Below are 72089 nucleotides of genomic sequence, written 5' to 3' on the forward strand. Positions count from 1 at the left end.
AATTTAAATGTTTAAAATAACTTGTATGCAACTTATTTTGAACAAAAGATCCTTGTATGAAACGCAATGGTGACAGCCAAAGTTGTATATCTGGATGAATGCATACGAAAATGATACGAGTCAACTTTAGGCTTTATCATTATACTGTGTATACCTATATCATTACATCTTTAATCTTTCTATCTGGAGCAAGGCAACCCCGACGCTTGTTTTTAGTGTTTTCGCAGAGGCGAAGAGGGCTATTTATGCTTCGTAAAAAATGCGTTTAATCATTAATGATTGACATAATTTTTTATACAACAAATAATATTTGGATGATTTCACCACTTATTTAAACAAACCCGATAATGGTACAATGAATGACAAATACATTTTGTAAATGTTTAGACCACCCTATTCCTAACCAAAGGTTAATAAAATAAAGTTTCCAGTAAGTGTACAATTACTTTAAGAGTATGTGGTTGAAATGTGTTTTTAAATTAATTGAGACTAACATACATTATTCGTGATCAAACGGGCAAATGCATTCATTGCTACTTACAATACGTTGCGTTCGAAACCAATTACTCTTGGGGAAATTGATTGTATTATTATGCATTGTTACACACACAACATTGGCTACATTGTAACCATATGACATTGTGATGAAATATACAGTTATACAGAGCTTCTATACACGGCTAAATTTGCCATTACCTACGGGAATAGATTCATTGTGTCATTGTTCTTTTTATACGCTAGACATTTTAAGTATTTGACGTTCGGAAATTTTTACCATTTCGTAAAAAACTTCTATAGAGTGAAATAAGAATGTTTCTTACTGCATGACCCCTTAAAATAATACGTTTTAGAGGATCAACAACTTAAATTTGACACTATGGTAACTGAGAAATGATAATAGTTTTGGATGTAATTCAACGAAAAAAAACTAATTGCTTTTTTAAACTATGTAAAATAAAAACCATGTAACTTTTATGTGGTCAAGTAAAAAAACTTATTTACAGATGTTGAATTTTTTTTCATGGATAAACAAACATTTATTTTATTTATCAAATATCTGTATTTTAGACATCAATAGATATGATCATGTCGAGGTCTTTAAATTTCTTACGTCATCATAAATTCAATAAAATCACTACCACATGTACCACCTTAAAAACCTATCTAACGCCCAGTGTTTAACATTCAGTTGAGTTTTTGATGATACCAATGCTATTATAGCATTAAAACCAACGTAAGCGCACAATAGCAACATTTTTGTTTATATTATCGATGTAATAAGTTCAATTTATTTAATTGCAATATTTTTTAGGATTAAATATCCTGGAAGGAATAGCTGTTTTGGTTTAACATGGTCGCTGTATTTCCGTTTTACATTTGTAATTTTTATCGTAAACCCTGTTAAAATATATTATTCTTAACAACTTATTTTGACTTAAAATTTTAAACCTAAAAGATATTCAAGTGATTATTTAAGTTAACTATTTGGGTTGGAACTGCTCGAAAAGGTAAAGACTGTTACATATACTTTCTACAATAAAAAAAGTATTTTCCATAGGAATCTTGATAGTTTTAGTACACTTATAATACATTAACTTTTTTGAAAAACAAAGTAATTATGTATTTATTTTTGGCACAAGGTTGGTAGCCTTGTTAGGGAATAAAGGTAATCAGTATTTGGCCGCAGTCCCGTCAATGGTGCCAACTGCTACAGTGGACTCTCCCGCCGAATCTCGGCCACTCACCCGGCAAATCATCTCTCCAAGATTTCCTCTTAGAAAGACAAACCATTACATTAATACTTACTTGAAATCTTTCATTATTTACGTTTTACTTGAGAAGCTAAAACTTTTCCCTTTTAAGAACTGCTTTTCCAACTTTCTTTCGTTTCATTTAACGTTTTTGTTTCATTATATAGGGCTCAATTTGTTGATCACTGTGTGCAGTTAAATATTTTTATACTCGGCCTAAACAATGACTTATATGCTAACTTTAAGATATTTTAAGTCAGATGTTTTCTGAATAACATATACAATTCACCTTATGTGTTACTTAACACTTGAGGTTGAGTTTTCTTGAGATGTACCATCATTGTTACCAATGTTTTTTTTTTATATTTAATAAAAACTAATCCCTGTTGAATACACCCATGTACAACTTGAAATTTGAAAGATAATAAAGCTTGCTTGTTTATCAGTCGGTCGCCAGTTTCATCTGAGAAAAGTAAAATGCTTTTTAATGGTTTGAAACTGTACCCCAACTCTACTTCTTCCCCTCATCATTGGACTTTTGATCAATTATTTTACTTTTAAAATATCAGCTGGGTTTAGCTAGTAACACAGTTTTGTAATGCATTTCACTTCATTCTACAACCAACCTTCTCTTATTTGCTCATGTTTGCGTAAAAATAAAAAAAATACGTTTCTCTCCTCAACGTTTAATCTAAACAGTCTACTCATTCACAACTAAGTGCCGTAGGGTATGATGAACTAACTTTAATAAATCAATGTGAATGTTTTACTCAACTTCGGCATCAAAACAGTTAAATGTAAATATTAATTATTTAGTAGCACAGTTTAATTAGCAGTTTACTAAAACACAATTAACAGTTTTCATTAGTCAAATTTAATTTAGGATGTAATAACTTTTCCTAGTAATAGTTTTCCTTGTAGATTTTAACGACACAAATTACAGCGTACAAACAAACTTCAAGTCTCGTTATATGCTACTCGTTATTTCCATTACGTAAAACTATTAGTTTACCGTCGTCAAATATTAGAACACAAAAATGAAACGGAACGATTCACTTAACAAATTAGGCATTAGCCTAAGCATAAAAGCCTTAAACAAAAGTAGAACATTATAAGAGGAGGACATGTTTGTAAAGCATGATTTCTATGCTATTTTAACAGTTCTACAATAATACATGAACAAAACTCTGCAAACCTGTGGTTAATAAGTTGTCGAGTCTGATAATTGAATATTGTAAAACTACGCTTTTCTGTATAACCCCCCCCCCCCCTTAATACAAATAAATCCAATGGTAGTTATTCAGTAAAAAAAAACATTTACTCCAGTTCAAAAAATAGTTTAAAACTCTAATTGCTTAAGAATCTTTTTTTTATTCATTGGTCTAACTCTTTTCATATTGACGTTTTTTTTTATTGAATGTCAAAATAATTGCCGTTCACCATCAAACGGACCTTAGATTGAATTAAAATCCAGTGTAAAGTTGTATTTAGGACTAGAATCAACCCTTTTTTGACAATCCGAAACTATTAGACACGAATGATTTACATTTGTATGCAGAGAACTACCCAGATACCCTGACAGTTGGTTTTATCCGTCATAAATAGCTAGTTTTGCCGAAATGGGTATTTTCAGAGAAATGTTTACATAGTAAAAAATAGTTAACGAACATGACACATGCCATTCGAGGGCCATAAAGTCACTACCACAAACATAACATACACTAACACAGACACACTCACTCGTACTCTCACGTCTCCACTCGTTCCACTTTTAAATGTGTCTATTTCTGTCTTCAGTCGCCTCAAGACCGCGGTGTCGCGAACAGAATGCTCGTCTGCGTATCCGAGCGAGCGTGCAGATAGGTGTTGTGTTGTGTTCAGTTTAGTGGTACTAGTGTCAGTGTGCCACAAATATGTAACAAATGTTGGATAAGTGATGTGTGTGTGATCGCCAATGGCGATGGTGGAACGGGATCTCTAGTAGCTTAGATTGTGAGTGTCTCGCCATAAGTATTACAGTTATTGTTTTGACATGTAACTACAAAGAGTTCTAAGAATAGTTTAGAGTCAAACTGTATATAAGGATATTATAGGGCATAAGAGAACTAGCTGTTTAGGTTTTTGTATTATTATTTTTATATTTAACCTAGTAACCTTTTATATTTAATATAGTAAATCTTATACTTCACAACTGGTACCTTATTAAGGTGCTACGTGTTCGTGTAATTGTAAAAAAAAAACCTTAAGAAAATCAAAAATATTACAAACTGTCATGCCGTTGCGTTGTGTCGAATCTCATAGTTGCTGAGTGCAATAGGTAAACTTATATTTTCTCGATATACACCAGAAATGTTCATACTACACTTCTTCCACCTGAGTTTCATTCCTCTGGTCTGCTTCTGCTACGACTATCACCCGTACCCAAGCCCCCGGATCGTCGAGACACGTCAAGGGCTACTCCAAGGGACTATCCGCACCCTCAGGAACCTAGACCCGGTGGAAGTCTATCTTGGCATCCCCTACGCAGCGGCTCCTGTAGGCACCGGAAGGTTCATGCCACCAGCCTCACCTCCGTCCTGGATGGGAACCAGGGTGGCTGATACCTTTGGTCCAGTTTGTCCTCAAACTTTTCCACCTAGGCCGGACACCACTATGCCCACGGGACGGTGGGGTTATATGGACAGAGTACGCTACAACCTGAGCAACCAGAGCGAGGACTGCTTGTATCTCAATATTTACGCGCCTTTGAGAGGTAAGTGTAGCAGTAAACATTATTTTTCCCACCTTGAAATTATGGATTTCATCTTAATATCCTAGGATAAATCTACGACGCGTACCACTAAGTTCTAGCCTGGAACTGTTTAAAACATTACTTTAGGCTATTCCTACAGGGTCGAGGTATTATCACATTGATTAAATTCATTGGGGATTGGTGGGATTTAAACCCAGGACCTCGGAATCCGAGCTCACACCCACCGGATAAATGAATTCCAAAGACATATTAAAATCAAGAGATTAAGTATTATAAGATTTGAAATCTAATTTTAATCCAGCACCTAGATATCCAACACCTCCATATATCTACGTAAGCTGTATACTTACTTCATCATAGCTTGAACAATTTGTTTACATGCTACTTTTCAAAATAAGAACGATAAAGTTTTAATTGTGGTTGAGCCTTGTGTTTCTGACACATTTAACACGAAAAGTTTCACTTAATCTTGGATAATATATATTTAAAGTATAAAGTAAGACATAAGATACTTGATTTATTTTAAAAATAAAAGATTATGTAAATGGTTACCGAGATTCATCCAACCAATCAATTTGTGATGATTCTATAGGAAAACTGTAAACCTCTTTAAGGTTAAGTGTAAAAAATAAACGTATCAGCCTCTCATCAGTATTATTTAAAAGAACAACTGTCAGCTAAGATTCGTGTTTGTGAATGAGGCATGTTTCAACGACCAATACACTAACTCACAGGGTGAAGGAGGATCGTCATATGAGCATCAATGTTGAAATAAAATATATCAGAGTTAATAAAAACTCATGATTATACATGTTATAGTTCGTTTTTTACTTAATTCGTTCCGATATCTTGTACATACAAACTTAATTACAGAAGAAATGCACATAAATTTCGTCTTCATCGTGTGCTTAGCAAGTAGCAGAGTGTGAAGGGTAAAAATAACACATATTAGCTATATACCTATTTCAGCGTGTGACACCTTTCAAAAGGTAATTTTTATAGAACTTAAACGTATAAAACGATTGAAAAGTACTACGATAAGAAGGAAATATAAAGCAAAGTTCATGAATTTTATAACATTTAAAGAATGGTGGTGCTGCTATTTTTACCCAGCAAAATAAATTTAAAAGGTTAGCTATGATGAGTTACGTTTTAAATGCATAGAAAGTTGAAGAACTATATTATAACATTTAAAACAGATAAAATTACAACCAAGCCTCTATCAATAGTTTTGATTGGAATACAATTAAAAGAGTAAAAAATTAATTATGTTGGTATAGTACATAAGTTTACGTAATAAAGATATCTAATTAATTAAAGTTATTTGTCTGAGACATTTATGGCATCACTACCTGTAAGGGCTGTATGTATTTCGTAAACTGTAGTTTATACTTAATAAACGATTTTCCACATTCGTATTTTCATATAACCATATATGACCAATTTTCATCAATTAATCCACTATGAGCTTTCATGAAGAACACGTCTACATAAGAAACAACTTTTTATAATAACTTAAAATATACATCTCTGCAAGACTTCAAAACAACAAAAAGTAATAAGAAATAACAAATTACAAAAAAACACTCATTGAATTCGTAGACTCAAACAAAAACCGTAACAAAAATTCGTAGAGTGGGATTGTGAAATGGTTAAATTACACAGTGGAAACTGACATATAAATTGGTCTCAACTAAAAAGTTCCTCCAACAACTTGTTTTTTGTTCGGATCCATTTCAATTTCACACCAAGCCGAGCACCAGAAACTGGATAACTTTACCCTCATATTGTTTCGAAAGCTAAAACAAACCTAATTAGTTCAATTGTGGAATTTCATTACAAGATAAATTAGAAACTGTTTAAAATGGCACACATGTGTCCTAATTTGTTTGCTTATATCAATGTTCATCCCCGCTTATTATTATAAAAACATATCCAGGGCACTTATTAAGTTTTGTTAACGTGTTAATGAGCAGTTAAAGGCATTTTTTCATTAGGATAATATTAGTGGATTATGTGTATTGGAGTTAAATTATGTTTAACCTGTAGCACCGTAAGATAACTTGCTCTAATGTGATAAATAAATATTTAAAGTAAAGTCTAAATTATATAAACCTCAAACACGTAATGTTTGTATTGTTTTGCAAATGCAAGAAATGTTAGTAATGGCTGTTTTGTGAATCAATACAAACAATAACTTCTAAAATCTTTGCTTTTTACTGCAACTTAATCATATTAAAGCCATTCAAATAATCTGGATAGATAGATTTTTACGCGATAAAATTTAATGATAGATGACATTTTATGCTGAGAACACTATGACAACTTTTTAGCAATAAACCAATAGGCCTATATACATCGATGATGAATTAATAGTTTTGTTAGAAGACCTAGTGTGACACTAGCACTAAACATATTAGTGATTATAAAAAAAAACTAAAATCTATAAAGATCACATAACCCTATACAAGAGAAAAATTTATTCTATTCTGAAAAATAAATTTTTGAGTATCTGCATTTGTAGTGTAGCGATGAACCGAGACTTTTCACAAAATTATTATTTTTGTAAATTATGTAGTTAACAGTGCATGTAAATCGTCTTAACTTTTCTCAACTACATCAAAATGAAACTGCGATCAGCTAGAATTTTACAGCAGGAAACATGAGATGACATACCTTAATATTTTACAAAATACAATATTTTAAATATTCTCCACTAGGGAGGGCGACCGCGATGCCTGACCCTAACAATCGTGCCAAGCGACGAGACTGTGCTAAAAATAGCACGGAGGAGAGAGCGAGTAGGAAAATACTTGAATATTTGCTCTTTATCTCATGTTTTTACTGTTATCGGGTAAAATATTTAGATGAAACGTTTGTGCACTCTACCTTCAGTTGTTGTTCGATTTTTGAGTAAACGAACGATTAATATATCGTAATACTTCAATAAAAAAATATATACTGTAAACATATATTATGTGTTTACAAACTGGGATTGTTTGATCACAAGTTACTGACTAGTTTTGCTTTATTTGTTTGCTTTATTTTAATACCTTACTCCATAATAGTTTTACTATATTAAGGAATATATTTTTAAATTTGTTTTGCATATGAAATAAAAGAGTAGAAATAAAGACTTGCCCTCAGAAAAAACTACCCTAACTAAAATCTAATTATTCGTTATTTTAGTTTTTGAAATTATTCACACCAAAGTATAAAAGGGTTATATGAATCAATTTACAAGAGCTAGGCTACTTTCCAAAATCTGTCTTTACAATATCAAATGTAATAACCTATTCTTTATTATAGCTTTTAGCTATGCAAAAGTGCTGTGTCCTCCTTAAAACAAGTAGTCAAACTTAAAGTAACGCATTTAACAATTCTGAATAGAACTCAGCTTCCTAGGATGTAAAGAAAGGTAATAACAATTCATCACTAACTATATTAGATGACTTTATTTAACCAATGAAACCAGGGAGACCATTACTGACCCCAATAGTAATATTTAAACTAACACAGACGAATATTATCACCGATTTTGGGTGTGATATGTATGATCAAAGATTTCCTTAAATGTATACCATAATTTAATTTTAATTCCAAATCCGAAAAAATGAGCCAATACTAATATTAAAACTTAAATTCTATTAATTATCACCACAAAATTAGTTGTAAATATTTATCAGTATATTTTTAACATATTTAAACACAGAGACATTCAATTGCGCTAGTCTACGCAGGATCAACATACCTGCAATTTAAGTACAATGGCAATGTGTCAACAATTGATTTACAAGGCAGATAGGTGGTCATGTTTGATTATGAAAATGACGCATTATTATTCAAAGGTGTGCACTGACTAGCGCCAGTGGAGCCCGGTGATTTTGTGAATGACTAACTAGCATGCCACAACAATGGTTTCGACTACGGTCCTCATTTTCGCTTCAATTAATCTTAGCTGTAGTGATTGTGTTTACTAGAAAAGTTTGCTTTGGAAACACAAACATTTGAATTGTCTCTAAAAAACTCCTAATGATTGTTTATGTCAACTTAAAGCATGGAATGCTGGTACACATTTTAATCTTAGTTCGATTTTTAACGTAATCATAAATAAAAACATGACAAAAATATAAAATCCAATATGCAATAATATTAAATAAAACTTTTTTTATGTACAAACGTATAGTTAATTCTTGAAAGTGCCCAGACTGTTTTAAATACCTAAGTAGGTTTTTTGAAACTCACTGGAAACTTCAAATGTGTTTATATTCCTTATAAAACGCTATTTTCAACTATTGGTTCTAGCTCTTAATAGTTTTTTTTATTTTAGGTTATAATTACTGAAATAGCTAAGACGAGAAAAATTACCATTCTGGCTCGCAATACATGCAGTACTCTTTTTATTTAATTATGATTATGGAATTGACATTGAATCGTGCTTCTAGTTAATTTACATTTTGTTAACATTGTACCGGATGAACTAGTAGGGGGATTAACCATGCCCCTTTTGCTATCTGAGAAACTATTATATTTAAAGAAAATAACTTCAAAACATTTATATAACATTAAACATTATAAATTCCACTTTTATTAAAATGCTTCCATTTCCAACATGGCGTCTAACTATCTTATAGAAGATCCTGTATTTTATGGTTATTTTTTAAATAATAATGCATTTTAACAAGCTTTTATTCTTGACATTCTTTCTCTAAAGCCACTCGTTTGAGAGTGACAGAATCTTTCACTTAAGAAAAGTAACTTACTTTGTATCTGCATCCTGTAGCTCATAAACGAATATGTTTGAAAAGGAAACATATAATACAAATATGTATTAAAATCTGATCTACATAAAAAAAATACATAAAAAATCAAAAATCAAATACAAAATAAAACACAATAAAATGGTGATTCAACTGTTTGAAAAACAACCACTACTTTCAAAAATGGCAGTAGACTTCATAATTGGAGATATGTATTTTTAGAATGTAAATCCAATTTTTAATACTTTATTTTTACTTTATTCTCTGAATTTCATCTCAAGTTTAAAGCGGAAAAGTAGTAATGATGTTTTGAAATCATTAAAATATAGTAAAAGTTTACCATTTAATATTATCTCTAAAATTATAATCGGTTCTGAGTTACCAAGGTGGCAAAGATAAATTGTTGGCTCTCACAAAGTATTATTTTAAGGGGTTATACAGTAATCAACATTCTTATTTCAGCCTAAGAAGTTAGATATAAAATTGTAAAAATTGCCCAACGTAAAATCCCTAAATAATTAGCTTATGAAAAGAACAATGACACAATGAATCTATTCCCGTATCTAATAGCAAATTTAACCATGTATAAAAGCTCCATATAGCCGTATATTTCATCACAATGTCATATGGTTACAATGTAGCCAATGTTGTGTGTGTAACAATGCATAATAATACAATCGATTTCCCCAAGAGTAATTGATTTCGAACGCAACGTATTGTAAGTAGCAATGAATGCATTTGCCCGTTTGATTACAAATAATGTATGTTGGGCTCAACTAATTTAAAAAACACATTGCAACTACGTACTCTTAAACTAATTTTTCACTTACTGGAAACATCATTTAGCCTTTGGTTAAGAATAGGGGGGTTGTAACATTTACCAAATATATTTGTCATTCATTTATCGTCTTTTTTTCAAATAAATGGTGAAATCATCAAAATATTTTTTGTTGTATAAAAAGTTCTGTAAAACGTTAATGATGAAAAAAAAGTTTGACAGTGGAAGCTAGAGTGTCTTCTTCACCTCTGCAAAAACACTAAAAACAAGCGTCAGGATCCCCTTATCCGGATGGAAAGTGTAAAGATCTAATGTTAAATTCTTTCTTAACAGATTAATGTTGGTTCTTGATTCCTCATACATCATATATCCAAAAAAATGAATCGTATGGGTAAAAAGTTTTAAATGATCGCGAATTGAGTGATTTTCAATCATCGGTAAAACTATTTTTACATTTTCAGATTTTATACCATTTAAATTTAGTCATGACCCTAGACAAACGAATTAAAACCATGGTCACATGATATCATAACCATAAAACATCCATTTAGTCCTCTGGAGCTCGAGACTTTGGCAAGGAATGTTCCCTTGATTTAATCTAAAATTCACCTTTACTTAATAAAGATTCGTCAAAAGTATATAATTAATTTGACCAAAGTTCACCAATTCAGTTTCTTTGATACCTAACGCTTTCGTCTATCTTTTTAGGTCTCCGCCACCATGCCCTACGTTTAATTTATTATGCAGATCATTAAGCCCACGTGTATTTTAACTTCAAATTACAGGCTACTAATGATAACAATAAGAAATAAAATAATTTTGTAGCCGTAATTTGAAACGGTTGCAAAACGGCCAATGTTGGCACAAGGCCGACAGGGAGGTGAAAGGAAATGAAAAAAATGGCGTTTCATGGTGTGATAGACAAATCATTTCAAAGTTCCTTTCTTATTTAAATGACTGATATGAAGTCCAAATCAATAGAGAGCACCAAGATCTGTTTAAAGTGAAATAATGTTATGGTTGGTTGGCCCTTCCCTCTTTATAGTTTTATATATATAAATATAAGTTTATTTCGTTACATTTTAATGTCAAAAACAACTCTGTATGCTGATAATTCTACATTTCTTTTAAAAGGCTCACAGTGAACTAATTTATAAAAGCAAAGTGGTTGTATGATTAATGGCAGGGTACCCAGCTATTTTAAGAGTTTTCTGAATTTCCACTCAAAAGAATAAATCATTGAAACTACTAGGAATTGAAATTGACAAATAAATATTCGCATGGAATAACCTCGTGTTGTTAACTGGCATTAGAGATATTTCTGTTAAACAACTAACAGGTAATATAAACTAATGCTACTGTATTATTTTAGTTTGTATCTACAGTTTAGGATTATTGTACGGAGCCACTCGTCTGAAACCCTTAAACCCGTTTTTAAATATGAAAAGGGGGGCATAGGATGTGTTTTACAACAAAATCACAAGACATTTTGTAAAAAAGAACAATTACAATTACTTGTTATAAAAAAACACTTTTCTGCAAATTTGTAAATGTTTTATGAATTTGAAAGAAAGCATAATTAATGTCCAACACAAGATCAACCAAAGGGATCATGAATACATCACCATAACACTAGAAATTCAATAATTAAAATCACTGTTAATAAAACGTGCTACCTTAGATTGCGTTATAATATTTCCCTTCTGGTGTAAAAAGCATATGGTCAATGTATAAAACATAATAATAAGATTTATTTTACATAAACGTATAAATACAACTTATTGAAAGGATATTGTACTCATTTCTGGATATAATCTATTACAACGAATCATGTTGAAAATCTATTAATAAGGAACACAATAAGGACATTCTCTGGTATACTCCTTTTTCGAACGTCCTACATAACCGCTGTTGATGAATTAGCAGTCATTTTAAAGATTATGTTCCAGCGAAGTGACTAGAACAGTCCTTAGGGCTTCGCCCCTAGCGTAAAAATATACTTTTTGAGTTTGCTATCAAAGATCCAGTGTTGCTGACCTACTTTCCTCATAACGGTTTTAAAGTAAATTGTAATTTTATAGCCGAACTTACGGTTAAATGTTTAACTACAGTCATATAACAAAGGACGAAACAGTTCATTAGAATGGACTTTCAACAGCCTAGTCTACTTTTAGAGATAATTGTGGGCTGACTAAGGAAGGTAAATTACTCTTTATAGTATAGAGTGAATTAACAAACTTTATTGACTGAAAAGTAGTAGTTATATTTATCGAATCTATTATATACGCAACTGTAATAAACGAACATAGTTTTTGAAAGTGATGAGGGTATTGTGTTACTAGCTTTACCTCATAAACGAGTGTTGCATGCTATGAAATGTGCAATTTGCCCACGGATCTCTTGGTAATAAATTATTTTTTTTTACTAAATGCTTAAAAAATGTTTGTTTACATAATGTAACATTTCTTTGCTGACGTCTGCTTACACTGTTACAAACTCATTTTTTTCTCTTTATGATTAAGAGAGAAAGGACCAGCAGGTGACATGGCGACTGACTCAAATATAGCCGGATTCTTTGTGACTATTTTTACAGTTCGTTTCTCTGTCTAGAGCCATTATTCGGTGGCTGAAAACTGTCCGGTCGTTTGGAGTTTATTCCTGATCGAATCAAAATAAACCTTCTTGTTCTCTTTATCCTTCTGATAGAGTACATAGTACGATTGATTAAGTTTGCTGTGCTTCCTTGTTATCTATATATATAAAGCTCAAATACCACTTGCTCATTCATTCATTCACTCATCACGAAATCTCATAAACCATAAGACCTAGGAACCTGAAACTTGGCAGGCATCTTCCTTTTGGGTAGTAGACGCTCACTAAGAAAGGATTTTGCCCTCCGACCTCTGGGCTTTGCCCCAGTGGCTCTGGATTTTCCCATGTTAAACTTATGAGAAATGGAATTAATGAATCTTAACAGCTGTTTCAATTAAACAAGTTGGTTCTGTTCTATGATATTCAATAGCATTAAAGTTACAAGGATTACCAACAGGGTGCAGCACTATTATTTCTTTTACATTTATGACAACAGCTAATTTGCAACCAAAAGGTGAGTGAGCGTAGCGAACGAACTTCAACTTGGAGGCGAGTTAGCGTAGCGAACGAGCTAACCTGAAGGCAAGTGAGCGTAGCGAACGAGCTAATCTGAAGGTAAGTGAGCGCAGCGAACGAGCTCCAACCTAAAGGTGAGTGAGCGTAGCGAACGAACTTCAACCAGGACGTGATTGAGCCATGCGAACGAGATCATCTTGAAAATTAAGAAGTTAAACGGGACAAAGCCCGCGGTTTACAGCTAGTCCTATATAATACTAGTTAAGTTTGAATATTTGTTGCTTCAACTTTGGTATCGGTACCAAGAAACCTTATTGTACTTACGGTATAGCTTGGTTTTGCTTCAAAAATAAGTTCTAGACCAGTGGTATAAACGGGAAAAATTATCGCCATAATATACATACAAACTTTGAGAAGTTGAACAAGGCCTTATGGAATTCCATTTCGCTATTACGTTATTTTCATGATCGTAAATAACACCACTGTAACACATGTTTTTTTTATATATAGACATAAGAAATAATCAGATTAATACTACTAAGCATATTAACCAACAGAATGAATAATAAATTAGGTCAATGTTGAGTAATGAAATTAAAGAGAAGTAAAACAGACTCTAACTCTAACCTACCTCATATCTGGCTTAAAATTTACCAGGCAGCATATTTTAACTAATTAACTTCGACTAGTATTATTTCATATGCAATGTCACACCGTTTTTTGGTGTATTGAATCTTCTAATATAGGTTAAATAGTTAATCATCACTGACACTTTTATGATCTCTACGGTTTTTTAGGGGTTTTAAAATGTTTTCACATGAAAACAACACACAATTAACACATGAAAACAAGTTGAACAAGAAGGTCACGTATGTATTAATTTTAGTGCACAGCTAGGAAAACAAATTTGTTAATTAATATTTAACAGTTTTATGTTGTATTGCAAATTTACGTTGTGGGTTAAATCAAATATGTCCAAGCTGGGAAACTGATTGATGATTTGTTAATTTACAATGAATGTATATAGCCACAAATTTGTTTGCAAGTAAGATGAACTTGGATAATTTGTTGAAAACAAGAATCGTTAATAAGGAAAAAGCTCCCATTTGACGGTGAAAAGCAAAATCAGTGAGATAAAAATCTTACAAGATTACAAGAAAAGTTTTCTTTTGCCAATCAGCAGAACAAGTTGTAGGTTTGGTTTTCAGGAGGTGAACAAAGTTTTTATATTGCTGTCTAAGTGCTCTAACAATCTTCTCGATATTACAAAAGCTTTGACTAAGAGAAGGGGTCCAGGATCGTGTTTTCTTCCTAATAAAAAAAATGCAAAAGTTTAAAATTCCAAATAACTTGTTTATAACCCTTATATCTTCTCCCTAATCCAATATGAATCATAATTTAATTGGCCTATACAAATAAATACAAATAAGATGATATATAAATTAATTGGGACATTTTTAGTGTTGGGCGAACTAAACTTTGAATCAGTTCATAGTTTGGTAAATATTCGCTATTATTTCCTTTGAAAAAAAAAATCTTTATTATTAATTGGCGTTAGACAGAGTCAATGTTTTTGAACTGTGCTTTGTTATTACGTAACATGAATCTGAAGTGTATCTGTAACAAAATAGCTTGTCTTAAACGGGTTGATATGGTTATATATTTTTGGTTATAAAAAATAAACTGAAAATATGTTTTATGTTTGTCATTAAATCTTTGCGCAAGCAAATTATTCTTTTTTCATTATAAATTACAAATAAAACTAATTTTTGCTCATTAAGGTCTGTTGTCCCCCCCCCCCTTAAATAAAAAAGGAGGATAACCCAGTATGTCTAACTCAAAGTCGTTTCAAGACATTGCCTGAAAAGAAATACCTAGAATAAAATATGGAAAAAATCATATCCATGTGTTTTTGTGTTTAGTTAGAACCTCTCGTCGTCTAAAAAAAAAATATGATCTGAACTAATTAAGCATGTTAATCATGATAAGTATGTTTAAAATTAAAACAGTATACCGTTGTATCAGTATGATTACTTTAAAATAAAACCGTTAGTCAGTTTCAGCCTAGCTAAATATTAACTGGAAGCAATTTTTTTAACGGTAACATATCCTAACAAAATTTTTAGACTGATCTTAAGAAATTCCTTCGAACTTATGTTGGATGGGTTCAAATTTTAGCATTAAATTATCTGCAATTACAAGAATATTCCTGAATTGGAATAGAGATGATATTAACCGTGTAACTGCGGTTCGTTTATGTAAATATATTTGAAGCCACTTTTGCCAAGCTAGGCCCACTCAACTACCACTTTACAGAGTTTGTCAACACTGTTCTAATTTTAGCTGTCACTAGAATGCCAATTGACACAACTTCCAATAAAACGGAAGCATCTATCCAATGTCAGTAATCAACTGCAGGTTATAGCGTGGATACAGCGTAAAGTGGTGTCTGCCTTGTACCTTTCTAAGTTTAAAGAATTTCACTCACTTGTATTTTCTCTGTGTTGCCTTACTGCAAATCTTATGAACTAATCGATGATAAATTTGAAAATGACACTTAATTCGTATTATTTTGTACTAAGATGTATTATTTACCGAACTACTAATGTGATTTAATGTTCTCATTTACTAGCAGTTTTAATGTGGATTTGTCAAACATTGTTAGTCTGACTTAAGTGTTAAAATAACTGCAAACAGAGAATTTAGGTTGAAATAAATACCAGAATAATAGATCGAATAAGCACACCTGACTCAAATAAAGTTATAAATTAAAGCAATAACGTACAAACTAGAGAATTTTATTTAGTTTTTAACATTAGACATATGAAAGCTTCTTTTAATTAGAAATTGCTTGCGGTGGTTTGAAAAATATGAAAACTTTCCCAACGAAGTTTCTTGTTAAGACAAAAATTAAAGTAGGCCTATATGGTTCAGGGGGCTCTGTTCATTATCGATTTTGAGTATGTACACACTGTATATGTATTCTTTATAGAATTTCCATAATTTATATACATTATGTTCTTGAGCAAAGTATTTCCAAAACAATATTAATATGACATACTGTACATATTAAATGTTAAATATACAAAAAGGTCTATAGTTAACAAATGTACTACGTATACAGGGTAAATATTATTCTGTAAAAAAATTCCCGTTCAATATGACTGTTCCAATGTATTCGGAAATTAAATTTACATTTATAGAACGCAACATGTAGGCAAAGATCCAATAGTCGGCTGTTGAAGGCTTACATAGTTCAATTAGCAGTATAATGCTATTCTGGTGGTAAATTCAATTTCAATTTGGCTCGGTCTGGTATCTCCAAGCCTATTTTCAGGATTAGGTTTAACAAAGTTATGGTGTACTAGCAGCTTGGATTTAATCTCGAAGATATTAGTTTCAGTTTTGTTACAAATTATTTGTTCGATTAATGATCAATAATTAATTTTCTAAGAAACTCTTTCTCATTAAATTAATTTTCTGAGAAATTCATCTAAGTAAGGAAGATTTACGTCAGCAGTTGTGACACTAAACAGATCGCTATTTAAACTGAGACTAAAATAGTTGTGAGCTTGCAAAATAGTTTTTTGTGTTCTATTTTTTTGTGTTTGAAAATAGATCTTTCCTACAATTGAGATTTAACACAAATTAAAAATACTTATGTGTTGGATCCATACCATGTCGAACAGATTTTAAAACAAAAGAAAAGTGTCATATAAAAATATAGTTTAAATCTGCTGTATACTTAGCAGGAGCAGTTATTGTGCTTTCTGATATGTAAACTTATATGTTAAAAGAACTAATATTGAATGAATAACTATCAAATAGAGCTGTGGGTTAGAGTTAGTTTAATAGAACTGTTAGCTTAAGATTATTTTAAGTTATGTGCTATCCATATTTGATTGTAAAATAATCCAATTTATAAAATGGTCTGAAGTTAGCTACTTTGCATACAGAAACATTATGATATTGATTTTAATTAACTTCAAGGATTCCTATTTTAGCTAAACAGAATAAAATGAAATAAACCACATACTATACTTAAAAAAATATTACATTAAGACTATTATTGTTCTCAAAAATTATAATATGTTGTATACAACGATGTATTGGGATTGGCATTCAAGTAAATAAAATTATAAGAGTAGATCTTTCTAAAGTAAAATCGTATTCCTTGCAATATTACATTAAGACTATTATTGTTCTCAAAAATTATAATATGTTGTATACAACGATGTATTGGGATTGGCATTCAAGTAAATAAAATTATAAGAGTAGATCTTTCTAAAGTAAAATCGTATTCCTTGCAACATAAATACATGTTAAATACTGATTTACTTTTTAATAGAAAAAATCGTATGCAATTAAGCTTGATATTTTGAAATTGTGATTGTTTCTACGTAAGTGCAAATGATAAAAATGTATCCCATAAATACAATGCGATGGGGGTTAAGTTACTTTTCAATGCTGCACTATCGTTTTGTGGCTTGCTACATACAATAATTGTATTGAATCGACCACAGAAACCCATCCATTGAAGCTCCTTCAAAATGCATTCATCTAACTGGTTGACACAGAGATTCAATTAATAATACCTAGTATATTGTCCTATGCACTACAGGAAAATTAATTTAAAACTTATTATTTTAGTTTAATTTAATAACTCGTAAAATGTTATTAAATTTTAATTCGTGAAATTGGTGCCACAGACACATTCTTGGATATTGTTGGCAAACATACAGTTAGCGTTCTTGGCACATTGTTTTATGTTACTCATAAAGAGAGAACACAGTTTTATGTCATTCAATTTAGAAATTATATAACCTTTGCTCTTTGTAATTGTGTCTTACTTTTCAGATTAAACTATTTTTTCTTATTTCGTTTTCATCTTATTTATTAGAACCATTATTTATTCCTTACTATACGCAATCGTAAATACCTAACTATTCATTTTAAGGTTAGTTTGATTTGTAAACAATAGTAAATAATAGGGTTAGTAGTAATAAATGTGACAGCGTTGCTTGTAAGCTTTATTTATAGATTTTAGTATTTTTTTACTTTAAATATTGTATTATATAGCACATAATTTTGGTGCAATTACTGTATGCTTATTAGTTGCAATAAAAACAATTTGCTGTTTACTGGTTGTTCACTTATAGTTATAGGGTAACAGATAAGAAATCATACTGATAATTACCCAGTGTTCATTTAATTTATTTTAATATTAATGCTAGGTTTGCTGAATTTGTTTGGCTTTCTCCTCTTGGAAATAGTTAAATTAATAGTGGCACTTTTTTTTACTTTTATGTACGAAAACATAGGAACGTCGAAATACACTCATCAATTACTTCCAGTTACACAAGATATGTCTTAAAATAAACCATGGGAAACGTAAAGCTACTGTCTCATTGACTCCCACAAGGAGCTACTCCAAACATTACTATAACAACAAACAACTAAATAAACAACAATCTGGTTTGTTTCCAACACGTTCCTCAAACACTTGAAGATGGACGATAAACACATTGTGCTGTAAAGGTTCAAGATTGGTCATAAGTCGAAGTAGAAACATGAAGCTACGTTTAGTTCAGTTGGAAATTACTGTTAACCTTCTGCGTATGATGTTCTTGTGTCAATGCTTTCGTTTGCTACGTTGTCAGTCACTAAACCAAAACATAAATAATTAATTGATGGCTATGCACAAATAGTGCATATAAATATATTCTAAAAAAAAACAGGTAACGATGTAAGTGATTGTTTAGACATTAATAATAACTAAACCAAAACTTTATACCCAAGAAAATGTCATTATCTGCATATAAAATCATCTGGAATTTCATTAAAAATTGATGATGCAGTGAAATATAATTAGTTTAAAACTTGTGAGGGCGAGGTGGTTTAGTTGTAGAGCGTGGACCTCCAGTCCAGGAGACCCTGGGTTCAACATCCGACAATCACCAAATAGGTTTTAGTTATAAGAAAATATTGCAATTTTTTGGCCTAGGTCAACGTAATGTGCACGGATAAAAGACTAGAATCTAACGCGAGGATGAAGGTAGAAAACATATTTTTATGCTTTTGGATTAATATAATCTGTACAATTTACAACTATTAGATTAGTTTTAAAGTGAAATATTTTGTGTAATAAGAGATTAGTGCTTCATAAAAAAAATCGTAAATTCGATTGAATAGTTTGTCAGTTGTATAATATTGGACAAGTTTTAATACAACCATACAACACAATACCATAATTACCATAGTTTTACCCTCAAGGTATTATAAAACGTAGATGAAAATTCCTTCGGTACATGTAGATTTTATCAGGTAAATTATCTAGAGATGACTTCGGAATGGGACCGTTACAGAGCGAGGAGTGTAGAATACAAAAGCTACGAACATTGCTGTTCTGCTCGTCGAGTAGTAACGGCAACCCTTAGAATGGGAAATTATCTTTTAGCTCCTCAAATACACCTTCCCTGCATGTGTTTATACACTGTGTTTCCTTATTTACGCTTTAAGTACTCGAGTTGAGTAACCTCTTCGTTTTAAACATGACTTGTTAGTAAAAACCATTATAATATATAAAACCTCCGCAATAATTTTAAATTAATAAAATATTTATCATTAAATATTTTCCTAATGTGTTTTTTTTTGCGTTTGAGGTCATTAGGAACGCTATTTATTCAACAGAAAAATATAAATTTCTGTCCGTTTAAATATCACCATTGTAAAAATATCAAATTCAACAAAACGAATTTACAAATATAAGAATAAGTCATAAGTCATTTTTTAGCCAGACTTACATTAATGCATTGGCTAAGTCAATATATATTTAAAAAATACAGATTGTCTTATAAACAATAAAATAACTACTAAAAAAACAATATTTACATGTAATTAATTCATGAACCAAGCATACCATATGCCCATGACTACCTATCAGCAATCAAATCACGGATACGGTAGTAACACTTGGACACCAGTAATTTTCGAAGTGATTTTTTTAAAAATAACAGGGTTTGACTCAATTTTTAGATGGGTTGGCAAATGCATTGAAAAGCAGTATACCGTTATAATAAATATGGTTTTTGAAAAGGCATGAAGGAATATTTTTTTCACTAAATGAACGATATCAGCAATCGGACACATACGTTCTATTATTTGCTAGTCAAAACCCTTATCATGGGTAGTGGGAGAAACTATGTAGGGGATATTTCATGTAGGGAAAGTCACAAAGATGCAATACTTTTTGAAACACAATTATTACAGCAATAATAGCTGTACGTTTTATCATAGCTAAAAAAACGACAACATATATATTTTTAATCAAATCCATTTGAGTGTTTTTTGTGAAAATCTAATTTCTTGGCCACTTTATGGCCTTTGAAAATAAAGATTTCCAATAGTCCGAAAGAATGTTTAAGATACCACGGATTAGTAGGCCTATCCACATACCAAATTTCATCAAAATTACACCACAGTGTAGTATGTAGCTATGTTAACATCCACACTTAACCATGACATTTTTGGATATGGATAACAGAATTTTATAATTTAACGTATTATTTTTCACCCATTTTTTTTTAATTGGTCTTAGTAAATATCATTAAACTTTGGTGAATGTGTGTTAAAATGCATGTTAGTTGTATCCCTCAAAGGGTATGTGAACTAAGTAATAAAACCAGGTAGATACAGTGCACACAATACATGAATCCATAATGATAAATTTTGTTTCACTTTAATAATACATTTTCTGAAGTGTAAAGTATAAGTTGGCAGCAGTGACTGCGGCAATGCGATATTTCATTTTGGGGTGTTGGCAGCATTCCAGGCCTCAAATGATGCTGCTACCTGATTGTTCTTATGATGTACTGGATATGGTTTACCAACTGAAATTATGCTGAAAATATAATTTTGACTAATTTGTTAAAATGACTCAAGTTTATTTTATGAATTGGCTATGCGAAATATTTAGTAGCTACTAAGTAGTCGAAATTCCGTTATGTTCATTAAGTAATGGTTACTAATCGGAACGAGGCTAAGGTTTAATTAAAAATACATCTATTTTAAAAAAAGAAAGATAAACTAACATTACCAACCATCGAAAAAACTATTTGCTCTATTATATATACTATTTCTATTGTATACACTAAGATTTATACTTTAATTTTATTTTAGACTATTAATTATGCTGATAAACTTTCTCATTTGCAGTAATAAAACATAAAATACAGATACTGTACTTATTACAAGGTCTGTGTTTAAAATAAAGATAGTTTAACTTCTAAGATAATTTGAGAGACACGTGTATAGCTGTCGGTTAAGTTAGACATTTAATTATTTTCTGTTACTGTTGTTCTACTACAGTCGTAAGTATAGTACAATGTACTATGCATATACTTAGCATTTCTGCTAAAAGATTTAAACCATTTAAAACAATGCTATAGCTAAAACACGAGTGAAAAAAAAACTCATCCACATTCATACTTGGCTTAAAATACCTACGTTGTATGGTCGCCATTTCAATCAAGAGTATTAAAGTATTAAAGTGAACTTTCATACATCTTGGAGGTCATATGGATAACTAACCTGCTTTGGTCATGAATATAACATCCAGTAAATATAGCAACAAGTTAGCATATTCTGAATACTTCGTTTACAATTCAAAGCGTTGACACTTTAAACATTTTTTTAAGTCTTTAAATAAAGTATATATTAAACTTTTCATCAACTTTTCAATTCAATTCAACTCAATTCAATCGAGTTTAGTAAGGTATTACTAGCAAACAAGAATATATATTCAATTATAAAACTATTTTAGAATAAACCTAACTCGTTTAAATATGTTTATCATCCAACTAGTAGGCGTTTAAAATTTTTAATGATAAAAGTTACTTTTGATTATCAAATTTTGATTATAATTATTTCAAATAATATTAAGACTGTGAACTCTTTTGCTTTTCCTAAGCTATAAAAATAATATTCTAAATTTTTCAACAAGGGTAGTATAAATACAACTGTACAAATATAATAGTTTACAGCTTTTTATTTTTATTTTACCATAATTGTTGGTTTGGTACCAAAAATGTATTCTTGCATATTAAGGGTTATTATATTTTACCTAGTACCAAAATATCAACACCTTATGTCAAAAATTATACATTTTCTCTTGAAGCAGTCGCGCAATCGGGTTGGATTTTTTACTCTATTTATCCTTGTCATGCCTACTTAAACTTTATAATATCTTTGGTTATCTTAGTTGAATTGGTTAGTAATAATTACTCTGTACAACATTCCTACTGCAAGTTTTTGGTAATCAAGTTTGCTCAACAGGGTATTATTGCTAGGTACATTTTTACCAACATTGCTTTGAGTTATTCACAAAAAAGGCAAAGTTCTAAAATATAATATAATAAACATCTTCTACTTTAATAACAAATTAGGTTTCCTGAGCTATTTTTTTTAAATGAAAATAAAACAATCACTCAAAAATAATATCCATCAGTATTCGCTTGAAGTAAATTTAAGATACACGATGACTGATATGCTGTCGACAGCAACGGATAAACCTTATAAAGTAAATAAATGGAAACTTTATCAAAAATTGGCTCTTTCTCGTTTGAAAACATTTTATCCCTAACATAACCGTCGTGTAATGTGTTTATGTTTTTGTTTAACTTTTGATAATGATCATAAGGTTCTATTAAAATACATTTGAGTTACTAATCTTGTGTTTGATAAACTATTTCTGAGAACATTACGTGACCAGAATATTGTATACTTTATTTTTGTATTGCAGTTCATTCTCTATTCTACATGTGGTAGTCACAAATTTCTATACTCAGAGGCCTTTTTAGGTACGTTGAGTACTTCAAAGCCATAACAGTTAATTTACTTTCCATGTATTTAAGTACTATAATGGATTGTCTTTATTAGTACATTTAAAGATAAATCTTAACACTGTTGATAAGTGCGAACAATGTTTTTCTTAGATTTGATTGCTTGAAAAAAAAAGTTTTCAAAGTATGGGAGTATTATCCTCTTAAATCGCTAAAAGTAAAACAATGAACCACAGACTTTTATTTTTTCAGTTTGTGTTAATATTTAACTGCCAAAATAAAATAAATCATTGTTCCCAAATATTTTAAATTTCTATGCAAAGGGTTAAGGTAAATTTATTTTTTCAATTCATAAGTAAAACGTGTAATAGAGCAGCTCAAAGAATATTGTGACTTGTAAATGTTTTTGTGAGGTGTGGCGTATTTAAATTAATCTTTGGTGTTATTTTTATCCAAATAAATAATAATAAAATAATATAATATTAATTATGTAATTGAATTTTAAAATGTAGAAAATACGATTGTACTGTATTACCTTGGAAAATAAGTTATAAACTTTTTATTTCAATAAAGTGCATTACAGAAAGTCCCGTTTCCAAGAGATGAAAAGGGATCTTTCAATGGTTGGCACCAATGACAGCTACCTGTGCGATATTTCATCCTGTGAAGTTGGCAGCAGGTCAAATTCATCTAAAGCAACTCTTGATATTTTTCTATAGACAGTTTATATTTAATGTAAAATATATTAGGCACGTAATCTAGAATATTGCACAAATGTTATAGTCCAACTCTTGTAATACCTTGTAAAAACGTGTATACCTAGGATATTATCAAGATTTAAGGCTATCCACTTATTCGATTTAAACTATTTAGGAAGTTTGGTATAAATGTCTGTTTCAAGGAGTTTTAACTTACATCCCCAGGAAAAGGCATTATCAGCTTAATATTAGTAATGATTTGAAGAAGTTGGTACAGTATGATGAAATAAATGTGCATTAGGTCTAATTGATGCTATCATAAAATCCTAGCAAAATGCTTACATTAGCAAATTTAATTGACAAATTATTTTTACGAATATTTCCTATGTACATATATTTTTTCTGGTAAATAAAATAGCCATTTTTTACCCTCATGTTATATTAATTACTAGAATATAATTCACGAATTGATTTTTGTTTAGGGGTATATTTTTAAATTTAAACCAGTTATAGCCTTTTTTATCTTACTCAAAGAGTACAAAGATTATGGATTGATTCATACGATCGGAAAATGTTAGTGTACGAATCAGAACTGCATTCATCTAGATCATACAATTATTTTGTCTATTATGTAAGTTTATTTATAATTAATTTCAATCTGAACATGTTAAACATATTTTCGTTTAGGATGGGTCATAAAATTAACTTTTATTTAGGCTTGTAATGGTGTTACTTTTGTTTGGAAGTGAGCTAGTCTAATGGTAGAGTGCAGGGCTTCGGTCCCCGAGGTCCCGGGCTAAAATTATGTCATTACTAACGGACCTTATATGTTTGATAACAGCACAACCCTCTAGCTCTATCCTGAAGTAATGTGTAATACTAATCCGGGATTGAACCTAGCATACTAATATATAAAGGATACTTTAAAGAAAGAAGATCACTTTGTTGTAAATAAAATGTTTTCCAAGCAGATGAATTAGCCCGTCGACTCTTCGCATTTCTCATCACAGAACAACTGTTTACAATAAATTATTTTTTGTAACAGCATGCCGTCCATGAAACTTCACACCTTTTCCCAACAAATCCATAAAAAACCGATCCCGACTGATGGTGGCGCTGAAAGAATATTACCTTGACCGGATGGCAGTGGCTTGGGACACAGAAAACGTACTCAGAATGCCAACCGCATGGTAAAAAGCATTAAGCGTTTTGAGAGAGCTTTGCCTGTCAATCCGTAGGCAGCGCCACCAGCGTTGCCATTTCCATAAAAAAACTCAGTCAGTTGGTTTTTTATGGATTTTACTCAGCATAGCAACGCTGGTGGCGCTGCCTACAGATTGACAGGCAAAGCTCTCTCAAAACGCTTAATGCTTTTTACCATGCGGTTGGCATTCTGGGTTATAGTAGTACGTTTTCTGTGCTTGGGAGGATGGCGTGCATTAGGTCCAGAGGGTGCATGTGTGTGTGTGTGTGTGTGTGTATGTTAGGGAAGGTGATTAAATTTATGCTAGTTTATTTCTTGTAAAGTTACAAACTGTATTGTATTTTTGTTAATGTTTGGTCGTTATTATTAGTTTTTTTTTATGTTAACCGTAAGAAAGAACCACGAGGTTCTAAGTTTGCATCAATGAATATTTTTCATTTAATTTTTATTAATTTAATTTCAATTATTAACATTTGTAAGTGGACCAGGCCAGAAATAAAGCAACCCCATTTCCTGATATTAAATAAAAATGAATCACAATTGAATACCCTGAAATAATACGAGGTTAACTGTAAGAAAGGGCCATGTGGTCCTAATTGTTTGCCATAATAAAGAAGTATTTTCATTCATTCAAATAATAAATTATCATTTTTTGTAGAAGTGACGTGTTTCTGGCATGAGTCCATAAATTTACTACCTCAATATATCAGCAGCCCTATTTCGTGAACAGCTAAATTAAAATCAGTAATAATGTTACACGGCATAGGAACATAAGTTTTTAAGTTAGATAACTGCAAAAAAAGAGTCTTATCAACACTATGTATTGAACTTATGCTGTGCACAATGTATATTAAGGTTTACTATACATTTATAAGTATTAAGCAATAGTTTAACCGAGCTGCAAATATGTGCATCCTCCACTAACTAATGAGTAGTTTATTCAGTAATACACAATGAGCAAAAAATATTACGACTAAGCAAAAGCTTGTATTTACAAGTATCAATTATCGTTTTCTGTACACGATAGTTATTTTGTTTTTGTTTAGGCCTCTTATTGTAAATAATGAATTAATAATTTAGTTTCTTAAAATAAGTAAAAAGAGAGAAACGCCATATTGGAACACAGTAAGTACAATGTTTTTGATTTTTATCACCTGTGGATACTGCTCAAAGTGTCTGAAAATAATATATTGTACGTAACAAACAAAAAATATTAGATATTTTAAATTAATATTAAACCTAAAAGATCTTTTAAAACGGAGAAAGACCTCAGTTGGAAAATACGTATTTTCTTTGCATTTGAGCGAGAGACATCCCGATTCGGAACCACGTTATGTGAATAGTAAAGAGAAAATTGTTTGCCAGACGCTTAATTTGGACCTGTTTAGTTGGCAGCACTTCAGATCTGACGTAGCAAGGGGCTTGGCACCCGTTCAGCTGGAATTGTGGCACGACTGATTGTAAACATTCTGTTTCCTTCCCTGGTTCTCGTATGTGGGAAGAAACTATTTTGAATTCAACTGAAATGTATCAAATGATTTCTTGATGATGATATTTAATTATTGAGCTTTACTGCATTTATGGAAAGTATGCAAGAGCAATAGAAGGGTAGTCCTATAGTTATTTGTGTAACTAGTGTGCAAAGTGGCACTTTGCTGCACATGAGAAAATGTTTATGCACGAGCCATAGGCGAGTGTGGAAAGTTTCTCAAAGCTAGCAATGGCACAATTTGCACTTACGTTGAACATTATATTTTTCCCACAGTTACTATAAAGCATATAATTAATTCTTACAAACACTTTTCAACACGATTTTAGGTTAGGGTTAAATCCAAGCATTGCCCAAATTGTGAAACACTGCACCAGCTGATCGTAGTCGTAGTATCTTTTAGTGTTGCCAACTTATTTTCAAGCAACGTGCCTAATAAAAGCACGCTGTTTTGTATTGTTTGGTTGAAATACTGGAATGCGGAAAAATGAGTGCGGACAAAATAAGTAAATGCAGCAGTTAACTACTTTGCGTGCTGTAAATAGTACAAGAAAGCCCACTTTGTCAGGTAACTGTAAGAAAATATAATTTCTTTAGTTATTAATTATACTCGAATGAGTAGATATGAGCCCAGTAAAGTATAAACAGTTCTGATTATTTATGTACATTTCTCATTGGTATAAATAGTTCTTGCGTTTGCTGCCCTTAGCGGTATTGCGTTGAAATGTATAATATTTTAATCAAACGCTATCCCCTTAAAACATAGTAAAAATGGCTAAACGTTTTTTATAATTATTTGAATTATGAAAGGAACAAGAAAAATATTCCAGTATTACCAATAACACTCATGTATTATATATTATGTTATTTTAAAACGTAATAGAAACGTACTAATAAAAAGTTATTCTTGTGAATAACTAGCCGTCTTTTTCACTTGCTGACAGACGTAGGTTATTAACTATATTTAATTATTGCATTAAAATTCCGTCAATTTTGCTTTCCTAAAATAAAATGCATACAGTGCGTCCACAGGTGTGTCAGCCTTTCAAGAAAGATAACCTTTAAGATATGATTTTTAAGTACATGCACATACAAATTATTGCTACAAACTATAATTATTAAATTTAGTACACATTTAAACAACTCCACAACAAAGTTTGCTTTATTTTGCTAACGTTGCGTATGTCGCTAAGTGTAATTATTTATGACAAGTTAATATTTCACCGGAAATTACGCGCGCCGGAAGTATATTGGGCGGTGTTGCCAAAATTCCGTAGTAGCAATGTTTCATAACTGGGTCCTATAATGTACGAGGACTTGTAGATTGATGCCGAGGACTCCCAAAAGTTTATATGCCATCACAATATTTAAAATGTAATTCTTTATATTTCATTAAGTTATTTACAACTTACGGTTCTCGAGTGCAACGGTATTATTCCTTACCGTGCAGGTCCAATAGATCTGTCTAGTAAAGATGTAGAAACAATATTTTATGTTTTACCTAGTAAGGGATAATATATATTTTTAGAAAGATGTTATTTATCTTTATGTTTGCATATAATAGTTCCTCATCATTTAGGACCCCATTAGTCTGAATGTTCCAACTCTAGTCACTGATTTTATTCAATTTATAGTGTACATTTCACCATTCAAAAGGTTAAATAACTATTTATTGATCGTAAAATACACATTTTAAACCAATTAGATCAATTTACATCAACTAGTATAATAGCATAATACTCAAATGTAAAATAATTAATCATGCATAACTGCAATGCATAAATTATTGAGACTGAATTGCCTTTTTATGTAGCGTAAATAGGTCGGAGAATTTTAATACAACCGTAAAAAAACGAAGGAGCTTATTAATAATCATTACCAAATCCTTTTCTCAATCTTAGCGATCTAACATCCCACTTAGGGGGACACTTTCTTAAGGTCATACAAAGTATTTGAATTGTTGTATTAGGTACTGTTGCACTACAAATAAATTGAAGTAACAAACCTGGGCCCCTGCCAGTATGTGCAGCTTTCTAAGGGTCATTCACCCCTTACACAACAAATAGATCTTTGATATTTGTGCAAGATTGATTTTGTAAATAAGAGTTCTAATTGTTTGTCAGTTGTTTGGACGTATCCTTTACCTTGTTTTACGCATATTGATTTGTTTATATATGTATATATGAGAAGAAGACTAAATAATTATTAAATCATGTAAAGATACCGAAATTTCTCAAATAATCTGTTATAGTTTATCATAAATAATTTTATTTATTTATTTTGTGAAAAATAATGAAAATTACATGATTTAGCGCAAAACGCGTTGCTTACCGACATAATTTATGACAGATTTAAAACTAAATACCCCCGCCACAGCAAACCTGCAGACTAAGCAAATTTCCATTTGCTTGATTGGATTTACACAAAAATGTCTCCTTAAAAATATCACATTTATTCCCTATTTAAATAATATTAATTTAACGAGTACTTAGGTTTGCTGCAACAGGGAGGGTAAAAATGTTTTTTTGTAAAACGTTAATAGTTTGGAATGAAATGAATGCATTTTCCAAATTTGATCAAAATATGTTCATAAACAAGCAAACTAGAACAGTTTACTTATTCTCCATAAGAATAACATAGGGATTTTAAATTTACAGTTTTTTGGAATTTACTCCGTAACCATTAGGCACATAATAACGCTTCAATATCCTAAATTGTTTGTACTTGATTCATTCAAATTTACCGATTTGAAATATATAACTTCATTACTATGAAAACGTTTTTTGCATTTTTATAGAATTCTATTTTTTATTTGTAGGCCTAATGCTGAATTTAGTAGCCCAATTGATACCTCAGAGGAATGACAAGCTAGCCGGGCCTCAATAATGGGTGCTACTTAAAAAAAGACTCCTTCAAAAGCCTAAATTTTGTATTAATCGACTCTCACTTGCCTATTCACGCATATTCTGACTTAGTTGGTCTAACAATCAGACCTATGAGGCTAATAGGCTAATGGACAAAGGAAAACAATACATTAAGTAAGCCTAATAAGATTTTGGTCCAAGACTTATGTGTCACTTATCTTTAATATGTGTAGGTTAGAAATGTAAAACATCTTGTTTCGACTATATTCTTTTGGAAAATTGAGTATCCAGTTTATTAGTTATAAAAAAGCTTAGCATTGAGTAGAACCGACTAAATGGTTTTAAGTCCTGCTAGCTGAAAACCATTTTTAAACATATACAAGTAAACCAGTTGATGAAAGTGTATTTGGAAATAAACCGCTGCTATATATGCTTGAAAGTTGAGCTATACTGCAGTCAATACTATACTAGTATACTAGTACACTATACTATGCAGCCGATGTATACAATCAAGCTACCATTTGGTTATGCCAACAACCAAAAATGTCTGTTCAATTTGAATAAATAAATTCAATAGTTTATATCCATTTGATAACAAAAAGGCCAATTCAAAGAACAACTCGCCCAGACCTGAATAAGGGGACCATTGTCGCCAGGAATATGCTTTGGAACCGAGCCACATTTACTACCTATTGTGAGAGTTCTACTCTCCTTTAGAGTTCTTTACTTGAACTAGTTGCTGAGAATGTGCTGTTCCTCATTTTGTAAAAATATATTTGCCGTGAAATTTTGTTTGGTTAGCTCTACTTTATTTAAAAATTTCACATTGGTGTTTTGGCCGTTTAATTTGAATTTCATGTCATTGAATGGGAGAGGTTATAGTTTGTATATACGTTTGATTGTCTTTGGTTTGGATTATTATAGGGAAATATATTTAGTATTTCCACTCCCCCTAGGAACAACTAACAAATAATGAAAGGGGTCAGGTCTTATATGCTTCTATAAATATTCTATATGCATTATCAAAAACTGGAAGATAAAGGTAGTATTGACTTACAGTTCTGTGCTTCTTGGTAGTTACCAAAACGACTGTGAAATAGCCTTCTGTCTGTACTTGGAACGCATTTACAAAATTAGGTGTGAGCCAGTATAGTACAAGTGTTAACTTTACTGAGAATTAAATGGTTGGCGCTAGTCGCGTATACCTTGTTAATGTAATCAACAATTGTTCTGTGCTGATTACGACATGAACCTCACGCTTCGATTGCACACTCTACTATTACTACAGGTAGTTTAGTTCAATTACTACCAATAATTGGTTTGTTAAACGGTTTGCTCGTAAATCAATTTCGCAAACAAAACCAAACAAAACATTGAAACACCCTCAGACACAGAACGAACTCAAACACATGGTGTGATGGTTTAATCCTGTTGCACGGTGTTGAATCGTTTTAGTAGCCTGTATGTGACTTTTGATGTTGGCCTTTCGACTATTAATGTTGAAATAATCACGTAAGAGTGGCAATATTTAAAAATCGGTTATTAGCATTACAATAAAAAACTATATACTGTTTTGTCAAAATTACACTTACGATATGGTTAAACACTAACATACATTTACTAATAAATAAAACACAACACAATTTACATCATCTGAGTTAAACATTGAAACCTTTACGTCTGTAGTTTAATAACCTTGACATATAGTTTCCTAAAGTCCCATATCATAGCCAGGCAACCTGTATAATACGTCCGAATGCAAGAAATCACAATGTTTAAGGCGCAGGGCGTAAAAATATGTTTACAGAAAAATGTACTTATTTTACACTTACAAAAATGTTTTACACTTCAATCAAACACACTTTCATTTCTCGCTTTGCTCCACTAGAGAACATCAGTGAGCAATGAAGTATCAAATAGCAGTGTGTGTATCAAAGCCGTTCACTTTACAAGTATTTCAATTTATCTTGGCTTTTGAAAGGGACATTCACAGACTGATGATTGAAATTTGGTTCCGTGGATATTCTTTTTGTTCCATTCCTTTCTTTGGTAACGTTTTCAAAAATAAATTTACTGCAAACATACATAGCTCATTGGTATTCTGATTTGAAAAACTAAAGGGTACCTAAAATTTAATCTAGTGTCTGACTTTACTTTTACAAAAGTCTATAGTCAATTTACTTAATAATATCGATACCAATCTGCATTCCTTGGATGAGTAACTAATAGTGGGGTCATAGTAAGATTTCTTAGTTTTACTAGCAGTTGAAATACTTTATTGTTTATAAGACGTAAGGTTTATTTTAAGGAACAACGGGTTTCTTATTTGCAAACAATAGTATATGTCATCACTAGGGCATAAGGCGACTCCTTTCAACCATAGCTTAAGTTTCAAGATCGAAATGATCGAGACTCTTTTTACCCGTTCTATGAACTATATTTTTCGTCATATTATACCATTTTTAAGCTAACATTATTACAAAAAGAAAATACCTATCATGCAAATATGACCACTAAAAACTACTTCCAATGTGTTTTCAACAATTTTGCTAACGCAAATAACCAGATTGTTAATAAGTGATTCAATAATTTGGTCTATTACGATTGTTAAAATTATACAATGGATATATCGAACCATTGACAAGAAAGAAAAAAAAAACTATGAAAGATTAAATCAATATATACATCGTTTCGATCCATACGATTGCTGACAATCTAAGTTTACAAGTGGGTTTACAACAGCTGATCTTTACTCGTTAGGGACTAGCCTTTTACTTTCTAGGGAGTAAAAATGCTACTTTAGACGCATACATTACTGTGAAAACGATTGTTTTTGCTACAGCACGACGAAAAATCCTTTATATACTAAACAAAGTGGCTTTGTTTTACAAACAAATATGTCATATTAATTATTGATTTTGGAAAAAATATTAACAATAATATAAATCAATTGTTATTTCATATCATATTTGATTTAAATATATTTGCACTTTTGCAACAAGCTCTCTAAAATTGTCTGATAAAGCTGGAAAATATCCTTGAGGTGTTTCGGTTTCATTTTATCAAGAAGTAGGTGGAACATGTTAAGCCTATCTCCTGTGACATTTCTTTTCAGCCTTTAGACTGTCAGGTTTCCAATCAGACTTTGACTGAATCTGATTCATTCTGTCCAATTATCCTGTCCATTGGACACGTTGTGCACCAATCTTAACCCATCCAGGTCATCTCAACCCTCTTTAGGGTTCGACAATCGTTAAATCTTATTTGGTTGTAAAACAAATTGTAATTTATTTTTATTTTCAATACCCCAACTAATATATTCACTTCAAATCGTCTAGTGGATGTATACATACATACATACTTCCTCTTTTATAGATTTAGATATAGATTTAAGATTTTCAACATATATAAAAAATGACATTTGTACCTATACTACCATTGCTTTAAGATACAAGGACATCATTTAGGGTGCGTATGGAATATTTTGATTAGTTGCTCATAGCTTCTACCTAAAAGCTACTCATAAAATTGAAGGATTTATGTTTGCTTACAAATACGGGCTGAACCCTTAATTTTCGGAGATTTTGCGTGGAGTTTTTTGATAAAGAATGGGACGTGTAAGTGCTCATGAAACCAATAATCAGTAAATACTGTATTTGAAGTACAGTTCTAGAGCCCATTTCAATAAAATTTTGTATGACACTTACCTGACATTAATTATCAAACGTACACAATGGGACTAAAGGCCTGGATAGTGATTAAAAATAGATCAAAGATTAAAGTGCTTTCTACACGACTTTTAATCTCCAATGAACTAAAACATATGTAGAACGTTTGTGGTTGGATGCTGGTTTAATGACATTTTGAATACCCGGGTACGATGAATGCCTGATGTTTTAGCAATCGGATGCTCCGGATTAGAAATCAAACGTTGAATCAATCAAGCATTAAAATCAAATCATCATCAAATACCATCACATGCATACATCGTGGTCAAGCGATTCCACAATTTCTTTTAGCCATACTGTAATCTTGACATATATAGCAAGATTAATAGTATAGTAGGGTGTAAGTTATCATGTCCGTTTCAAGTGAATTATTTGTTAATTCAATGAATGAATTTAGCAAAAAAATCAGTACTTTTTCAAGGTTAATAATTATTTCAATCGAAAAAAAACGGAAGTTAGAGAAAATAAATGTTTACCTTAAAATCTGAAAATAAAATCACTTTATGTAAATCACAGAAAACACCAGCTGCATACTGTGATTCATCCAAGGCCAACATGGTTTTATTAACAAAATTTGATAGAGCTGTTTGAGTGTTCATGTTTTTTCTGAAGCCAAATTGGTAATTGTGAAAGAAAGAATTATTTTCAAGAAATCTACTTAGGTTATCACACATAGGCCTGACCATTTCAAATTTTTTTTTGTATGTTTGAGAGTAAGGTGATATGTCGATAATTATTTATGTTTACTTTTGATCCCTTCTTAAAAATTAGTGGAGACATAGTTTCCAATTAAATATTTAGATTCCCCCTAGTTAATCTTATGGGAGAAAATCCAAGTTTGATGGAAGATCCTGCCCAAACTAATAAAGATTTCAAAAAACGAAAAAGACTTTGCAAAACTACACATCAGGGAAATTTTTTTGACACTTTAATCATCAAAATCGGTCCAAAAATGAGGGAGGAGTTCTGTTTACAAAATCGGCATAGCTTATTATATATATAGATGCCCTTGGTAAGTATATCTGATCTATGGTTAGGTATAAATAGAGATGGTATCAATAATTAAAGAATGACAATAATAGGCAATAATGGTATATGGCAGACCACGGTATCTCACTCGCTCTGAGCGAAACTGAGATCATGATTCTGACCAAGAAAAGACTTGACACAGGAAACACGGGAAAGCCGAACAATCACTGATTAAGGAAATTCTAGATTGAGTAAATCGGGTGAGGGGGAGGAAGGGGGTGTGGATTATTACCTTATCCAGTTCCTTACATATCACGGCTATTTTCGATCATACCTGTTCAGGATGGACAAGGCCGTGTCACCATATTGCATCCACTGCCCTTGAACCCCCAAAGACACACACACTTTTGTCTTCTGTGCCTTGGGAAAGACCCCGCTTTAGAACTTTATCATTTAGGACTGTTATCGGTGGACTGTGGGGGTAATCCCAATGATGACAGAGGTTGGGAATGATTGAACTTGTTTGTCACAGTACGTTCAGGGAATTCTCCAAGCTAAGAGTTGTGACTTTAAATGGTATATCGTCTGGGTCATAAAATAATTAAATATCAGAAATAGCGCAAGTCCTGCGGGCTTAGGACATTCGTTGACCTGACCTGAAGTAACGTGACGCACAATACTTGGTCTGTGCCAAAAAACAGAGGGGATGGTTATTTCAGTAAATTGTCTGATCAGTTGTGAAACCAAAAAAGTAATTAAAAGTGATTAATAAATAGTTAGTACATAATCTAGACATGATTTTAACAACAAGAAAGTGGAAATTTACGTTTTCAAGAGATTTTAAACCAAAACTATATAAGGGATTTTATAAATTAAGTTAAGTATCCAATATAGGACGCAAAACACGCGGTATTGTCATGCAATAATAAAACAGTTCTGGACTTAGTACCTGCGCTGCTTTATACGAGTAAACACACTGGTCTCATCTGGCACTATGCATCTTACGTTTCATTTACATACAAAATGTAGCATCCACAAAAATACTTATGAACAAAAAATACTTTATAATAGATACATAAATAGTATGTTTTGTTCCAGAGAATCATTATCAATGGGAGGAGAGACAGCCTAGCAACTTACCGGTGATCGTGTTCATCCATGGGGAGAGCTTTGAGTGGAACTCCGGGAACCTGTACGATGGAAGTGTGTTGGCAAGCTACGGCAAGGTGGTGGTTGTGACTATCAACTTTCGTCTTGGCATACTTGGTTAGTTTAGAATAACAATGAACGTAAATATAGTCTCTAATGCTGATTGAGAAGTCGTAAGATATAATAACAGATGGCAAATAAATATTTTCTTTATCATGTTAAAAGCGGTAGAATATTCATGTTAAAATAATAAAATAAGAGTCAATTGAATAAACCCAGAACGATAACTATCTCTGTATATTGGAGATATATACTGATTCAATGATAAAACTTTACTTTTTTATAAACACAGCTTAGTTTTAAATATACCAAAATAGCAAATATTTTGTGTCAATATTGGGTATGTAAAACGCATTATTTACATGCCCGAAGCTTTTGAATCCTACAATATTTCGTAAAAAAGAAATAAAGCTATATACAACTATCATAAAGACGAAATAGGTTTCAATGATGTCCCTGTTTACTATGAAAGCGATTAAGTTGAAATAACTTTCTAGGTTTCCTGAAGCCGGGAGTGAGTGACCACGTGCCCAGCAACTTTGGTCTGTTTGACCAGGTGGCGGCGCTAGAGTGGGTCAGAGTGAACATTGCAAAGTTCGGAGGAGATCCTCGGAGTGTGACTCTCATGGGACATGGTACAGGCGCCGCCTGCGTCAGCTATCTCATGATCTCACCTCTGGCACAAGCTGAGGGCAATCGAGGTATGGAACAAGCAGTAGTCGTACTTAGTGGTTAGGTTTGGAGGAGATCCTCGGAGTGTGACTCTCATGGGACATGGTACAGGCGCCGCCTGTGTCAGCTATCTCATGATCTCACCTCTGGCACAAGCTGAAGGCAATCGAGGTATGGAACAAGCAGTAGTCGTACTTAGTGGTTAAGTTTGGTGGAGATCCGCGAAGTGTGACTCTCATGGGACATGGTACAGGCGCCGCCTGCGTCAGCTATCTCATGATCTCACCTCTGGCACAAGCTGAGGGCAATCGAGGTATGGAACAAGCAGTAGTCGTACTTAGTAGTTAAGTTTGGAGGAGATCCTCGGAGTGTGACTCTCATGGGACATGGTACAGGCGCCGCCTGCGTCAGCTATCTCATGATCTCACCTCTGGCACAAGCTGAGGGCAATCGAGGTATGGAACAAGTAGTAGTCATACGTAGTGGTTAGGTTTGGGGAAGATCCTCGGAGTGTAGTCTAATAGCATAATAAAACGGGCCATATAAATCCATTAATACGACACACACAAGACAAGACAATTTAAATGTAGAAAATGTCAAGGCACAGAGAGTCAATTTTATGTGAAACGCAAAACCAATTTAAAGCTCAGAGTATCTGTCGAAACAGTTTCCGAGAAATTCTCCGTTTTACCAAAAGATCGCATCCTTTCAAAGATAGCACTGAGCGTGTATTTCCAGCTTACATTGCTAAAGTAAGCATTGCTTATATTGACATTCATATCTATGTCAAACTTTATAATACGTTTAAACAAATATTTTGTTTTCCCTTAAATGTTTTATACAGGTAAATTTATACCAGAAGTTATTACCAAACTTTTTTCGTTGATAGTAATAAACATCAATTGCGGATGTAGGAAGCATGTAGGAAATCGTCGTGGAATTCTTGTATTATATTATGGCGTAAGCTATGACATAGGCCTACTAGGGATTATTTATTTTTAGCGAATTTCCCATATAGGGAATAAGCTATTACCGTAGTACTCATGGTAAGACCTGGACCCGGGACCGATTTTTTTTTTCGTTTTGAGGTCCCTAGAGGCCAAAAACAGCAACCGTTCAAATTCATATATATATATATATATATATATTTATATATATATTTATATATATATTTATATATATATGTGTCCGTTAGCGCGATAACTCGAGCAAAAATGATCCGATTTTGATGAAATTTGGTACAAACGTGTAAACCTACGTTTATTCGAACGAGTTCGCGAACCAGCATGATCGGGCCATGGGAACGGGGGTTAATGGGGGCTTTTATGGGGTAAAAATGGGTTTTTCCCATTTTTGACCCAAAAAAATTAAAATTTTTGCAATTTCTTTCCAAACTATTTTGTAGAGCTTAAAAAAACATATAATTTAGTATATTGAAGTGTTATAATGCGCCTAATGGTTATGGAGAAAATTCAAAAAAATTGTAAATTTAAAATTCCCATGTTATTCTTATGGAGGATAAGTAAACTGTTGTAGTTTGCTTATTTATTAACATATTTTGCCCAAATTTGGAAAATGTTTTTATTTCTTACTAACTATTAACATTTTACATAAAAACACTTTAATCCTCCCTGTTGCAGCAAACCTAAGTATGTGTTAAACTGATTCGATTTAAATAGGGAATAAATGTGATATTTTTAAGGAGACATTTTAATGTAAATCCAATCAGGCAAATGGAAATTCGCTTAGTCTGCAGGTTTGCTGCGGCGGGGGTATTTTATACAATACCATATTTTAGAGAACACTTTAAGCCTCTTTAAATCAATTTAAGGTAATCTGTTGAGATCCTTGTGAGATTGGTGAACACACCATACTGGGCGTCAGAAAAATATATAGCGGACTTTACGGAGCCAGGTTGTCCATATCATGGTAAGTAAAAAATGTGCCTCAAATTTAATTAATCAATTAAATAATTTAATTTAATTTGGTAAGTCAAAATTGTTATCCCGATGGATTTTCTATTTTTAACCAATCCGTCATTTGGTAACTTTGCAAACAATTAATATCTCAAATCCCCTTGGTTATCGTGTAACTGGGTGTAGGCTACACCTTAAGGTAGTTTTTTTTTTTATCAAAATACTCAAAAAACCTTTTATAAAACTTCAAACATTTCAAAATAGTGTCAATTGAAAAAACTTCAAAGTCAAAATAACATAAAACGAGTTAGTACAAAAACAAAATTGATAAATGTAATTAAATTGAAAGTATTAAAACAATACGATGAAACTTAAATTGGAAATACCCTGTTAATAAATAGAAATTGGTATGCGACTATTCAATAAATTTAATGTCATATTACATACTACTTAGTCTAGTTACTTCAGCTTATTTTAAGAACTGTTTGCATGTCCAAAAACATCTCAACTGATCAAATAAGTTGTAAAACACAAATGTATCGATTTTAGAGTTATTTACAAAATCTAACTTATTTAAAAAAGAAAAATTAATAACATAATACCAGAAAGAGGAAGTATTTTGTGATTATTTAATTTAAAATAACAAGAAAAACATGAACAATTATTATTGAAGACCACATGATAGGCTAACACCTTTCTGCTAAGACATTAAACCTACATTTTCGTGACTCATTATTAGCCAGATACTTATAGTTAATTATAGTTTCGTTTACTTAAATAAGTCATAAGACATTTGTACTGTGTTTTGCCTATTATGGGGTTTCTTAAGACTTATTAATTTTTTCTTCTTATATTCTAGTATTGAAATTTTACTTTTTTCAATATAATAAACATCCACCAACCATATTTTCGTAATCAAGACTACATCCTTTAATCTCTAACTAAAATATAAGAGTAACATGATTTATATTTTTCAGGGGGGTTGTTCAAGCGGGCTATTCTGATGAGTGGGACTGCTTTATCCGACTGGGCACTTACCTCTAACCCAGTCCAGGCCACCATCCAGGTCGCTCAGGCTCTTAACTGTCCGGATTCCCAGGATGCCATGGCCAGCTGCCTTCGTAGGAAGCGCCTGCACGAGCTCACCTCCGTCACAGTTCATGTGCCACCCTTCAAGACTAGATTCGGCCCCGTGGTAGACGGCCAGGTCATCCCTAATGACCCCTCTCTCATCATGAGCGAGTACAAGAATCTGTTCCAACAGTGGGTATAAAATAAATTAAATTTACAAATTTTTTTTAAGTTTTTAAGGGTTTTCAAAAATGTTTTTTACATTATATTACACTAGCAAAGAACCCGTTTTTGGTACGGGGTTGCAGTATAAGTATAAAATGCGTATTTCAGCTATACTTGAGCAGAGCCCGAAATGATTTTTGAAATAAGAATATGCCTATATGTTAATCGGGAATGTGAGCTATCATCATGCCATATTTAAGCCCAATCGGTTCCTTAGTTAATGCATGATCGAACTTCAAACAAACAAACAAACATAAAAATAAACAAACAAACAAACAAACTTTCACATTTATAATATTATAAGATAAGATAAGATAAGATGTATTATGCATGTCATAATTATTTCACCAGTAGTACCTGTATTTAAGAATTTACTTGGCTTAAAAAGTTCATAACATTTTCTTAACATGCTTTAAGGAAAAGTTAAATCATTAAAACTAATCGTAGTATGAAAATACAAAAAATATTAGTTTTCTTGCTCCGGTGGCATTTTTACATTAGGAATGGAAGGAGAAAGTACCAAAACGCTTTTGGAGAAAGTGGTCCAAATGCATGTTGTGGAAATGGTGGTAAACGAACCTGTCCCTCCCTTACCGAAGTCCAAAATGCTAATCACCTACTAGAAACACATCCAATGTTTTAAGGGCTCTTATATTTTTTCTTAAATTTGCTGTGCCTCAATGACTACAGTGTTCCTTATTAAAGTGTATGTTCATATTACATATTTATTTTAGAAAAACAAACACATTTAATGCTGGTTTAGATCCAAAGGTTTTTCACTATTATTGTATTGCTGAATCGTATGTACACATCGGCATATTTAGAAATATTTAGATATTAATTTAGAGCATTTAATTTAAGCATAAGGAACAGTGTAAGTCATTGAGTAGAACTACTTAAAGTATGTTTAATTTATGTTTCAGGTACGACCTAATGGGGGGCCTGACAGAGATGGAAAGCTATTATCTTCTAAACGATGTAGAACTTGTACATGGAATGATTGAAAACGAGTTCTACGAGAAACTGGATGAATATCTTAATGCCAAGTTCGAGGTAAACACAAAAATAGTCAAATGTATTTTATTTTGTGGACCAATAGTTCCTTACTGTAATATATTTGTAGATTGTCTCATTTTTAATTAGTGACATTTTGTATGAATATTAAATTTACTGACGATAAAAAAAACATTATTTAAGGTAAGGGCTGACGCTACGCTAATAAATTGACGTCCAAATGAACCTGATGTAGAGTTGTACATTTCATATACATTTGCATGTAGGTTGTTGTTGTTATTTTCTATAGGTAAACTGTATTCAATACATTTTTACTTTTGAAACTATTGACCGATGGGTCTAGGTTACGTAAAAGAATTTCACTAATGTGCTCCCATATACAACGCTATAATTGTTTCGTATTGCTAAGTAGGCCAAGGTTGGTCTAGTGGTTAGAGCTGTGACGTTTTCCCTGGATGCCATGTGTCATCAATCCAACCATATAACAAACACCCTTTAGCAAGGTAATGAAACGATGAATTGGTGTTTCAACACGCATATTCAGAGCCCTTAATAAGTATTTGTGGCCTTGTTTAAGAGAACACCCTTCGCCAAAATCGGGATCAGATGGTGTCTTCTTTACAATATCTATTTCAAATTTTCTTCTCAAATTGTTTTGATTCTGTTCCCCTCAATTGTTTATACATGAACAACTCTATTATAATATTTATTGACACCATACTACATTGGAATCTCTAGCTGGTAAAGACAATCTTCTAGGAATTTACTCCCTTAAAAAAATTCAATTTGAGCCTTCAAAAAAACATAAAATAAGTATTAACTACAAGATATGTAAGCAAGTAATTTTAATGTCACTCCAGAAACAGCCAGAATTGGCTAAAAGTAAGACCATCTACTACTACCGGACCTGGGAGAAGGCTTCCTCTCTCTCGGCTGCCGAGAGTCACCGCAACACCCTCCTGGAGATTCTCAGCGACGCTCGGGTCGCCGCCCCCATAGTCCGCACCATGGACCTCCACTCTGACGTCAATGGCAAGTCGTACTTCTATGTCTTCAAGCATCTCACCAAGTACGCTGACCTACATCCTTGGGTAAGTATGGGCTTTACAAAGCTTATAGAAATGCCGGTCTTCTAATATTTTATAGGGACTTAAGTATTCATATAAGATATTTGAGTTTTGAAGAATGTCTGAAATTTGACACTAAGAAATCCTAGATACCTTGAAGTAATTGTAATGATGAATATAATTTTCGTCGCTCTACTTAAATAGCTTACACAATAACACACATGAATGTTAAATATTATAAATAGATTGCGTCCATTTACGGAATGGGAAGTAATTCATTAAGAATATCCTATCTTCTAATACGAGTTATGTCTGTTTATCTGTCTGCCTGTAATATATATCTTAAAATCCAGCAGAAGGAATTTGACTAAATTTTGGAATTAGGAACATTTAGTCCTAAAAATTAGTGACAGCCACTACTTCAGGAAAATTCAAATTTCTATACAGAACTCATTTCAAAATTTCAAAATTTAACATTGGCCTTATAGGTTGCCAAGTAACTATGTTGGTTGAACAAAATAACAAGGACAAAATAGACAAAAGAATTATCACGTGTGTTTATAACATGCCATCCACAGTAGCAAATTACAAAATACAGTACAAAGGAATAAAAACTTCAGTTGTAATTATTAAGCAAATATTACACTGAAGATTATTCGATATAGGGGAAAATAGTGTCTATCAAATACTGATTATTTTACTTAGCCGTATCTCACCAAAACTTAATCCCCAAAGTACTGAGACATACGAAATAAACTACATAAAGGGGGGTTTACTTTGGCATAAAACTATTACCTAATGCTAAACCCTAATGGAAAAAACAGAAAGAATCTCAATTTCTTTAAAAGTAGTAGTGAAAAAGTGAAAATCGTTGTTACAAGCCGTTTTGGAAATAATATGGTTTTGTTTGTACCCTGTTTTTATCTGCTGTAATTGATGAGCGTAAAAGTCGAACCACGGGTTGAAATGACTACAGGGGAAAAGAATTCTGTGCAAGAAGCACTTAAACATAATCATAAAAGTGCATATTATTTTTGTTCAATTGCATACTTTTAAATTACAGAGTTGTTATTACTTGAGTGATCAAATGTCTATGGTTTATAATAAAATGGTTTTCGTAACTTATAAATTGTCTGTTTACGATATTGTTTTATAAATTGTAAACCCAATTAAATATTCAACAAAAACTAAAGGACTAGCAAAATCTCTGAAATAACTTGTATATACTGTATAATTGTCGGTCAGTAGAAATATCAATGGTGTTATTGAGAGTACATTAAGAGTAAGTATTACGATAAAAGCAGTGCTATGTGACTATTATGTGCCCCATATTGCTCTTATATTGTTGTAAGCCAAGCACGTTTTTGGACATAATAGTACAACTTGTTGATTGTTATAGATATTTTTATTACTATTTTTATTGTAGCCATTCTTCTATATTGACCTTGCTTTTATGGGCTAGGATTGCTCTAATTAAAAATAATCCTTTACAACGAAGAAATAAATAATTTAAATTAATACAAACATTTTAGGAATTGTAATTAATTTGGGAAAAAACAATATTAATAGTAAATTTTCTTAAAATAATAAACACAAAGCACACGTTCCTAATAAAAGTAAAAAGAAATGTACTTGATGAATTAGACATCTTCACACATAGTAAATTCAACGGTCTATCGATGTTACCGATTTTTTTGATACGTGTTTTGATTTAAAACACTCTTAGCAATACAAATTACTAAATGTACATTCACACACTCTAGAGATTTACAGTTTTAAAAATCCTTTCCAATGGAAGGCAACGAGTCCTATTGGGCTTAAGGGTACATATAGCTTAAAGATTAAGACTGGGTCAATTTCATTGGTGATTTAACTGCTATAATTAAAACTATCATATTTAATTGACACATTCTTTTGCCAGATTCAACAGTCAGTTCAGGGTGAGGAGTTGCCATATGTGTTTGGAGTTCCTCTAGAACCCAAGAGTTCTCACTTAGACAACAACTACAGCCAACAAGAGAAACTACTGTCTGAGGTGGTCATGACGCTTTGGACCAACTTTGCTAAGACTGGGTAAAAGTTTGAAGTAATTACTTAGCAAACACCTTATTACTGGTCACCTGAAAAAGTGGCATACTTACCCAAATGTACTTTTTAGATTCTTGTTTCGGTAATATTGAGTTAAGTTTTCTGTTACAACCCATAAAAGATAATTAGGTCATCGATGCATATTTTAAGTATGACTTTTAGACCGATGAAAAAAATGGCCGCCATTCTGTAATAATTTGAGATAGAAACCTCTAACATTCGCCGGTATTCTTTTTGTCTGATAGCCTTTAATACGAGTTGTGACTTGACGGGGCTTAATATTTAGCATATTTGAACTTCCTCTTAGATACCCTATTTTGGTGTTCCAAAAGTGGGATGCCAATAAAAAGGTGTGTCTTATTTTTACCAAACCCTGCATATGTAATAGCACTAACTAAACTAAGTTATGTACAAAAATAAGTAAAAACTGTATATTACTGTGTGCAATAGCTAACTCGAAGTTTGTTTCAGGAGTCCAAATGCTCCTAGAAAACACAACTTCCAGACTCAAAGCCATCGAGAGTGGAGACAGTATGATTTAGAGTGGCCTGAGTATGATGCTATGAACCAGAGATACTACAGCATAGGTACGCCTATATTTATTGAGTAACTTAGAAACCAGATTTTTGAGTTAGTTAAAAATTCCAGCCAAACAATTAGAAGAGTCTATGTTTCAACTTACCTCTACGTACAGGATTTTCGAGTTGTTAGTTGTTGTATCAACAAATAAACTAAACAGTAATATCATGCATTTAAACCAATATATGTATTAGCTATTATCAATTTGTTTTGTATATCCATTCGTATAGTGTTTCACTACTAGCCAATACTTAAAAAATAACCAAGATAGTTGAAGGATATTTGCTTATTTATTAAATAAATAGACGAAATTAGTAACATTATATTGTATGAAAATACTAATTATATATATATCTTTTTTTAGAGATTCCCCCGTCTATCAAGCAATACTACAGACAGCGGCAGATGGTTTTCTGGAATCACGACCTTCCCATTACTCTCAATAACTCTAACTTCCCATACCGGCCGACACCTCCCCCGTGGCTGTCTCCTGGGGTTGACCAGCATGATATCCATCGACCTCCACAAGGCACGGACACAAACCATCCTCCACCTCCACGGACTATCTACCACGCGGTCACTGTCATTCCACCACCAGAGCCACCGGTAGACGACCCTGTTACCTACAAAGGGCCCGACCAACGACCTGACGATGGCAGCTCCCACCTGAATGCAATGGCGTCTTCTGTGACTCTTAGTATCGTTATATTTGTCGGAATATGCTTTCTCCTTGTAAACATGTGCGCGTTTATAGGACTCTACTACCAGAGAGACAGATTAAAAGTGAGAGAGAGAATAGTGAACACTCGTTACCGCTGTGTGAACGCGGGAAATGAAGAAGAAGACGCCGGAGACCATTATATGAAAAGTGATTCGAACAACAGAGCGTTGGAATCAAGGGATTTGAAAAATATTGAAATAAAAAGTATTTTGAAAAGTAGTGAAGGTCTTTATGAACAAGTGAAACCAGAGAGTGTAAAGACAGCAAGTGTAGGAAAAGGAGGAAGAAGAATAGCGATATCTAGACAAGCCAGTAGTAGCACGGTAACGATTGATCCTCATACGAAAGTGAAAGAATGGATTGCTCAAGAAATTGTGCAAAGATGTTCACCAAGATTTCTTAGAAAACCTAAGAAATCAGACTTCAAATCTGGCAGTTGTGACACCTATGCTGATCAGACGGATCAAATGTCTAACAAAACTTTAGATTCTAATGGTTCCAAACTTGGGAGTCTTATGGCTCTGCAAAAGAAAAACGTTAAAAAGGTGTCGGTAGCAATTGATGCAACTCCAGCAACACGATCAGCGAGTATATTGCAGCAGACGCCAATTGAGTTGACTAAGTCAATGGACGAAGGACTGGTTCTCAGCAGCTTATCACCTGCTCCAGAAAAAGAAAGTATGAAACCTGCCACGTCATTGATCACTATTTTAAAGAGGCCGTCTCTGCAGCGGTCTGATGCCTTAAACTCAGACGAGTCTGTCAGTGAAGGAAAAGAACCGTTACGAAGAAGTACAAGTATAAACTTGCAGCTATCAACAGCTTCGGATTTGCCACAAATCACTCATTTTCACTCTAAATCAGACCCGGTGACAAGCTCATCCATCCCGAAACTATTTGACATTTATCTTTCACCAGAGAAAGGTCCTTGTGACGTTTTGTACAGTACCGTCCAAAAGAAAAGACCACCTGATCCTGTGGGCAAACCCATTCGGGATATAAATGTTACGTCGAGAGATGATTTACAATCAACCTCAGAATTGTCAGCCGAAGAAGCCCTAGATAATATAAAGAGGAGAAATTACCCGAAAGTTTTACCAGACTATCCAGATGAGGAAGATTTTCACTTACAAAAAGCAACCAAGAGGCGGTCATTACCTTTGAGTGCCCAAATATCTCCTGATCCGGGAGGGACTGACGATGGTTCAAGAGATGCTCAGTTCGCTCTGAAAGTTCCACCGCCACCCCCTCCAAGAGTTTCAACACTTGGGAGAAAGCCCTCTAATACATCTCCCGTCGCTGCCTTTAACTCTTCACAAATGACTGTGAAATTAAAACCTACTGAAAGTAACGTTCCTCTAGCACTAAGACATCCTTCAGTTCCACAACTAAGTTCACCCATACGACCTGCAACTAATCCAACTACACACTCCCAAATTAAAAGGGTAGAACCCAGGGTTATAATTAAACCAACTATGAACCCTATAACGAGTAAAAAGGACACTAAAGGACCTTCTAATATACCTAGAGTAACTCCTCCACAACCAATGACTTTTGGGTTGAAGGATACGACGACGAGACCCACAACGTCGACTCCAGCGCCTTCAAAAATACCTGAAATGGGAATGGGAAGGAAAGCTAAAATAACTCCAGTAAAAAAGACAGTATCCACAGAAACGACGGATACAAGCACTAGTGCATCGAACACAGGGACAATTAAAAGACTAAATAAGTAACACGCCGCATTTACGTATACTTGCTTTAGTAATCCAATACCTCATATGATTTTGTAATGTTTTATGTCAAATGTCTTTTTTCAATAAAATATAGTTGTAATGTAACTTAATATGGTTGTATATTGATTAGGTATCTGCTCACCACACGAACTAATACGATGCTTATCAAAATTCAACCCCTCAAAACTAAACCAATTTTTATCCTCCGTAATTTAAATTTTTTCATTGCACAATAATGAATTTTATTTTGATCCATATCTTGTGAATGTTGATTGTTGAGTATTGCTAAGTTCTTAAAGATGCAACTAAACACCACCTGATGGGTTGAAAACCAAGCTGTACATAAAGTAAACTTAAACAAATTCAGGTAAGGCATGGTGCACTTTCACTGATACAAATATCAAAATCTAAATCTTCAAATGATTTATATATTTATGTAACAGTATCGAATACAATTAAACAGTATGTTTGACTTCTGTAAGGGGTTAAATCATCTTTACCTCTACAATAATATCATAGACTTTAAATACATGAGGTACAACAAGCTCATAGAGTTTAACTATATTATACAAAGCGATAATCAAGCCAAATAAATATTTTTTTACTATTTAATTACTCTAAGAAGTCAAATTTTGTTTACATAAAATCAAAACAAACACTACTTTTAATTAGTTTCAAAAGAGTATTAAATTTCATCCCTGTGATTTAATTGTAAACATTATGTCAAAAATATATCATCTAATAGAAACGTGAACCCTATCTGAACAGATTACCGGGAAGTTAAAATAAAACCTTCATGAAATCAAATCAAAATGCCTCTTTTCTCAAGCGCTTCTCAGTACAATACTGGTTTACAGAATCACCCACGTAACTAAAACTAAGTATTAACAGGTCGTCTTTGTAAAAATTTATGTACGTGAAAAAATATACAACAAAAATTACAAGCTTTTTTACAATGCATTTTGACCTCTTTTTGAAAGCTAAGGCCGAAAGGCTTTTAAACTGATAGGGGAGGTTGTTGTTAAAGGTTGGGCAAAAATAGGAGAGCCCCTCCACCCTATATCCAATGAACTTTTTGAAAGGGGGGGAGGGTGTCTTGCCTAGTGCCCCGTCGAGCAATTGCTCCACTTATCACAATCACTTCATCTCAATTGATCATGTTTAGATTCCTGATCCGATGGTGTATATTCCTCATTCGGTAAGCGCACATAAATGGTGGTATGTTTGTTGAGAAATATAAGCATTATAAATTCTCTGGTTGTTTTAATGACTTGTCTGAATTGTAAAAACCATACAAACCTCTGGTCTACAAACAGCCCCATATTTTGATAGTTCAAAATTATTGCAACGGAGAATGATCAATGTCAGTGGTAATATGTAGTTTAGTAGTGTTTTTTTTTACAACATATTTTCAAACAAGTTTGCTTTACTTTGGCAAGTACGCAAACAGCCAGGCCCCATGCATGATATTTTTCACGAAATTAGTAAAAATACAATACACACAGGGTAGGAGTGTTACAATGATTTTGTTACCAGCCTAATGGTAGATGGTATTTATTTTGGTAATGATAATTTTGGTGATGGATTTAATCCCCAGCATAGCCACAAATCATAATAGATTTAAAGGGATAATCCTAAAAAGCATTATCTCCTAAAGAGAATATTTAAAACTATTGACAGGGGTTACAGTATGAAACAGTAACATTATTACAATAGAAAACAATATGTCATAACATGGCAGACCTCAGATCTCAGTAAGCCTCAGATTTCGACAACTCCCAGTCCCTTAAGGGAATCCAAGCCGTGATTATGCTCTCCGAAGTCCTCTTCCAGGATACGGTGGAGTGGGTTATCGTTCTTCCACTCAATGTGCAGGGAACGATGGAATAGTATGAAAGATGGCCTTGCTAATTCCAGGTTTTGTCATTGGTTATCAAGACTGGAAACGTAAAAAAATATATTATCAAAGATAAAATAACGCCCTAAATGATCTATTTTTAAATCTTACTGTTAAGCTATAAAATATCATAAATTGTTTGACTTTATAACACAACTTCAGTGCTTAACTATCCCATAAGCAAAGAGGGGGGTGGGTTGTCATACACAAGCATACGCTAAGGCAACCGCATCTGAGGCCCTGTGTCAAAGCAACTATGTCGGATATTGTACCTAGTTACGTTATTAATTTTGTAGTCAATTCTAAAGTAATTTCCTGCTTATCATTTCATATTATTAGTGATTTTTTGTCATTTTAGCTGACCTGTATGTACAAAATAGGTAAATTAAATGGAGATGTAGACAAGTGAAAAAAGAACTTCACAAGTATGTATAAGTAAATGAATGGATTTAGTTAAGCGACTAAACGGTTAGACCAATAGGGTTACAATTGAAAGTGCTAAAAAAAAGTAAAGCACAATAGTAAAACTAGTAAAATCATATCTTTTGTTTACTTCAGCATGTAATAAACGAGCGGTCAACACGATTGAAACTATCAAGAAGATTATTCGAATTATCAACTTTCTGTTGCTTAACTTTGGTGATTTATTGCCCAGAATTTGGCACTTTATAAGTTCTTGAATTTAGTTAAGAACACTTTCATCCTAACGTCTCAACTGTCCCAAAAGTTATCATCAAAGTTTCTTGGAACGCATCAAACAGTACTGGACACTCATGGTATGACCTGGACCCGGGGACGATTTACTTTTTCGTTTTGATGTCCTTAGAGGGCAATATCACCACATGCAAATTTGTTTAGTGTGCAGGTTTGCTGCGGTAGGGGTATTTAGTTAAATATATATATATAGGCTAATGCCCATTGTAAATCACCTGGAATACAAATAGTATAAAATACATCTATAATATGAAATTGTGTGATAATAAAATTATACATATAGGAAAGTGTTTATTTCTGAGACAGAATTGAGTGTTACATTACCTAACAACGATTAGTAAAGAAGCATTTAAGTAGCTTTTAGCAAAATTATCCTACTAATATTATAAATCAGAAAGTTTGGACGTATGTATGTATGTATGTATGTATGTTTGTGGCAAGTAAACGTGAAAAATACTGTCGGATCGGGCTGAAATTTGGTGTGATGATAGCTCACATTCCGATTAACATTTAGATGCATTCTTATCTCAAAAGTCCTCTCGGGCTTCGCCCCAGTGGCTCTGGAGTTTCCCATGGTAACCTTATGAGTAATCATATTTAAAAGGAATAAAATAATTTTGTCAGCTGTTTCAACTTTACAAGTTGGTTCTATGATAATAAATAGTGTTAAAAAATTATAAGGCTTACCAATAGGGTGCAGCACTATTACACTTTTTTTTTAATTTGAACCAACTAGAAACAAAAAGCTGTGATATACAATGAGAACTTTACTTAATCTATTGTTTAGTTGCAGTGGTAGAAAATTATGGCTATACTGTAGGAGATGTGATATGCTATACTATACCATACTAAAGCATACCGTAAATTACAACAAAATTTTCTTAAACTATGTCCTCTTCCATTGAAAACGCAAAGCCAAGTATAACTGCAATAAACATTTTATACTTATACGCCAACGCCGTACGAAGGACGGGTACTCTGCTAGTTAAGTATATGTCTTACTAAAATTATATTAACTACTATCAAACCAATGTGAGTATAAGTGATTCGGCAGGGAAAAGTGAATTATACGCTAAGGAAAAAAAACTTTGCTCGGAAAGGTTAATCAAAACGATTATCATGTTTGAGCGAAACGGTTTCCAATAATTTATATTTCGAGCTTTTAAAATGCTAACCCTCTATAACATTGCAGTTAATTGATTGGAATATAATCTTTGCTCTCACACCTGTTTTGCGTGTAAAATCTATATAATAAAAATTATTTGTTTTTTTTAGTTGGTTGGGTTCTTCTACCCAATCAATCTTCATAATTTTGGCCTTAAATTAAAGTTATGGACGCACAGATTTGCCATCAAGCATCGGCATTCATTTATCTTTTGTATATTTTGATTTATTCACAACAACAGGGAGGACATTTCGTATAAGAGTATTTTTTTTTCGAATTCGTTTGGCTTTTTTACCCGACTGATTTTCATGATGTTAGCTTTAAATAAAAGGTATGTACGCACAGATTTGCCATCAATCAACATTAATCTACTGTATTACTCAAACAAAAAACATGAATTAGATATTTTTGGAATTCTCACTTCAAGTATAGGTGTACAGTATTTCACAGGTTCTACATTACAATATTACAATACTACAATATTCGATATTCTGCATGCATAATGCATTACAATATTTTATATGTACAATGGTCTAATCAGTGAAATATCAGCTTTTATTTGTGCTATTGGTTATTAAGATCGGAAGTACCTCTTTAATTTTACATATACCAAATACAATATATAATATGCCATAACACATCCTTTTGTGAAAATAATAATAATAAATAATTAATAAAACTTGTTTACTATAATAGATGCACGTGGGCATTAACATAATAGTAGAGAATAAAAAAAAATATTATAGACGTTTATTATATTTAGGGTTGCATTGTTATAAAAAATTATATTTTTAAGTAAATCAAACCGATAGTTAATTGTGACAGGGTACGTTAAACTATAACACAGTGCTATTTGCAGATGTTAATTTACATATAATATTCACCTATATGCAGCCTATATGCTATAGGCCTATATGCTAATATGCAGAGCATTAAAGGGATAATTAGATATCCTCTACTTGAGTTCGTGACATTTCTGTTGATGTTAACTGTAGAGTAATTATGATGTAGAAAACAGCTTTTGAAAATTTAGCTAGGCTTAAAACCGTTTAAAGGTTTTAACAAAAATACTGTCAAAATCAAGTAGGTAAATAATAAAACTTTTGCTTTTGTCGTTTTATAAGTCGACGTAAATCGTTATTATTACGTATCTAACATAGACACATTAAACTTGTGTGAAGAACTATTGCAAAAAAAAAAAATTATAATTGATACTCCTAAACTTCTGATGGGTGCTTGGTTATTATAAGATATGTACAATTTCAGCAAAATAGATCGACCACAATCAATAAATTAATTGGTTTTTATTTTAAATGTAACAATATAATTTATGTGTATACTATAATACCTTTGAAATCCAAGGTAGATAAATATGTACAAAGTCCAAGGTTCAAGAAAACCTTTGTCTAGCTTATCACAAATCTACTCCTTGTAAGGCCACAGTCCAGCCAAACTATGATACAGTAGCAGAGGGTGTGGTTTCGGCGTTCTCCACACACACAGAAACTATTGATAGGTTATTTATCAACAATAAACATTTAATAATGGTTATCAATAGTAAATTTGGAATATTTTAATTTTAATAAAAGCAATTATTTTGCGTAATAGTTGGATAACCCTTTGCTATAGTAATTTGCAAGCGGTAATTTTAGTCTGAAATAACAAAAAGACCAACTTGATGATTTTTTATCCCTCACATACACTCGTAAATTTATACTGCATTGTAATATAGGTTTTTGAACTGGTCTTTAGATCACTTTCGAAAAGAGCGTATCTAATATGAAACTTTAGATTCAATAAATAATCGTTTTAATTGTGTGTGCTCGTTGTTATAGCAAGACAACTCAGTCATTATTTGCAATTGTTTCTTTCACATTTTGAATCCACTGTAGTTACCTATTGTGTATTACAATAATTCCTAATAAAACAATATAAATTATAAGTATGAAAGAAAAAAAACTACAAAGCGATAACAACAAAAACACAATTTAACTCAAAGAAAAAATATATTAAAACGTGTTTTTTATATTTAGAGTAGAAAATTCTTTACATGTAAATATGTTTAATTTGACACCTTGAGTTGAAAGTATAACAAACTGTGTTTTTAGTTTTTTTTCTTAGCCTGTTAACTGGTCCTTTGGAGATACTTAGTTAAACAATCCAAAACTGGTTTGAATGTTAAAAGTACATTAAAATAAACTAAAGTTCCTGGACAGTTATTGTTTTTATTAAATATACTGTCAACACTTTACTAAGGTAATATATATATATATTTGCAATATTAAATGTTAAGATATAGGTGCCGGGACATTCTAATAGTACGGAAACCCATCTTGAAGTTGTTCCATAAACCTTCCAAGTGCAAAGTACTTTCCTCTCTTTGATATTAAACATGTAAAAGCAATCGTCCCTCTCTTCCAAATAACGTGTGGTTTAGTGGCTGTAAACAAGGTGTAAAAGTTACATAGTTGCATATTACCTCTTAAAACCATGTTTATGTGATGCGCATGCAACTCACATATATAAGGAAAACCCGTATGTTACCTCAATTATTACTTAAATCCTTACTGACTTTTAAAGTGAAATATCAATATATGTTTTTATGTAAATACTAATATTTCATAACAGTGAAATATATAATATCACAAAACAGTTATGCCAAATAAAGCTCGTTAAGTAGTATCGAACTTGTTCAAAATTTCACATTTTTGAATCAGGTTGCGATAAATTTCAATTAAAAGTTTAAAATATAATAATAATTTAACATATAGGAGAATATATAATTTTTTTCTAAGGGTAGCCATAATAGCACTGGAAAAAAGCAACTTTTAATGACATTAATTAATCAAGTGTTAAAACAAAGATAAAGATTGCAAACTTGTTACTGAGAAGGACTCTTAAAGACATCCAAAGTTGAGAATATCATTGCTGGTAACTGAGATACAATAGGCGTTACCTGGAAACTTTTATATTATGACAAAAAAAAATAACCATTCATCGATTAATTTCGTTCAAGATTAATCATTTATAAATGACTAAGTTAGGTAATCACCTTTATGTATGAAAACACACACGATGGACTTAATTCGTCAAACAGGATGAGTTATTCGTTACTTTTCGAATCTTTAATGTTGAATTTTTAAAGAAGAACTTTTAAGGTGTAATTGTTAAATCATATAAAATTTAAGAATATCAAAAAGATAGATCGATTCATTTTACCATTAAGAGTTACGGAAAATTTAAAACGTTGTCCTAATAACAGCCTCGATTCCCCTCCACACAGGGTCATGGAAACACATTAAAAAATTTCTTTTAACTTTGAAAACTGCATAACATGTGTAGAGAATATGACTGAACTAAATTTTTAAAAACTACTTCTATGCAAAATAAAAGTGTTTAAGCCTCATAGTTGAGCTAGTAATAAAGCTTTATTCAAATATACTCTACAACTTCAAGCAAATATACTATTCTCTCACGTGAGTTTAAATAGGTAAGTTTAAGGTTTTCTTGAGGGTTTTTATTTCACAAATCTCAGTCCTTGTCCTGGTATGTTTTTAGGATATAAATTTTACTGCAACGAAAATTCGTTCAGCCTATTTCCTAGTCCAACCAACATTTTACTTTTGAGAAATATTTATAGTATGATTATTTCAAGCTTCATAACATTTTGCACTGAGGCTTCTAAGCACTTTTAAGTCTTTCGTGCCACAGGAAATTCAGTATCCGCTGGCTTTTTCCTTAAAACCCTGACAAATTCAAAAGATAAAAATCAGCAAGAGACGTTGGTATTATGAACACAGCCCAAATTTCTGTGGTAAACTTGGTTTCTTAAACGGTTCCCTCTATAAAACCATAAATTTACAAATTGGTTTAAATACCTGCTTCTAGTAAACCAATTGTTGTCATTTCTGTCACGCAACTAGTTTTGACTTCATACAGAAGTCATCCTCAGGCGTCCAGTGGATGTCATAATAATCACTTCATCAGAAGGTCGTCGATTCACACATAGTACATTCACACGTAAACACGCACATGAACACGAACATAGTCACTTAAAAAAGGTACATTTACAACGATGATAATACTAATTGGTAACTTTAGGATGATGCGTCACGACCGGGTGAATGTGTTGAGTCTAGACGCTACATTCACCCGGTCGTGACGCATCATCCTAAAGTTACCAATTAGTATTATCATCGTTGTAAATGTACCTTTTTTAAGTGACTATGTTCGTGTTCATGTGCGTGTTTACGTGTGAATGTACGATGTGTGAATCGACGACCTTCTGATGAAGTGATTATTATGACATCCACTGGACGCCTGAGGATGACTTCTGTAACTTCTAAGGTTTTTTATTCATTGTTGTTAGCTTTATTTTCTATAACTACAATCTATTGTCTTAGTTTGATTTTCGTGTGGATAGAAACTATAAAAGTATTTTTACAGTTTTATTGCATTTAATAGAACTCAAGAAATAAATAAAAAGTTGATTTTTATTTACGTTTTGCTTAAATAATATATGATTATCGTTAAGTCGTTTAGTTAAAACATATTTATTACATCTATAATATTATGGTATCATTAATGTGTACGTCCTGATAATCAGGCTTTGAAGAAGAAATTATTATCTAGATTTGTCTAATTATTTTTAGATTTTCTAATGTGTAAAACCTATTTCTAAATATATTAAACCACTTTTACAAATTTAAATGGGCATGGTCTTTTTTCTCTTAAATGTGTTAATACACTTTGACCATATGACAGAAAATTGATAGTTCCTTAAAAAGTAGAGTTTTAGACTGCAGAGAGTCTAATACTAGGTGTTGATGTACCAAATCTTATTGATGTAGGCCTATCTGTTGTCGTTTAGAAAATATAAAGCCCGTGCGGGACTTTATATACACCCTGTATACCCTGTAACTCTGCAGTCTATACAATATTAGCAACAAATTATGATATCAATAACGAATTATCAACGAATCTACTCGTATTCACAATACCATTAAGATTTAACATCGCTAGTTTACAACACAGATGTTACACTGGTATTGTGATTGTAAGACAACAATGTAATATTATCAACCATGTTGCACTAACATCGTATATCCTCCGGTATTCATATTCCCATCAGGAGTAACATGTAGTCTCAGACGCAGATGTGTTACATGTAGTGTTGTAATGAACATCATGTGATGTGTGATAACTTCATTAATATTAATAAGAATAAAGTCATGTTATCGCCAGTGTTACAGAAGCCTAGTGTGCCCTGCAGTATTCATACTTTTATAAAATCCAGTTAACCAAACGCAGATGTGTTGACAGTTTGATTGAGATTGTGAACCATCAGGACTAAATAATACCAAACAATAAAATTTAGTCAAACATTGGATCCAGTTATGCCTCATAGATTAATTATTCTTATTATTTAACATCTTTCGGAAAAGGTGCATCTTGATTGTTTACAATATTAACAACTAAAAAACAAACGTCAACATATTTGTTTTTTAAGCTGTCTATATGCTTTTGAAACTAATTTGGAAATTCATTAGATACATAATACAAAAGATTGCTCGTTTGATATGTGTGGTGTTAATCTACACTTTTTTTGGAATAATGCTGGATGAATGTTGCGTAATATTTGTCCTCCTTTTAAATTTAGAGTTGTATTAGAAAAAAATTTATTAAAAAATAAATATTATATGAATATAATAAGGTTCACCTTAAGGCGGCGTAGCAACTATCTTATTAAACAAGTCGCATAACATTTAATATTTTAATGTTTATACTCTGCCAATATTCTAGTCTTATCAATATTATATAAGTCTTAATTGTTTCATGCCACAGCCTAGAGAAGTACCCAGTCAAACCGCTCCAATTCATCTCTAGGCCTTCAAAACAAGAGGAACAGCAACTTTTGGAACAATTAGATAGATTTTTCTCTTTTTTACAGAAAGCCAGGCATAAAGGTAACCATGGGATTGCATTGCAGCTGGAACAGCTTATTTTGCACGAAGAGTTTTCTCTTGATACTATGAACGAATTTATTATATTTACCCGATTCATACTGCTTGAATTACCCTTTTATGATAATAAAAACATAATAGTTTTAAGATCTTAAGTTAAAAGGGACAGACCCAAATACCTATGAAGATAATAAAAATATTTGGCATGTTAAAAATTAAATGTTTTATAGTTTTGTATTCCATCCTATCGACATGTTAGTATGTAGGGAGTTACACAATAAAAGCAAATCTATGATTCTTTAAAAGTCTAGGTTACAGTGTAAACAAACATGCAAACTAAGAAAAAATAGGCGTTGACAAATTTTACATTACTAATATAATTAATACTAATTGAGATGAGGACGCCACCTAAAAAAGAAAACAAGAAAAAAAGAAAACAAGTAATGTATTTAAAATGAAGTGTGGTCATAGGTGTAACTTTATACTGACGAATATTAGCTGTTGCTCAAGCCATGATCACCTATTTAAAGCTCGATGGCTGGGAAAGCTGGGTCCAGTTTCTTTTTATTCATTCATAGTGAGTGGCTTTTAAAATTCTAAAACTATATTCTTAGGGAGTACCATGGAAAAAGCTGACGTTTGAGTTGAAATACTTTAGTTTCTCCGATGAATTATACCATGGGTGTCTACTACATTTTGTTGTATTAAAAAAATAGCTGTAATATGTTGTTCAATTATTTTCTGACCCTTTAAACTCAATTAGATAGAGATAAATTTGCTCCGCTTCAACTTTAATGGACTAATAGAGTTATGTGAAACTAAAACTCACCGGAACCTCATAATAATTCCATCGTACAATTAAGCGGTGATGTTTTTTTCTAAACAAACTGTCAAAGCAACAACAAACCGTAATTTAGAGGCCTAGAGTATAAGGAAAGCTATTCCCTGATAAAATTAATACTACCAGTTACTTATATGATTTTAATTTTAATTTACGTCATTTTATTTTAAAAATACGGTTCAAATGATCAGTTGTTGCTTGCTTATATTTTAGAATTGAATAAAATCATACTATTAATAATATTATAGAATATATAATAATTTTAATAATATTCATAATAAGTCATGTCTTGGCCAGATCCAAGATGGCGGAACATAACGCTTTTCCTATCGAAATAACGTACTAACAACCAAATAAATATCAGTGGTGGTCTCCAAGTCAATTTCTCGAAAAATGTGTATAAAAAATGCATGTGGAAACTTTTTCAAAATTTCTTCGATGTTCGGAAAAACCGCCATTTTAATCGTTAATTTAGGGGGTTTCTCGTGGGTTGACGAGGCCAACTAACTCTGCACAGTACACACCCCTCACCACCACACACACACATAAAATACATAAAACTATAAAACATGTTCTTGAAATATTTTTATGTCATATATTTCTCTGACTATTAACCAAAAAATTTATTTATAACGTTATGAAAAAATTTACAAAATGGTAAGCAGTATTTACTATGAAACGGACAAAGTAGTTTTGTAAATGATCAGATTTATGGTATTTGTGGGATTATTGCAGACATTTTCAATTACGATTAGTGAGAAACAAGTTTTCCTGTTTATATTTAAAAGAGATAAACTCCTAAGGCATGACACCTTTATGTGATTCATATTTTGCTGTAAAAGGTTCTCCTCATCCAATATTATTGTGACGTAAACAATAATTTTCTCTGTTTTCTGTATAAATATATTTTCTATTCGTTAGTAAAACGCCGCGGGTATTACCAACAAACGCTCTGTATAAATATTCGTTTAAAATATTCTCGTGTTGGGCTTTTGATAAAAATAGATTCAACATTTATTGCTTCGAGATAAATAATTTTTTTTAATTTAGGATTTACTAAATATTTTCCTTTGAACGGTTTGTTCTTAAATAATATTTTGTTATGTTTAAAAATATATTCTAATGTAGATGCAAGTAACATTTTAAGTTTTATTACCTTAAACGGTATTTTCGAAGATAATTTTTTTTTCTTTAACGGAATATCTATAATTAGAAATATAACGGTAAATCTATAACGGAAAATTCAGTCAAAATTCCATGAGGCGAAAAAAAATTAATTAGAATTAATTAGTATTTTATAGTTTGTCTTTATCTGCATGTACATTGGGTAGGCTATAATTATTCGTGTTTAGATTTATTAGAATATTTTTATCATTATCCTCTTTTAAAACCAAAACAGACTTCACTCTCATTTTTTATTGAATTTAACACTTTCTAATTTGTAATCCTAAGGTTGAAGATAAACATGTTTCCATGTAAGTGTTTAGAATTGTTATGCCAATACTTGATATAGTGACAATTCAACTTTTTATTAATTTTGTTTTGCGCAGAACATTTTTAAGGGCTACATGTTACCAATCAGGTAAGTGAGTTATTGAATGCACTCCTAACCTCTACAAACTAGACATGAGTTTATTTCCTGGAACTGGACCTTCTAATATTTTCCAATTGAACACAGTTTTTTTTTTTAGTTTAGATTTATTGGACTGTTTTTCCTCATGCGTTTGATGGAATTGTTAAATTAGTTTATTGTATATGTAAGTGTATCATAACGCATTTTAAATTACGCGTGTACACTACGCATTTTGGTTCGTTCTTTAAAGCCTTTGAAATTCAATCCATATTCTATCCACTCAATTTAGTTTGTCTCCTCTGTTCATAGGGTATTGTAGGCCCAGAGACAAATTCAACAAACTTTTAAGGCACTGATATCTATGAATGTCTGAAAAGAATGCAATATATAACGGTGATTTTTTTTATTTAATTAATTGATGTCGAGTAAACTTTTTTCAAATATGAATATTAAACTATACACAAACTATTTCCACACAAAACTTTACGTCTCGCTTTATATGGATATAGACTCAACGGATTTGCTTATATAATTGTTCAATTGTATCCAAAATCATTCCATTTCCATATAAACAAATAATATCCATTGAATCACTCCATATTAAAATTTCAACACAAATTATAATTACCACTTTAGAACTTAACTAACTAGAGAACTAACTTATATTCTACATGAATTATGAATAACTTGTATTTCAAAATAAGGATTTAAGGGGAATATGTTTGTTGATTTTATTTATAGCAATAATTATCGTAGTTAATAGCAGATTTCCATAGCTAAAAAAATCTATTCCCCCCATGGACGTAAATTTTTTAAACTTTACTTTTCAACCACCCGAGAAAATCCTTAAATGGCTAAAAATACAATCCATATTAATTAAATTTGAAACAATATACTATTACATTTATTGTAACCCAGAAAATAATTATAATATGAAGACAAAGAGAAACTTTCAAGGAGTTTCCTTAATCTTAAAAGTGAAGGCAAAGACCACAACTCGTTACCAATGAGAGCTTTTCAAAGACATCCAAAGTTGTGACCAGCATTGTTGGTAGCTTTAATGATGCTATAATCTAACACATTTTGTAGCAAGAACTAATGTACTATATGAATATGTTTGTTTAAAATGAAAATACTGGAGTATATATATTTCTTATTCCTGGAAACACGTTATTTCAATATAATTCCAATAAAACTATCCAACTAAATCATACGTTATCTTTTGTTAAAACGGATACTTAACAATAAAATTTATTCTAACCCTACTCATTACATCTGCAACAAATATATAAACATATTATGTCAGATGATCGCAGAATGTATGAATTTTATTATTTAGTTTAAATTTACAAATACAATAGAATACAATACAAACATAATGGGAAATTTCTAACAATATAAAGTAAGTTGACTAAAACAGTTAACAATTATTAGGTCACAGTACAGTAAGGGTGTTCGTCGTTATCCCTATTTTTGCTCGTCGTACTTAGCCAATTGCTACAATTTAAGTTTTATTTTTAAAGTTTATTATCTAGCAGAGTGACGAATGGTAACCAAAAAGAGGGTTTAATTTAGGGCTTCGCCCACTTGTCCATAATTTATTTTTACAGTTAACTTTCAAGATCCAGTGATGCTGGTCTTTCTTTACAAAGGTTGTAGTTGATAACAGCTGATCCCACAGCTAAATCTTTAACCACAGTCAGATTGCAAAGAAGAGACTAAGGAGTTTATAAAAATGTATTTTGTTTGGCCGAGGCAATTTTCAGTGATGATTGTCCGAATCTGTAAATGGGTAACTTTTTAATGAGAAGTATCTAAATAAAGCATATAATAAAAATAATAAACAGGTATTTACAAGTATAAACAGGTATTTTTATGCATCGGAAATAAGTTTTTAATTCTATTAAAATGCGGAATTTGCGCACGGGTCCCCTCATAGTGAAAAAATATTATTATTCAAACTATTTTTAGGATCATAGTAAATTAGGTACTTCGAATACGACCAAAGGATTGTGTTCTAATAAGTTGTTTTGCCATCATTCAAATAAAATGTAGCCTATTTATAATACCTCATTTTAAAGGTTACAGCAATAAGAATAATCAGTAGATTTTCTAACTTAAGAATTTTTTTTTATAATTTGTTATAAAAATTATTTTTTATGAACTGCATTCACATTAAATAGAAAATTACTTACACTAAGTATTAGTAGACAGATTTAAGGTAAAATGTTATCGGATTGTATATAAGCCCGTCATCAAAAAAATAAACCTAATTAACTTTGGAGAGACAAAGTAGTGTATACATTTTTCAAATATTTATTCAAGGGAACTTAATTATATGCCTTAAGCACCACAACTGTATTATAATTTATATTTCTTTGTAAAAAGGTTTACAAGACCTACACTACTGTTACTAGTGACATCTTTTTTGGTTTAAAATTTAAATTCAATTAAAAACTCGTATTGGGGTTTTGAGAAAAATATAATAGGCTAATATTTATTAATTTATACAATTTATTCAATCAATTATGTGGGTAAATCAAACAAAACAGTTTTTTTTATATTTTCAAAATATTTCCGTAAGAATAAAAACATATTTTTTAAAAGTAATTAGCTCCCAAATACGTTTTTTATATGATATGTGATTTGTTTGTAAGCTAACTTTTGCAAATTGATTGATAGTATGATATTATGACATGTTAAGCCAATATTAGGCTATTTTTTTGTTATTGTCAAATGCACTGGTAAGTAACCTTAAACAGTTTGTTCTACGATAAAATAAAAATAAATAAAATCAATTGATAAAATGGATTATTGAAAGTTAATAATTTTCCTCTTGTGGTATGATCTTTATGAAAGTATACATTGTGTATTTAAAAAAAAATGGTAAGTTATTTATACTATATTTTATTAGTATCTTTATTATCAGTATTATCATTATATATACGTTTACTTTTATTTCCTTTCTAAACCAATCATATTCAAAATTGTGTACTTTGGTAGATGCCAATTCATCTTCATTTCATTGATATTTTCATCAATGTAAAATCTTTCTAAAAGCTTTACGATGACTACCGAAATTTCTATAACATCATGAGTATACATAGTTTACATATTTGCATCGGCAAAGCAAATATTGAACGAACGTATAAACTCTAAACCAGACATGAGTTCATTTCCTGGAACCACCTCGTCAAATTTGTCAACTTTTGATATCAATTGCATTCAAGTTCTATTTGTTTTTATAATAATTATGTTTGTAAACATGAGTTATGAATCAATAACTCGTAGTATTTTGTCGTTACGGTATTCACCTAAACATTCGATCTAAAGAACAAAAAATCTTTTCATAAATCTTGAGGGTGCGCACTATACTGATGACAATGTATGATGATGATATAATCTTGATATCAATCACGAGTCTTGATATGAAGTCCTCAAAGTCATCAACCGAATTTGATTAACTAGAGTCTGGGGAGAAACCTGTTATTCCCTTAAGCTCTCTTATATCAGTTAAAATTGATCCATAATATCTACTTTTTTCTTAGTTTCCAATATTAGTATTTTTATATATATATACAATTAAATCATGTCTATTTACAGTTTATAAATTTAAAGTTACCAAGGTATCAATTGATCATTCAATATTTTTTTTGTACTTATTGACATATTTGCATAAACATATTTGTGCAACATAGCAACCCGTCAGGTAATAATTAATCTAAAATTTCTTTATATCCCCTTTCGGTTTCGTTTAAACTTAAATGTTACAGATTTATTTTTCAAAACGTTGATAAGTTGTTAACCTAGTGTATTATTGGTATTGGAATAGTTGTATAAAGATTTTACTTTGTACAGTATTAAAAGGGCAATATATTTGTTTCTGTTTTTAAGGGTAATATAAAAGTTCGAAAAAGTTTGTAGGTATCACTCACTTATTAGGTACCGGTAACGGTGGTCACAACTTTAGATATCCTTGAAAAGCTGTCATTGGTTAAAAGTTTGTGGTCTTTGTCTTTGGTTGAAAGATTAATGAATCTCTTTGAAAGTTGCTCTTTGTCTAGCACCTTCTGTGCTGTTCTGGAGTTCTATGAAGTTGGGCATTAGTTATTTGCTTTGTAATGGATAAGTATTGTATTTGTAACTGTAAAGATTACCATAAACATTGTATGAAAAGCTTAATTGTGTCAATATTGCTTGAAGAGTTAACGTATACAGAGTTTATATATTTATTTATTATTTCAAGCAACTAATGAGTATTTCTACGTTATAAATGTGGATACTATAATAAGAGGTACATACACATAATACTATATTATACATACATTTTACTCGTATTATACATATAATATCATACAAACTAGATGTTAATACTGATTATTGTTTTTAAACTAATTGTATTATAGGAAAGAATTAGAACAAAAATACTACATTTGTCATCATTCAAAGACCTACAGTGGTCATATGTAGCTATGTAACTTTTACATTTTCTTTACAGCCACTAAACCAGAAATTACTTGGCAGGTAGGGACGATTGCTTTTACATGTTTAATATCAAAGTGAGGAAGGTACTTTGCACTTGGAAGGTTTATGGGACAACTTCAAGATGGGTTTCCGTACTAAACGTAAATCAGAATATCGTAGCACCTTTTCCTTAACACTCAACATTGAAAACACTTTACTACATCTACCTGCTGTAAGATTAGAAATAGTATCTTCAAAAACCAACCGGAGCTGCAAAATTTGGTTTTTTTTGCAAATTTCTGCATTAGGAAACAATATGATACGTAATGATACAGGAGTGATTTATTTTTTATTTTCCCCTAGGGGGCTAGTTCGCCATTCGTTTAAATTTTCTATCATAGGATCGGTCAATAGAAACAAAATATTAGGAGGGTTTAAAACATAAAAAAAATCTAGTTTTTGTTAATGTTTACACTTAAAACATGAAAGAGCACAATATTCTTACCTATGTCTGTGTACAGCTTGAACAAATATTATTTCTGATTTGTTTTGTTAAGTCATAGATTTCACAGACAAAAATAGAACTCGTACTGCAATAAAAAGGTATGGAAACTCTACTTGCAATCAAGTATTGTGAAATGTCATTATTTAGTTAGTAACGATTAAGTACAAGAAACTAGTAAGCATAAGATCGATGTAATAATATTAGGTTCCTGGTCTAAATCAGGACAAGATTCAATTAGTGGTCTCAGGCCATAACGAGTGTGTGGTCACATCCCTCCGACCTTATTGGATCTACAACATATCCCTTTTATTTGTATTCTATAAACTAGATTGTTTAAAGTTTATAAATATCATGATGAAGAACTTAATAATGTTAGTAACAGGTTAAGTGTTTTGTTCGTTTTGTTGAAGGAGATATCTGAAGCGATTCTCCGACCTTAGGTTACCTATCTTTATTAATCGGTAGGCGGGTATTTTTTTATATAACTGAAATCTGTTATTTTTAAGGGAATGTTGGATATGTATCGTATTCTACATATCATCAAGTTATATTACTCACTTACTACCTAGGTAAATTATATACAATGCCTTCCGTAATAATGTAATAATCTAACAATTTCAAATCCATACGTATTTATTTGATGGTAAAATGTTGTACCTAAGGCTTTTTAAAGTTTTTCAAGTCGATATTGATGTATAGATATATATATCGGTTAGTAATGCAGGATATTAATATTGCTCCCCGTAGTATTCTGAAATTGACATCTTCAAAACCACATTGTCCTACGACGTCGCAAGCTTAACGTTACGTGTCCTATAATTAGTCTAGTACTTACTCTAAATCACGTTCATTCTTTAATGTGTTTATTGATAACCCAGAGTTTGTTACAATCTACGTTAATAATTCATTTATTTATTTATTTATTCGTAAACCAAGTAACCTTTTCCAGGATATTAGTCTACGAGATATTCTTGTGACAACTCACTATTTTAGTACCGTACATAAGTAGTAAAAAAAAACTAGAGTCACCGAGAGTATAAAGAACAAGAAATAATAAAGATAATCTCGAAATAATGACTTTCTATAAATAACTACCAGAATCAATAACAATACGGTAGACTCTGAGCAACAAGAGCAGAATAAATCAGGACAAACTCTAGTTACAAGAATAAATGGTAACACAATAAATTCCATGCAATATGAATAAATACAGGTAAAACTATGTTGATAAAAACAGATACAATTGAGGCACAAATTGATTAAAGCTGTGCTGATGAGTTTCTAACAAGTAGTCTAGTATGAGGAATTTACATTAGGTTTTTTAATAAATTGCATTTTCTCTTCTTACAGTTCCAGAATTGGCTTCGAAAACAACAATTGATAAATCATTTATCTTTCGCCAAATTTGTATATACTAAATAAGTGTATAGTTAAGTAAAGGGGTTGCAGCTATGAAATTATGTGACAAGTGACATTTGGCAATAGGATTATACGGCATGAGGAGTATCAGTACACACGTCACGAAGCTAATTAGTGGAGACCTAAGTGGCTATTTGGTACTAGGAATACAGATAGGTGAATATTATATGCTGATTAACATGTCTAAATACGTTGATACAGTTTGGGAAGGTTCTAGCAAACTTATTTTGTTACATTTCGTTCTTTGACAGAGTTGTTAATGCTTATAGGGCTTTGATTAAAAAAGGTGTTGTATTGAATATTATGTGATTTCATGAACAGATCGAGGTATACACGAATATATTTTAAATTAATAGACTATATGTGAATATTTGATTTAAAAAGTTGACTAGCTTATATTCTTGAAATTGCAATACATATCGGATACAGTCAAAGCATTCAGAATGTAACTAAATCTAATACAAAGATGGAAGCCAAAGAAAAAGAAATTATTGAAAATACATTAACCATCATATTTATAAGTGTCATTATATTTTTACAGCAGTTTTATTAATTAAATAAATCTGTAAAGGTTATGAAAGGTGTATTTATATTTCATTTTAAACATAATTTAAACTTGTATGCTGAAAAAAAAAACAGATTTATGTAAATACATAACCAGTTGTATAATTTTTTTGCTAAAGAACCCATTAACTATGTTTATTGTAGCCTGCACATCTACTTATACATATTGTTTAGTGTGCATTAAAAAAATGAACCTATACAAGTGTGTATGCTATTACAAAACAAATTAATAATCCAATTATATCAATATACAGGGAGTCCATTATAAAAACGTTTCAGGACTTTGGAATATAATTCCTCATACTAAAAGGATGAAAAATGTTTATTTGAAGGTATGTCCGAAAAAGCATATTTACCTAGATATCAACTATTTTTATCTCTGAGTTTTTTCAACCGATGATTAAGAAACTTAGCCAGCATGTTAACCTACACAAGAGCTAGTAAATAAAAAAATAAAGTTGGTAATATTTGAAATTCCATAATCGTGGCCGTTAAAATAAATGACACGAATATCCGTTTTCGAGCTATTAAGTTATACAAATTAAAACGGCCGCTATTTTGAAGTTTGTAATCGGATCTGCTTAATTTTTTTTCTATAATAGGTCTTATACGTTAAAATGCTGACCAAGTTTCATAATCATCGGTTGAAAAACTTTAAATATAATAATGGTTATGTTTGAAAAAGAAAATGGCGGATATCTAGGTAAATATGAATTTTCGGACATATCTTCACATAACCTTTTTTCTTCCTTTTGCAATGAGAATTTGTATCCCAAAGTCCTTAAATGTTTTTTTTATGGACAACCAGTATACATCAATACCATACTGTATAGGAGGACATTATCGTACAGTGGCCTAAATTGTTTTTTTAAATAATATAGATTGTGATTAAAAGTTAACCCATGTAGCATAAAAATGTTACAAACTAAATCAAGTAAAAATCAGAAACAGAATATATTTTTTGAAAATTGCTGTGAAAAAAACAACTTTCCCTTTGTATAGTCAGTTATTATTTGTTGTAAATATATGTTTTATCGTTAAAAGTATTGTTAATCATTTGACGCTATTTATCCGTAATCACGGTCAAAGATAAAAAGACAAGTATTAAGGATGTGTCAAGTATCAAAACGTTAATGTGCCAAAATGTATTTTATTTTATGAATTATCATATTACTTTTGTCCTAAAACTTTTGTTCACCAATTAATTTAAATTTTTTCATTATTTTTTTTACCTTCCACGAAGACATAAGAGTCTATTAAATACGTGGGGATGAAAGTGTGCTTAACTAAATACAAGAACTTGTAAAGTGACAAGTGCTGTGCAATAAATCACGAAAGTTTGTTCAAGGGAAGCTGATAATTTGGATAAACTTCTTAAAACTTTGGAAACGTGTTGACCACTCATTTATTACTTTCCTTAGTAAATTGATGTTAAAGTTCTGTGACGAATATTTACATTTACCAATTTATTATTGGGTTCTTTACAGTTCAAACAATTTTTTTGTTAATCAAGAGTAACTATTATATGCTACATGGCATTATACAATAAAACTAGCCTCTGTAACATTATAAAAACATTAAAAACTCACAAAGAATAAAGAGACTAGAGCAACAACACATTTAGGTAGTTGAAGTTGGCTAAGATGTTAAGAAGAAAAACTATCTAAAATTATAAGTAATTACTCTATATCAAAGCTAATAACATGACTACGTACAATATCCTACATAGTTGCTTTGACACAGGACCTCAAAAGCAAATGCCTCAACTTATAGGCTTGTGTAACTACCCCTTCTACCTCCTTATAGGATAGTTTAACAATACGTTAATTTTAAAAGCACAAAATTTATTACAGCTTTTACAATAGGAAGAGAAAATTTAAGTAATTATGAACACGATTTTGTATTTGAACTATGGTCTAAAGTTATACTTTAACTAAGTCAATGTCCAATATAGGCTACAAATAGAGATACTGATTGCATTAACAATTATTTTTATAAATTGTAATTCCTTATGTAGGCCTACATCTTTAAGTCCTCAAAGTTTTATTGGAGAAATACGTTTAAGTATTTGTTTTATGTTTAGGGGTTAAGGATCTTAATTCTAAAAAAGAATTCAATCAGTATTACTTCTCAATACGTCATATAATTCTAAAATTATCATATATTAACAGTGAAACCTGTCATTTGATTTAACAGATATATTATATATACTGTATAGTTTCCCAATATAAGTAAAATCTTTTGATATTTAATGATATTATGTACAACATTTTTATATGGTAAGACAATAGTAATGCTTTCTTACATCATGCAGGATGATGATTAATTTATGAATATTGACTAAAAAGTACTATCAGGGTGGTGTTTTGACTATGCTTTTGATATTAATATTTTAAAATTAAAATAAATTATAATAGAAAATTCGAGGTTAATTTTAAACATGTGTTTAGCTAATATACCCAATGTACCCAGTGTTACCTTTAGGGGAGTGAGCTGGTCTAGTGGTTAGAGTGCGGGACTTCAGTCTCTGGGGTCGCGGGTTCAAATCCTAGCAAATCACCCATGGATTTTATCTAAGTGATAATGCCGTAACCCCTAGGTCTAGCCTTAAGTAATGTGAAACACAATTTCAAGCTCATGCCTAGCGTCCTAGGACAAAAAATAAAAAAATATACCCAATGTAAAGATTATTGGTAGAGTTTTACAATCTGAAAAATGTGTAGTATACCTAGTTTTAAGAACGAATAACATTTTATCGTGGGATGATTAAGTAAATTAAATAATGTTTTAAGCTGTGCATACCAATTACAAAGATAACATTTTAATCCACCAGAAGATATTAGACCTATATTAGTTACTGCGCTGGTAATACCATATTTTAACTACGCAAATTTAATTTACAGTGTACTGTATGCATTATTTTAAGTATAGGTTACTTCATTATGATAATTTATCACATCCTTGTACTCACCTGATGATGACCTCCTAGCAGGTTGAAACAACTGTATTGTGGAATGCAACAATTTGATTGCCAGAATCAGGTATTTAAACTAGTATTATTAGCTCAGATGACGCTACGAAAACACTAAAAAGTCTCATAAGTAAAAATATAATAGGTGATACTTCAGAAAATAGTAGGCCTACTTTTTATCCTGCTACGTTAAATAACGCCCACCTCTACTACATATGCTTAAAACACTGAGTTTTAAAAGTAATTTAGGTAACGTTTGGCAATGATGTATGGAAAATATGGTATTTGTGATGATAAAAATTTAATACCTGATTGGTCCAACGTTTGATTTCTAATCCGCAGCCTTTGGTTACTAAAACATCAGGCATGTATTGTGCTCGTGACATTATAATGTAATTAAACCAGATTTCATCTGGAAACCATTGATCCATGTTTTTGTTTGATGAATATTCAAATGTCCCCAAAACAGTATATTCCAGCCCTCAACTCCTGATCTACGAAAATTAACTTTTATACCTAATTGCCGAGTCTTGTGATGCTTATTCTCTGAATATTGAAGAAAACGTTTAAACTATAAATATGAGCCCGAAGAAATTATGAAATAATAATTAAGATCGAGTTAGTTTTTTTTTTCATTTGATCCACATCTCATATGCCCTCTCTTTAAATTATGTTTCTTCAAGGAGGCATGTTTGCAAAAATATACAACCACACGAAAAGATTCAGACTGTTGTTGTCTTATTGATTATTTAATACTGATTGATAATTTAGCTAAGTAAATTCTTGAATCTGGTTTATCAAACCAGTAAAATATTTTATAATTTAAATCTTCCTTAATTTAGGACTAAACTAAACAAAGATTTTCACAAAACAACAAAATAAAGTGTTATCGAAGCATATGTTTATATTGTTGTCTTTACTTTAATTTTTATTCCACTTTAGTTCTATTCAACAGCACGTAATATTTTTTGTAAGAAATACTTCGTACCGTACGTTAATGTTATGTCAAACAGGTATTATAAAAAGGGTTGACAAATTTATACAAAGTAAATAAATTATGCTTTGTGCATCTACTTAATATAAAGTGCTATTAAATCGCAACAAAGCTTTAGCGGAATATAAAAGGCTTTATTAATCCTCACAATGCAGCGTACTAACTAAGTAACAATCCTACAAATTGGCTCGATATCTAGAATAGAAATACTTACAAATAAAAGCAGAAACCAGAGATCTATATTTTTGTTCTAGTCTGGACCAGTGATTATTTTTTTATAGTTTTGGTTGATAAGTTATAATTTTTTACAACTCTACAAATTGCATCATCACACGTAGAATACAATACATACAATATCAATAACACTGTAGTACCACAGTAAGCATTAAGTACAATATAAAAAAAAACCTTAGTGGTTTGATTAATATATACTCAAAAACGTGTTTATTCTAACAATGAATAACACTATGGAGTGTACCACCTTTTACGAATTTAAAAATACACAACCAGTCTTTAAATTGTTTACTGACTCGCAAAACCACACACTCGGTTTGAGATTCATTTCCTCCGCTTCAACTTTAATGAACTAATGGAGTTAGGTGAAACGAAAACTCACCGCTTCTCATAATAATTTCATAGGTCAATCAAGCTGTTTATTTTGTAAAAAAAAGTTCCTACAATTTACCCTATAAACTTTACTTTTATTAAATATTTATTCAAGTTTTTTGTAGTTTCAAAGGTATGATTCCCATTACTTGAATACAGACCATATTGAATTTTTTTGTATCGGAACTGTATTGCATAAAACAGATAATAGGCAATACAGAAAATGGTTGAAAAAATAGAACAAAATTACAGAAATTTCGTAAATGTAGTTTACTTTTTTATTATGAGACTGAATTATTTTATTTCACATTTTAAATTTCAATTTTTAAGTTGCAAAAATACTAATTATTAAATTTAAATAGACATCTTTTTTATTTCACTCTTCTTTATAATGATCACGAATCCTTCCAACTTTAGTTTCTTCACTTACAATAAATCATTAGCAAAACTAAGTTAGCTGTTATAAACTTTAGAAATATTGCTGTGCCTTATCAATACAGTCTTTTGAAATATTTAAGAAACTATATCTATAGGTACTATAAAAAATTTCAAACCAATAAGTTAGCATTAAAGACAGCAGACAAAACTAATATGATTATCAAAGCATCAAGGACTAAAAACTGTACTGTAATAGCAAATACAGTATATGTTTCATTACCTCTCTGATTCCACTCAACAAAAATATTAACAAACAAATTAATATACAAACCAGTTCTTTTAATCAGTTCCATCGTCCATTGCCATTACATTTTCACACTTACCATTAAGTAATAGTAACAGATATTTCATTGAATTTAGAAACAAAAGAACACTGTGTACTGCTTATTTTTATGATATTTATAATATTTAAGTAAATGTGAACTGAAAGCTATGTTAAAATAAAATAAGACTATTTTGTATTACCATTTGATAATTAAATATAGTTACACATATACAATAGATTTTAGAAAAAAAAATCAACAACGTACAATTTAGTTATTGGTGATACTCTTTAGTTTAATTTAAGCATAGGCTTAGCAAAACACAATAACTTAATTTACCTAATATACATATAAAAAGCAATGTGATGTGCAAGTTATGTTAAGTTAATCTAACACATGTTAAGCAGTTAGAATTTATTTAATGTAGCCTCCAAATTCATACAATCATCTATATATTGTCATTTCCATACTGGTTCCATGAAAACATATCAATAACATTATTTTCATAACTTAGACGCTTTAAAAAATCCAAAGCAGAGCCGGAGTTGATTCAGCAACGGTTATAGAATCTTTTTTCTATAACCAATGACATTGTTTTAGAATAAACTAGCTGTTGTACCCGTGCTTTGCAACGGGAAGAGGAAAATACAAATATATTTATCTTTACATCTGTTGATAAAATATTTACTTATACGCTTACACTTTAAGATACAAAATTTATCATATGGACTTTATAGGAACATTTAAGTTTTTTTGATCTGGTAAGTAGTGGATACCACCATTTTGGTGTTGATTAATTTTAAATCTTGTCTAGGCTGGTATGTGTGAAAACCTTATTTCTTTTTCTTTATTTTTTACGTTTACAATTTCAATTTTGAAGTTTCAAAACTACCAATTTTAATAATTTAAATAAACATTTTTTTATGTCAATATTCTTTGAATTTTATTACAAATCCTTCCATCTTTACTCACAATAAATTATTAGCAACACCAACATCAGCTGTTATAAACTTGAAATATTGTTGTGCCTCATCAATTGTCTTTTGAAATGTTAAAGAAACGATATCTATACCATAACAAGTTTAAAATGTGGAAATAAATGGAACTGCAAAAACATGTGTTAATGCTATTATTATAGGAATAGATAAGGCCGAACTTATAATAGTCTCGTAATTTGCTACCCCTTTTGAAAAATTATTATTATTAAATGTTATTAGGGCGATATATAAATGCCACTGTGAATTTCATCCAATGCTCCGACGAGTCACTTGGTTCTCGCTCCCTTTTTGTCGACACAAAATGCATAAGTGGCTTTTTTCACACGCATAGTGTAAATCATAGAATTGGAAAGTCGATAATCTTAAATCAAACCCTGACTGATTGTATATTACTATTATAAATTTTAATATAATCCATTATAAAAGGTTAGATTAAAACAAACCTACCTCATAGTTAAGGACAATATTATATTTAA

General features: G+C 31.4%; 2 protein-coding genes across 2 annotated transcripts; both read left to right on the forward strand.

The window, feature by feature from the left end:
- Positions 1-4100: 4100 nt before the first annotated feature.
- On the forward strand, positions 4101-36027 carry LOC128991653 (neuroligin-4, Y-linked-like). Its single transcript, XM_054414731.1, has 4 exons — positions 4101-4503; positions 35039-35206; positions 35647-35850; positions 35933-36027. The coding sequence occupies exons 1-4, from the start codon at positions 4101-4103 to the stop codon at positions 36025-36027; spliced, it is 870 nt and encodes a 289-aa protein (XP_054270706.1).
- Positions 36028-36173: 146 nt separating this feature from the next.
- LOC128991935 (uncharacterized) lies at positions 36174-46280 on the forward strand. Its single transcript, XM_054415224.1, has 7 exons — positions 36174-36276; positions 38715-39000; positions 39957-40086; positions 40908-41138; positions 43036-43187; positions 43674-43789; positions 44146-46280. The coding sequence occupies exons 1-7, from the start codon at positions 36201-36203 to the stop codon at positions 46236-46238; spliced, it is 3084 nt and encodes a 1027-aa protein (XP_054271199.1). The 5' UTR covers positions 36174-36200; the 3' UTR covers positions 46239-46280.
- Positions 46281-72089: the final 25809 nt, after the last annotated feature.

The sequence above is a fragment of the Macrosteles quadrilineatus genome, unplaced genomic scaffold (genome assembly GCF_028750875.1).
Source record: "Macrosteles quadrilineatus isolate MER2022 unplaced genomic scaffold, UCM_ALF_1.0 Scaffold_4__1_contigs__length_99947679, whole genome shotgun sequence".
In the NCBI taxonomy this organism is placed as follows: Eukaryota; Metazoa; Arthropoda; class Insecta; order Hemiptera; family Cicadellidae; genus Macrosteles; species Macrosteles quadrilineatus.

What these genes read in the sequence shown, in the direction of transcription:
- LOC128991653 (XM_054414731.1), top strand. Translation starts at nt 4,101, where the DNA reads ATGTTCATACTACACTTCTTCCACCTGAGTTTCATTCCTCTGGTCTGC. An exon ending in CTTTCGTCTTGGCATACTTG is followed by an intron (nt 35,207 to 35,646) that starts GTTAGTTTAGAA and finishes ATAACTTTCTAG; the next exon opens with GTTTCCTGAAGCCGGGAGTG. An exon ending in ACAAGCTGAGGGCAATCGAG is followed by an intron (nt 35,851 to 35,932) that starts GTATGGAACAAG and finishes GACATGGTACAG; the next exon opens with GCGCCGCCTGTGTCAGCTAT.
- LOC128991935 (XM_054415224.1), top strand. Translation starts at nt 36,201, where the DNA reads ATGGGACATGGTACAGGCGCCGCCTGCGTCAGCTATCTCATGATCTCA. An exon ending in ACAAGCTGAGGGCAATCGAG is followed by an intron (nt 36,277 to 38,714) that starts GTATGGAACAAG and finishes TATATTTTTCAG; the next exon opens with GGGGGTTGTTCAAGCGGGCT. An exon ending in CCAGAGATACTACAGCATAG is followed by an intron (nt 43,790 to 44,145) that starts GTACGCCTATAT and finishes ATCTTTTTTTAG; the next exon opens with AGATTCCCCCGTCTATCAAG.